The 72089-nt window shown below is 37.4% G+C and overlaps 1 protein-coding gene across 1 annotated transcript; it reads left to right on the top strand.

Moving 5' to 3' along the window:
- The first annotated feature begins 17727 nt into the window (after positions 1–17727).
- On the top strand, positions 17728–38229 carry LOC140229746 (uncharacterized). Its single transcript, XM_072309981.1, has 12 exons — positions 17728–17791; positions 19791–19910; positions 20746–20955; positions 22839–23201; positions 23725–23809; positions 25200–25330; positions 28777–29043; positions 29565–29660; positions 34705–34755; positions 35954–36001; positions 36812–36904; positions 37961–38229. The coding sequence occupies exons 1-12, from the start codon at positions 17728–17730 to the stop codon at positions 38227–38229; spliced, it is 1797 nt and encodes a 598-aa protein (XP_072166082.1).
- Positions 38230–72089: the final 33860 nt, after the last annotated feature.

The following is a 72089-nucleotide window of genomic DNA, read 5'->3' as shown; positions in this document are numbered from 1 at the left end:
TTTTTTGGGCCGAAGTACTTTTTCTCTGATACAGTTTTTTTTTTTTCTCTGATGATTATTCATCTTTTGGGTCTTTTCAAAGGTATTCAGGTGGTTGTGGAGCTCTCACCCTTGGGCAATTTTGATTATTCAAAATGGCGTCCAACATGGCCGCCACACAGCCCTCAATATAGGAAAATGTATGTAATCATGTGTTTTAAATGCTACTATATCAACGTTTGGATTGGAGCATTTGTCCAAAGGTCCAATAACTTGAACAAGATATTTTTGACATTTTTTGTTGCAAGACAGTTGCCACGGTAAACATTGAATTAGCTTAAAATCCCTAAAATGCACAATATAAATACAAAATGATATGGAATCGGGTTTGTGTGTGTGGTGAGGGACATGTTGACCAGAATGTTTGGCAGAAATTCGTAGAAACTATTTTACCTAAAGAACCTGAGTAGAAGGTTGCCATGGATACTTGCTCTTTGGCGGGTTGCAGACATGATATTTCGTCGGCGTTTTCACGAACTGACGCTATTTCGATTTTGGTCAAAATTTTCAAAATCGAGATATTGGTACCAAATGAAAGTGCTTTCAAAACTCTACCAAATCCCAAAATTTTAGATCACAAAATTAATTATTCTTAATTTTATCAAAGAAAGAAAAAAACGACGGTACTCGAAATATCGAGAAATTGAGAAAAAGGAGTTTCACGAACCGACGCACGAAAGATACGCCGGTTCGTAAAACCCGAATTGCTACGGTGAAGAGCAATGCGGGTTTTACGAACCGTCGCAGTTGCATTACTTTGAGCTTTGTTCAACTTACTGGCCTAGAATTAGGTTTTGGCCCTAATCCAGATCTCAGAGTGAGAACCAAACCTTCTGAAAGATGAATGACGGCCTAAGCCAGCCCACTGTCCACGAGTGAAGTGAATGGTAAGCTATAATCCTATTAAAATCATGCTCAAAATAACAGTTTCAGTTGGACTACCATAACCATTAATTGCGGTAGTGTGTAGTCCCATGTATTCAATCGCGTGATGCTTATGAAGCCTAGTCTGTAAACGCCATCCAATTTCAAATTAGATCCCAAATCATATTATTTATTGTTTCTTTTCAACTTATGTCGTTACTTCTGAGACTACTGAGTACTGTAGTCGTAACGTCTGTGTGCAAGACATGCAGATTGCAAGATTTCAAAGTCTCGAAGACACTAAAAGCCTTGACTTTTGAGTTGAAAATGAAATCATGAGATTGACAAAGTAGGCGTACTAAACTAAAAAAAAAAATAAAAAGTCTAACAGTAAAACTCAAAGGAAGAGTAAAGAATAAAGTTAGACATGTTAGACTTTTACTTTCAAGTCTAACTATTAAGTCTAAGTTAAGACTTGTAATACCAGTTACTAAAACTAAAATCAGCTGAAGTCTAAGACCAAGTCAAATTAACACAGTTCAGAGCCATACCGGTAGTCTAGCTCTAGATCTACATCTAGACTAGTGGTAATAGTAGGTAGAGTCCACCCATTTTTTCCCCCAATCTTTACTGGTCCATTCCTGAAAAAGTTACTGGTCAGTGTCCAACAGTGATTTTTCCTGGTCAGGGACCGTCGGACCAGTGCCAGTGTGCAGCGTTGGTGTAGATGTCATCTATGACAGTATGTGGTCTAGTGATACTACCTAAACACTACGAGTACTCTACAGGTTAGGTGGCTTTCCTGTACAGTGCAGTGTTAAAGTATACTTGTGAATTCAGCCCTAGTACCGTACTGTGTGTAGTGTATGTCTAACGTTAGTTCGAGTGGAGTACCTAAGCACAGCGGTGGGGCTTTTTTCCCCTAAAACTTGTGAATGTGGCCCAACCAAATGGCGTTTATATATTTACGCTTGATTGATAGTGATACAGTGGCGCTGTCGATTTCCACAGCAGCCATAGGGCCTACATAATCTTTTGTCCTTTCTTCTTTCCTTTTTTCCCTTTGTTCTTTCACTCTTTTTATTCTTGGAATCGAAGGACTTCCTAAGAAATGTCCCTCGACTGATTTAACCAGGACTCTTGAGTCCTGGTAAACCTAACCTTACCGAGTAACCGTTAACGTTTGTTAGGCCTAACATAACAGTAACACTGACTTTGCCCTGTATTGACTTTGTCTTTGGCCGACTTGCTGAGATGGCGAGTCTCACTCTTTAACGTTAGTCTAAACGTAGTCGCTAGATCTGTCAGTGTCAGTGTCACCGGTTATTGTATATGGTGCCATCTCTAACGTACTTTAACAAGTTGATGTTAGTTATCTATGTCAACTACTGATTTAGTAATAGTGGTACTGTCATCCTGTTGGACATCGCCGAAATATCATCCGTGACGTGTTAATTTCGTGTCACAAAGACAAAAGTTGCCAAGATCTAATAGTATTAGATGTCTAGATTTAGATGTAGTCTAGATCTAAGTAATATGAAATCTGTGTAACTTAAAAGTGAAAGGTCTAGACTTCACTTAGTCTATAATTAGACCAGACATTCATGAGGCAAAGGCCTATTTAGTAGATCTATTCTTATTCTATTTTAATGTCAATTCCTGCTAACTTGCCACGTGTTATTCCTAAGGCCAAGGACTTCCGGGTTAGTGATTTTTTTTTTTGATAAATACCAAACAGCAGACGTGTTTCATTTGCATTCTTGCACAGACTTCATGAAAATATGTGCAGTATTAAAGAAATATGATGCACATGACAATGCCACTGTTTTATAGGTGAATGGTTAATACCTTTAAAAGCTGAATGATAATGTAGAGTCTAGGTCTAATTAAGATGATACAGTCTCTGATAAGAAACAGGTTTGATTGTCGTAGACTGTTTCCCAAATGCAGGTAGTAATATTCAGCTACTTCAATGCAATGCCTTGTTTACAAGTACATGTAGATTTATATTCATGTATTTGATAATTCAATTTCTACATGAGACTTACTAAGTGCTAGACATAAGATCTTGCATCATTAAAATGTGTAAATGACGAGACAATTTGAATATGGATCAAAGACGAACAGCAGTATATTTTGACATTCTTTGATCCTGCATAGGCCTACCATTTTGTTTTATGTTTAAAATAAATAGAGCAAAATAATTTCAACTTCAGTTTTGTTGGCTGATTTTTTTTTCTTCTCAAAATTAAAGTTGTATCTTGTACCATGATGTTTGATTTTAATCAAAAGTTCTTAATTTCTTTCTTTTCTTTCTGATGACTGGTGCCATGTAGTAGCGAAGAACTGGACTGTCTCAGAAAAGAAAAGAAAAAGTACAGGGTCGTGTACATCATCAACGGATGTGAATACAATGGTAATTAGAGTCTAGGTCTAATCAAGATGTTAAAGTCTCTGATAATAAAGAAGTTTGATTGTCGTAGACTGTTTCCCAAATGCAGTTAGTAATATTCAGCTTTTTCAAAGCAATGCCTTATTTACAAGGACATGTAGATTTATTCATGTGAATGATAATTTAATTTCTACATGAGACTTACTAAGTGCTAGACATAAGATCTTGCATCATTAAAATATGTAAAAGGCGAGACAATTTGAATATGCATCAAAGACGAACAGCAGTATTTTTTGACATTCTTTGATCCTGTATACCATTTTGTTTTATGTTTAATATAAATAGAGCAAAATGATTTCAACTACAGCTTAGTTGGCTGATTTCTTTTTCTCAAAATGAAAGTTGTATCTTGTATCATGATGTTTGATTTTAATCGAAAGTTCTTAATTTCTGTCTTTTCTTTCACATGACTGATGCCATGCAGTAGCGAAGAGCTGGACTGTTTCAGAGAAGAAAAAAAGTACAGCATCGTGCTTATCATCAAGGAATGTGAATACAATTGCTTAGGAAAGAAGACAGTCTACAGATAGGATAGAAGGGAGAACTTGGGATGAAGGGCGACAACATAAGGACGGTATATCTACATTAAAATGTGATTGTAAAGTGGAAACATGAAAGAAGATTCTAAGATTGAAGGTGAAAACATGCATTCCATTCTGTGATGTCGTAATTACAATTTTGCTACACTTTAATAACACTACTGAGAGACATTTATATCAAGGCAAACTTCATGTGGATATGGAATGTTAGATTTTCTTTAAGTGTTCATTGGTATGTATTTCATGATAATAAATCTTGAAGGTTTTGTCTGGTAATCATAACCTTGTGATACATCTTGATAAATTTCTAAGTGCACATTGGCAATATTCAGATGATGCTGTAATCAGATGAAGTTAGATGGTTGAATAATCATTGCATAGTTGTAATAGTTATCGACTGAGGATTAACATGCCCTTCACTGATTTATTTTTCGTAAACGGTGATAATTGCGAGAGTCAATCTAAATTGTCGGGGGCATAACCAAATGTGTCACACTGTCAAAATGTGTATATCAGAAACTTTTCGCTCGCTGTACGAATTTTCACAGAAAACAGATTTATGAGAGTCACAAATGGTAGCTTAGACCCATTAACAAAAAGTTCCAGCTTCATCTTCAACCATGTTCATGATACATGTTCATCTACATTTTGCAAACATTCTGAATGTTGATTGAGAGATGTTATACATGTATGTATTTTTATGAAATTAATGCAACAAATAATCAAATATGCATCTCTGCTAGATGATAATATTAATCCAGTTAATGACATGCCAAACTCACCTCAAACTGTAATTCATTCTATTCTCCTTTATTCTTTTATTTATTATTTTGTTGTCTTCAACCCACAATGAATGTGTTACGTATGATTCTTATAAACATGGGAAATGCACTCCATATAACTGATAGGACTTATAACAAATTGACATAATCATTCAACCATCACTAGACAGTTCTGTTATGAGATGTTCTTTATTTAACTAAAATTGTAAATTATGATATGTGTATGCTCCCATGCAAACTCACAACAAAATACAGAAATATGATTTCTTTTAATAATAATTCATTATGTCTCTAAATGTACAATTAAAGAAAGTGATTACAAAAAGGATGTCAAACATTGTATATTAAAATAATAGATTATTCATTTGTCTCCATCCGTAGTAACACATGCAACTGCAGTGTGCAGTTTGTGGGCTGCTGTGAAAAAAAAAAAAAAAATCACAGGCAGCCCAAGCGGGATTCGAACCCACGACCTCCGGATTACTAGACCAGCGCCATAACCACTAGACCACCGGGATGCCCTAGCACTACCTTTAGACATGAATGATTAAATATAGAAGGGCTTGGGGGCGCTTCGAAGTTAACTGCTCTTATTAAATATGCACATGTCATTTGCAACTCGACTAAAGATGATTAAACGCACTGAAATTCTTACTTTAAATAATATTCATAATCTGTTTTTTTTTCTTTAATAGCTTGGGATGTACACTTCATACTCTGTATCGGTCTACATTTCGCCTACAATATGGAATTCTTTACTTCGAGACGTTTGTTTTTTACAAAAGAAAAAAAAAGACTTTTTAAAGAGTCCTTTAAAGGTGCTGTAAAACAGTGGCGTTTTTTTTTTTTTTTTTTTGGGGGGGGGGGGGAGGGGAGTCAAATTAGCCTTGGCCCCTCTCCACCGTCCTTCTCCCCGCCCCCCCCCCTTTGGCTGCATTTTTTTTTTTTTTTAGTCATCACATGAAAATTCGTCTGCATCCACCCCGTAGTTTTGCCGATGACCTTTCTTTTTAATTATCTTAACCACACACAATTTTGGCCGAATTTCCCCACCCCTCTTGTGAATTTGCTAGCACATGTGTTTATAGTACTGGTGGATTAAGGATTCGGAGGGGGGGGGGTCGGCCAAAATTTCTCTTTTCTCATACGTAACAAGCCTACGGGGCGAAAGGCTGATATTATGGGCTTTCTACACACATTTTTAGATGCTAATTATTGGTTAATATGAGCACGATCATTTATGTTGTGATTAATTTGTTTCCTTTTCATATATGTATAACTATTAGAGACTTAATTGGCTTGGCACTCCTTACATCGACCTATTTTAGACACCCATTTCCTTCTCTCTCTCTTGCTTTTTCTCTACTGTCCTGTGAATAGTGTAACTACATGTACGTGCAGTACCTCTTCTCTTTTGTATGATATACATCAAGTTTCCATCTGAGCATAATGTGTGTTGCAGCACTCACAAGCTTCATGCATATGCAGCAACATCTTTTTATGTTCATATACATAATTATGCTTGATATATTAATTTGAGAATGTTATTCTTTCTTTTGTATACGTTCCGTCCGCACTCTATGGATGTAAATGTAAATTGTAAGATTTGGTGCGCATGTTCGAACTGTGTTTCTCTTTTTGTGAACACACAAGAACTGATGTAATAATGAACTTGAATTACGCATATTCTTTAATATTGATTCCATCTCCATTTGCCATTAGATATTTATTGATTTATGGAGCTCTTCCACAATTGTCATCCTTCCCATTGTCATTACTCATCTCTGAATAATTCAAATTTGATACTTTATTGAGAACCTATGTTTCTTCGATTACATAATGTACCTCTTCAATATATTGCTGCAAAAGGCATAATAAAACATGACCATTGTTATATATTTAAAATGAAGCTTGAAATTCTGATAATTTTGATATTTATGTATTTTTAGGAGTTTATCAGTTTCGAAGAGTGCATGCAGGATGAGTTTTATGTTTTTATATGATCAAGTGCAGCTATCAAAGAATCTGTTGAGCAGGAAAGAGAAAGATGGAAAATGAGGAATTATGAGTGAATTCGCATGCAAGCCAAATGACAATAATGACACCGATAAAAATTGTGACAAAGTAAAAGTCACAAATAATGTGGAATAATAAGAAATTAAGAAATTAATAGATTATTTCAGAGAAAGAAATAACAGAGTGCATGAGTATGAAAGATGAGTAAATGCAAGTAATCATTACTGACTGGCACATCTTTTTCCCTATATTTAGCAGTATCCTTCATCTTAGAACAAACATTCATAATTATTATGAAAGAAGTGAACTGAATTTGAATTAAAAATTATGTGAAAAATAAAGAAAGTAAGTTAAAAAAGTAAAAAATAAAACAGTAAAAAGTAAAAAAAAAAAATATGAAACACAGTATACCGAGTACATATTAATTACCAAATAATAAATGTCCACATGCAAAAGTGTTGAATAATATATCCACACAAAAAAGGAGGGGGGGGGGAGGGCAAAGAAATCTTTGGAGCGATCAACGACAGCTCTAATAACAATGCTAAATGAAGATGAAAACAAGGACAACACGCTTTTTAGAACAATTAAGAGAAACTGGCTTATATTATCATCTTAATTATCACCTAATGTATTATAATCATCACAATAATCATTACATGACAATTAATTTCAATTAATAAGGTTATTGTTGAAAAGCAGGTATAGCCCTAATAGTATTTGTATGTAAACACATACGAAAATGAAATAGCGACGGTTCGTAAATACACGCGTATTGCACGTTACCTATTGTGCAGGCCCTACAGCGCGGGTCTCACGAACCGGCGTAATACAACTTACGTCGGTTCGTGAGACCCGCGCTTAAGTACATAACCTATGGTGCGCGCAAGAAACGATGGATTTACGAACCGACGCAGTGAGTTTGAAGACAGAAATATCGTAATTCTTTTGAATTCACACTAAAATTACACTATGGATAGGAAGAACAACTTCCACTCTCATCACCCTGTCAAAATTTTCACACACAAGACAGGAAAAGTCATTGAAAACGTTGTCTAAAACTTGTGAGATCTTTAAACGCGATTTTCTCAGAATTGCATTTTCGCTCAAAAACGAAATAGCGTCGGTTCGTGGTAACACCGACGATTTTACATACGAATGTATAGTCCTGGGATGTTTCAAAATGTATAAGTAACCTGTATATATATATATATATATATATATATATATATATATATAGGAAGCTTATCAATCTGTAAAAGAAACTGACTACATCGTTGTCTTTCGAATTTGCCCTTTTCTTGGTGTTTATACATGTTACCATGAGAGTATCATTTGAAGAGATAATTGCCTACGATGTCTTGAAGCATCATAAAATTATATACATTAAAGAAAATCCTATGATATCAAGTAGAGGAGATGCAGGATAGTTGAACCACTTTTTACATTTTTGGATATGTTTCCTAATCAATTCTTGCTCACAACAAGTGTTTGTTACCAAATTGAAGAACAACTATAAACCTGTCTTGTATAGCTATGAAAATTTCTTCTACTCTTCTAGGAAATTGCCTAATAAAAAAAAAGAACTTTCTTTAGAAAAATAAATGTCAACACTCATGCAGAGCAAGGAGAGTTAAGCCATGAGTTGGGCCACCTTTAGAAGACAATTACTGTCATGTGCTACTTGTTTGAGAGTTAAACCACGATGTCAAACCATAAAGATTAGATTACAAAATCGGCTTACAAGTAGCCAGTAGCCAGAAATAAATCTTAGCTTAACAAAATCGGTTTTATCCTAATTTCAAGCATAGAAAGATATGAAAATTTAAGAAGTTCAAACACTCATCATGTACTTTATTCTTAAACATCCCTTAATATAACAACCACTCATATCGGGGCTGGCGCTATGTTTTGTAAAAGTGAGGCGGCCCAGTTTATATTTCTGGTGCCACTTCTGGGTTTTACTGACAAGCAACAAAAAAAAAAAAAAAGAAAGAAAAAGGAGGGGGGAAGAGGGCTTAACTATTATTTTCTGATATTACTTCCGGGGGTAATAGGCTGAATCAGCTGACAAGAAAAAAAAATGATGAGGGGCCTATCCCACTTTTCTTGTGCCTATTAAGTATACAAAAGTGTGGGGATCCTGGTGGTAAGACCCTATATATTCCTATGTATTATGCCCCCCCCCCCATAAAAAAAAAAAAAAAGTTGAGGCGAGTCCTCACTCCTTGTTTGCGTCGGCTCTGTGTATTACAGTGAAAAGTAAAGTTTTGCGTAAAGATATTTTGCAATGGAACTTCTTCAAGTTTGAGGGAGAAAGGTTTGCGGTGACACCATGTGTATACGTAGTCCTTAACCGCATCGTTGCTTGGCAGAAGAGACTAGAAAGAGGGGAATTGAAGAGAGAAGCGACATATGGGGATAGTAAGGAGGGCAAAAGTGAAGAGCGGGGGATAATAATGTGTCGGAAGTTGAAGTTGTACTATTAGTAGAGACGGTAGAAAAGGGAACAGAGAGAGTGGTAAGGAAGAACAGAGTGAGAATCAAGTAAGATATCTAAGATTCTTTAAGTTTGCTCATCCCCTCCCTATGTCTTCGATACTATAGTTCCTCGCATAATGAAGCAAAATAAAAATAAGCTACTCATCAGAACTGGAACCTGAATATTAAAAAACTTACATGACCTACTTTAGAAACCTACATGTACTACAGAAATGAAACAAGAAAAGTAAGTCATAATATGTTTTTTGTTTTTTGTTTTTTACAGAAAATTATAACAAACACATATTTTCTTTTTCAGAGTGTTTTTGCCTTATACACTTGTATAGTATCAACTTCGGTTAAATTAATATGCATGACTCATGAATAAAAACTACAGGTAAGTATAGTGCGATAATTAACAGGAAATCATGAAACAAACTGGATTATTTCATTCTAAGGACTGTAGTTATTACGAACAATGTATGTATTGATGTCAATGTCATGAATTTGAAAGTTATTTCATTATAGCCTTCACCTTGTACCACATAGGAAGTCTCATTTTTTAGATGTTGTTTTCACATAACACTTAATGAACAATTTTTAAGGAAATTTATGCAGGCTGTAATATTGCAATGTATGTTTCAATATTTTGACAAAGCCATGAAAATATTTCACATTGTATGATTTTATTTTTGTATTACAACTTGGAAACAAATGAAAACATGCACATCCCAGCTAACAGTCGGTTTATCCATCCAATAAGTATTACACAAAGATGTTAGTCTCTTGCCATCTAATTTTAATAGTGTCAAGCAATTTTGTTGCAATGTGTATGTATGCATGTTATGGGACTGTCCTTGAAAGTGACATTGAGCAGTTACCATGGCAACCAGGACATATCAACTTCATAATTATAACAGAGAGAGGTACTGGATTTGTGTAACCAATATAGGCATATGTGGAGTAAAGACCTGAAATATGGTATTTCACATTTTCACATCATTGCTATACTGCAATTCAATCCTTCGGCATTTATTCACAATTAAATTCAAGTTTAGGTTGCTATGGCAACTCTAAATATAAATTAAGGCTAGATTAATGGTAACTTCATTAAGGCTTTCTTTGTAAGAGGTATGCAGGTAATTGATATTTCGTTGACGTCGCACAATTAACAGGCATTTTTGTGTATTTTGCATACTTTGCTAACTTTTTTGAGGTTTGTTCCAATTATTTGATGGTTACCATGGCAACCAGATTCTGTTCGACTTAAGACATTGTACTAATATTACTGGCCGTTTAGATAAGTGTTCTAATTGAAGTACTAGTGTTTTAGTGACATTTTTCTGACTCCTGTATAGGCTTCATGGCGGCCATTTTGGACGCCACTTTGAATGATTAAAATTGCCCAATGGTGAGAGCTCCACACCCACTTGAATATCATTGTAGAGATCCCAAAGATGAATAATCAACAAATAGTATATATATATATCAGAGAAAAAGTACTTAGCCCCCTCGGCTGCCGGACTATAGCATTCATTTCAGTATTGCCCTGCTGCATCATTTTGCAGTAACCACTACATTATAGGTAACACAGAACATTATTTCCATTTAAAATTACCCTTTTCTAAAATTAGGCCCCAAACAATCACCTCTCCTCCAATTAATTTGACACAAGAAAATTACCACTCCCATTTAGATTTTCTAACATCGTTTGTTATTTCAGTCGGAAAAAAACTCATATTCTGTGAACAGCGAAAAATAACGGGTATCAACGAAGTCTTCGAAATCACAGTGATTAATTATTCGTTTCTTTGTAATGATCTCGGTATTCCCGAGCCGCTCAGAGCCGATAATACATTAACCATCTTTTCTTTTTTTTTTTTGGTCTTGTCCCTTTGTTTACTTGCTTGTTTGCTTGTTTACTTTGCGGTCGTGATGGTCATCCAAGGCTAACGCTCAGAGATCCCCATTTCTGCATTCTGTCTAGGAATGTAATCGTGAAAAGCTTGCTTGCTTCAAATATGATAATGGTGAGTATGTGAATAATGATGATATTAATAATGATGATAATGATAATAATAACAATAGTGAATAAATAAATATATAAATAAATACTAATAATTGTGCCTATACTTGCACAGGGCGCAGGTCTACTTTTTTCGATGGCGTTTCAAGAAATAAAAATGAATTTAAATATCATACATGTTCCAACAAGAAAACACAGAAGAAAATGACAAACAACAAACAACCACAGATACCAGATAAAGATTGCAATCGTTCCGAACATTACATATTGCAGTTATGGTCCTCATTGTGAGGGGAACAGATACGCTTTAAGTTTGGATTTCAACATTTTATAGATGGCAGTAATAGAGTAGGTATACGGGGAAAAGGGTATGAACCGAATGATGTACTACAATGTAATAAGTTTTTGTGACATCTTTTTTTTTGTGTGTGTGTGGAATATTACACAATAGCGAATTCGAAAAACCCAACCGAGAAGAAGGCAAAGAATGATTAAGCATAACAGCCATGGGCGTAAATTCCCCCTGTAATGGAGGCGGGGGGATGGTCTGTACATAATTTTATTACATAAAAGAAATGTTACCATTTTATTGAATTTAATTGGGCACTATTCAGGGCCGCGCCACATTTTTGAAAGGTTGGGGGGGGGGGGGTCAAAATTACCTTTCAATGAAGAAGAAAGGAAATCAAAAGACAAGAGAAACAACAACAAAAAATTCTTCATACTGACAAGCAAAAACAAACAAACAAAAACAAGAACAAAAAGACTACATATTTTTGCTGCCACTTAGCTTCCACTTTATAATTCATGCAAAAGAATGGGACATTCGCTCCCTGTAAAGTGTGTGTGTGTGTGTCGGGGGGGGGGGGGGGGGTCACCAAGCTTCTCCCCCTCCAAAAAAAAAAAAACAAAACAAAACAAAAACAAAAAAACAAAAGGGTGCGCCGGTCAGGTTATTGGCTTGTAACCGTGGTAATGGTGACTATCGCCGATCATCCCCCCCCCCGTACGGATTTATGCCGTTGATATCAGCTGCAGATTTTGATCCAACAACAACAACATCACAAAAGAGGAATCGTATATTTGAAACTTGAATAACCCAACTGATATCTAACATTCCGCTGAACTTGAGCTATATGACTCCGATATGAGATTTCGTGATCGACACATAAGTTACACATAAGTTACGGGCTGTTTTTGATGAAGTATACAAGTGCTAGAGACAGGACCGATGTGGACATAACATTATTAATGATCGAATTTACTTAACATATGATTCTGAAAACCAACAACTGAACATTTATCATCATTCAGTTTAGGCCACATAAAAGAAGGCTCCATATTGTGTTAAAGATGTATATAATAATGATATACTATAGTACATGAATGTCTTTAAAATATCGGAGAACGTGGATACAGCTGCTAACGTCTTTCACGTTGAGTGAGATATTCAACCAGGATGTAAAGGCCCTAAAGTTATCCAGGGGATTTCTTTTTCTGAGGGGAGGGGGGAGGGCAAGTAATGGGGAAGTGGGGTATTCCGGGTGGTAGTTATCCGGGGGTATAGTTATCCAGGGGGTAGTTATCCGGGGGTAATTATCCGGGGGTAGTTATCCAGGGGTAGTAATCAGGGGGAATTTTCCAGGGGTAGCTGTCCGGGGGTAGTTATCTGGTGGTAGTTATCCGGGGGTAGTTATCCAAGAGGTAGATATCTGCGGGGGTAGTTATCTGGGGGTAGTTATCCTAGGGGAAGTTATCCAAGGGTAGTCATCCTGGGGGTGGTTATCCATGGGGTAGTTGTCCTAAGGGGGAATCGTCCAGAGGGGTGATTGCCCTAGGAGGATAGTTGTCCAGGAGGTAGTTGTCCTAGGGGGTAGTAAAACTATTGTCCTAGAGGGTAATTGCCCTGGAGGGTAATTACCCTATGGGGTTAGTTGTCCGACAGGTAGTTGCCCTAGGGGGGAATTGTCCTGAGGGATAATTATCCAAGTGGCAGTTATCCGGAGTGTAGTTTTCCAGGGGGTAGTGTTCCTAGACCCCAAATGTTGAAAAACAACTTGTCACCTTGATTTCTTGTCCTAAACAAATTCCAACCACTCGTTGACTTGACTTGTCTTTTTGTCCGCAACAAGTCGACTTTTCTGTTCCACTAACTAACCAATTTGTCTTCTTTTCCAAAACAAGTCGATTTGTCGTGTTTTGACAACTCGGCATTTTGTCTTCTTGTCCAAAACAAGTCGACTTGCCGAGTTTCAACAACTTGTCATTTGACGTCTTGTCCCAAGCAAGTCGACATTCCGAGTTTCAACAACTCATTTTCATGTCTTTTTGTCCAAAATGAGTCGACTTGCTGAGTTTCAACAACTCGTTATCATGTATTTGTTTCCCAAACAAGTCGACTTGCCGAGTTTCAATAACTTGTCATCTTGACTTCTTGTCCCAAGCAAGTCGATTTGTCGAGTTTCAACAACTCGTTATCATATCTTCTTGGCACAAACAAGTCGACTTGCCGAGTTTCAACAACTTGTCATCTTGACTTCTTGTCCCTAACGGGTCGACTTGCCAAGTTTCAACAACTTGTCATCTTGACTTCTTGTCCCAAGCAAGTCGACTTGCCGAGTTTCAACAATTGTCATCTTGACTTCTTGTCCCAAGCAAGTCGACTTTCCGAGTTTCAACAACTCGTTATCATGTCTTCTTGTTCCAAACGAGTCGACTTGCCGAGTTTCAACAACTTGTCATCTTGACTTCTTGTCCAAAACGAGTCGACTTGCCGAGTTTCAACAACTTGTCATCTTCACTTCTTGTGCAAAGCAAGTCGACTTTCCGAGTTTCAAAAACTCGTTATCATGTGTTCTTGTCCCAAACGAGTCGACTTGCCGAGTTTCAACAACTTGTCATCTTGACTTCTTGTCCCAAATGAGTCGACTTGCCGAGTTTCAACAACTTGTCATCTTGACTTCTTGTGCAAAGCAAGTCGACTTTCCGAGTTTCAAAAACTCGTTATCATGTCTTCTTGTCCCAAACGAGTCGACTTGCCGAGTTTCAATAACTTGTCATCTGGACTTCTTGTCCCAAACAAGTCGACTTTCAGAGTTTCAACAACTCGTTATCATGTCTTCTTGTTCCAAACGAGTCGACTTGCCGAGTTTCAACAACTTGTCATCTTGACTTCTTGTCCCAAACGAGTCGACTTGCCGAGTTTCAACAACTTGTCATCTTTACTTCTTGTCCCAAGTAAGTCGACTTTCCGAGTTTCAACAACTCGTTATCATGTCTTCTTGTTCCAAACGAGTCGACTTGCCGAGTTTCAACAACTTGTCATCTTGACTTCTTGTCCCAAACGAGTCGACTTGCCGAGTTTCAACAACTTGTCATCTTGACTTCTTGTCCAAAGCAAGTCGACTTTCCGAGTTTCAAGAACTTGTCATCTTGACTTCTTGTCCCAAACTAGTCTACTTGCCGAGTTTCAACAACTTGTCATCTTGACTTCTTGTCCCAAACGAGTCGACTTGCCGAGTTTCAACAACTTGTCATCTTGACTTCTTGTCCAAAGCAAGTCGACTTTCCGAGTTTCAACAACTCGTTATCATGTCTTCTTGTCCCAAACGAGTCGACTTGCCGAGTTTCAACAACTTGTCATCTTGACTTCTTGTCCCAAACGAGTCGACTTGCCGAGTTTCAACAACTTGTCATCTTGACTTCTTGTGCAAAGCAAGTCGACTTTCCGAGTTTCAAAAACTCGTTATCATGTCTTCTTGTCCCAAACGAGTCGACTTGCCGAGTTTCAATAACTTGTCATCTGGACTTCTTGTCCCAAACAAGTCGACTTTCAGAGTTTCAACAACTCGTTATCATGTCTTCTTGTTCCAAACGAGTCGACTTGCCGAGTTTCAACAACTTGTCATCTTGACTTCTTGTCCCAAACGAGTCGACTTGCCGAGTTTCAACAACTTGTCATCTTTACTTCTTGTCCCAAGCAAGTCGACTTTCCGAGTTTCAACAACTCGTTATCATGTCTTCTTGTCCCAAACGAGTCGACTTGCCGAGTTTCAACAACTTGTCATCTTGACTTCTTGTCCCAAACGAGTCGACTTGCCGAGTTTCAACAACTTGTCATCTTGACTTCTTGTCCAAAGCAAGTCGACTTTCCGAGTTTCAAGAACTTGTCATCTTGACTTCTTGTCCCAAACTAGTCTACTTGCCGAGTTTCAACAACATGTCATCTTGACTTCTTGTCCCAAACGAGTCGACTTGCCGAGTTTCAACAACTTGTCATCTTGACTTCTTGTCCAAAGCAAGTCGACTTTCCGAGTTTCAACAACTCGTTATCATGTCTTCTTGTCCCAAACGAGTCGACTTGCCGAGTTTCAACAACTTGTCATCTTGACTTCTTGTCCCAAACCAGTCGACTTGCCGAGTTTCAACGACTTGTCATCTTGACTTCTTGTCCCAAACGAGTCGACTTGCCGAGTTTCAACAACTTGTCATCTTGACTTCTTGTCCAAAGCAAGTCGACTTTCCGAGTTTCAACAACTCGTTATCATGTCTTCTTGTCCCAGACGAGTCGACTTACCGAGTTTCAACAACTTGTCATCTTGTCTTCTTGATCCAAGCAAGTCGACCTGCCGAGTTGCAATAACTCGGCTTCTCGGTATTTAACCTGTCTTCTCGTCTTCTTATCTCGTCATCTGGTTGGCACTTTTAAGCTTCCGTACGCGACTCACCTGGGGAAAAAAAAACCAGTTGTGGTCGTGCTGAAACCTTGGCTGTGGGTAAATCCGACTTGTGTACGCCCCTCTGGGCAACTACAGGAGAGATACGCGATAGGTACTGTCAGGTGCGGACCAACTGCAGAGAGCTCCGGGTAGCATTTTTTTTCCGCAAGTCAAGCCACAAAACTTCCCCAGATATGGTATGACAAGGCCTAAAGTATGTTCAAAACTTATTCAGAAGGAGTCGCGGGGATACGCCCGCAGAGGGTAGAAGGTAATTAGCACACGTCTAGCAGGTGAGACACAAGTGCAAACATTCTTGTCCTAAGGAAAAAAAAAAATCTCCTGCGTGTGGAAAATCCCTACTCGCAACAAGCCCGCTTAGCTTGCCCGGAAATGTTTGACACGGCATTTACATTTTTGTTTTCTTTGCTGTCATTTCAATTGGAAAATCACGAGTAAAATATAAGGAGATAACGATTTCATTCTTTGGAGAGAATGGATGATAGCCAATCGTTATATGCTAGTATATGATAATACAACACACTTGTCATGTTTTCACTTCTAATCTACAATGTAGATTCAAGTTTATATTTCTTTTTTTTTTCAACAAAATGATACAAAAAAAATCAGAAATTGTATGACAGACAAGGGTTCGACCGTGTGAAAAGTAAATGATAGTAAACAAATAAAAGAGAGAATAATGCATGCATACCTCCAAAGTACAAAGATCCGTTTATTCAGAGAAAAGAAAGCCGAAATGAGATGTCCACTAACAAAATCTAAATAATAAAAAAAAAACATGCTTGTATATTCTGAACCACAAATTATTTAAAGCAGGACAGAACAAAACAGGAGAAAACACAACATTATGACATGACTTTAGTGTGGAGTATAGGCCTATAGTTGGAAGGAATGAGGGCAGAACAACATAAAGGCAAGAAAAAAAAAAGCAAATCATATAATGCGAACAAAAAAAAATATATAATACAATTTTTTTGTTCGCATTATATGATTCACTTTTTTATGTACTTTTTCAATTCTGTTCACTTTTTCTATCTGCTGGAGTAAGATTTAAAACACATTTAGTATGAAGTGAAAAACATTAGACTTTCATTTACAGAACCGCTTCAAAATTCTTATTATTCAAACAATTTAATTTCATTAGTTTTTATCATCAATACAAATGAAACCGGGTGAAATAATGTGAACAATCAAATTACCTTTTACATTTTCAACTTGTTTAACAACAGTTCATTATAAGTGTCTTGTATGTACTACTGAAGTGATTTCAAAATGTTAGGAGGACATGCTGAGTACGGCAAGAATAGTGCATTCTTTTTTTGTCAGTCTTGCAAAGTATCTTTTGCTTTTAAAATAACGCAGACCAGACCTGAAGGATTATGCCATCATTTTTTTTTCAAGATTTGGAGTGTGATCTAACCCATAGCTTTTCTTTATTAGCTATGAAAATGTATTCCTACATTTACGAATCATTGGAACTAATTATAATGCTTAAACAAGGACTATAAAGGATTTCCTTTAACTTGTGAATCTTTTATTCATTTTCCTAGCATATTCTAATTCAAGGAATAATTTAAATGTCTCAAAGTAAGGCTTTACCCTTTTTAGACGAAAATAAAGAAATCAATTCCTACCCCTTACTTATCCTTTCTTCTCCCATGTCAATCTAAAAACATCCGAGAAGCAGCTTATCAGTGTGTGGCCTAGATGTTGCATTTATACAATTATGCATTTTGGTGAATTGTTCTTCCATAGCAGAGGTGTCCCGGCGAGAAACAGGTTAAGAACAATGACTTTCTACAGGACTCTTGGCATCATCACTGTTTTCATAATGGCAATTTCTGCAGAAGTCGGTAAGTCACAGAAACAAAGATAACTGTTTTTTTTTTGTCTTCCGAATCGAAGAAAACGATGTGACTGTTGAGACTGGAAAGTCTTCAAAGGCGTTTTCTCGAGTACGATACGTCCTTTTGTCTAGAAAGTAAAATAAAACCAAAAACAAATCACGAAGCGAAATTTTGTGTTATACCAATGAGTTTGCTTTTCTTTACATTTTTCTTTTCTGGTCTTGTATTAGAGACGGGAAATAATATTTGACATAATCTAAATCACCGTTGGGGATTGGATTCATATCGCGTTTTTTTTTGGAATACGAAGGGTGTTCACCTGGGAAATAGTTGTTTATTTCTTTCTTTTAAGATCGTATTATTGATGATGATGATGATGATGATGAAACAGCATTTATACAGCGTCGTTTATTTGTAGAAACATTCAAAGGCGCCTGGCTCCTACAAAATGTCACACATTATTCACAAAGTTGCTGGAAAATATAGGTCTTCAGTTCAGACTTGAAGGTATTGAGGCTATTATTAACCAACTGCATCAGTAAATCTAGTCACTCAGGGTTGCACCTACTTGTGTTTTGGAGTTGTGATGTTTCACGTCCTCTCCGGAACTCTTCTGACAGGTTCGTATAATTTCGTAATGCGTGAGAAATCCTCCGAGCTGCCAAATTGTAGGCTTCGGTTAGGTTGTGTCTCAAATCCCCTCCTCGGTTAAGGGATTCCTCGACCATATCTCGGGTCAGCAGCAACCACTTGCCGTCAGAGACCAGTCGGTCTCATGAAGGGTCCCCTGAATTATCAAGTTCACAATTATATTCATTCAAAAAAGCAGTTAAGATTTAAGAACATGTTGATCACACAGTACCAGCACGACCAGTGATGTTCTATGCAGAAACCCTACCCCATTCATTCTTTATCCCCGGCTTTTATAGTTTGTTCTTCAGACTCTGCCCATACTGGACGCACCTGCCTGTGCCCATTCTGCACTTCTCCCATGTTAGATACGTCTCTGTCTCTGTTGTCCTGTACTCTTGTTGTGTCTGGCAAGTTATACTTCTCTATATGCCCTGGTAGGGCGCTGAACTGTGTATAGTTCTTAGTTGTTCTATATTCTCTTCTCTTCTATTGTATTCTGTTTTAGTTGTGCGTGAATATGTGAATATGTGAATACGTAACTGTAAACTATAATCTGTATACGTGTATATATTTATTGTGAGTTTGATTTGGCAAGCTTGCTATCGGAAGGTTTCTATCACCCTATCTTTCTTGCTATTTCCGTCTGTCCTATTATTCCCCTTATCCACGAATATCATGTTGGACACCCCTTATCCTATTGCATTAATGTATACATCGGTTGCCAAAGAGTCAAGCTTATTGCTTATCATTGGCGACCGTTCTGTATGGTAATTCATAACACAAGTAGTCCTTACTCTTATTATGTCACATCTATTTGGGTAACCAAATTTTTGATATTGTAGAACTAGCTGTAATGAATATCGCATATATATTATGTTTGATTATCTCGATAAAAAATGTAAATGATGCCATACGGAGAAAAAAAAAAAAACAAATCAAAATAAGATCAAGTAGGCCTAAGGCCAGTTAACTAAAATTTGCCGATACAGTTCATGACATATAGTCTACAGATGTTTAAAATGAGTTATGTATAACCTAATATAAGTTTCCATGACAATCCTTGAAAAAAGCAATATTGTCAAGCCACAGTAGATGCACGAAGGGTACGATAACCCCCCCCCCATTAGGTACAAGACAAATATCCAGGGCAGTCGTTATGAAACAAGGTAGATGGGCAACTAAACGCACTGTCGGAACTCTTCCAAAATATCTCGTAATAGGTTCAGGTTATATGCTCCAATCAAGAAGTGAATAAATCTGTCGAGAGAGGAGATGGTGTATAAGTTCAACTTGATAATCATTGCAGCACTGTCAGCCATATAATTATGAACTCGCCAAATTTCTATTTCTAATGAACTTCATTGATAAACAGGTTGTCTAATTCATGATGGTGTTGTGATCGTTGATGTCCGTCCGGTGTTGCAGAGAGGTCTTCAAGGAAAACTTATGTGCGAATTCCACGGAACACCACAGTCGGTAACATGGCGCAAAGGTGATGACTTAATCGGGCAGGAATCCAATGTTGCAAGAAATCCCCCTAGAGCACGTTGGGTTGATCAAACAACCCCTCCTCCAAAAACATATAACAATAATAACCACACCATTTTTCAATTTGTGTCACAGGACCGTGCTAGCATAAAGACAATCATGCCATTACAGACACTACTACAAAATATAAGTATACACAGCCCAATCGCTGTATGAATCACGCCGTGCTTGGCACAGCGTCTGGTAAGGAAACGATAAAACCCAACTATTGTGAGATTGCACTAGATTGAAGGAAACGTGAAAGAACATGTGTAGGTCATCGTATGAATTTATAAATTGGTCCTTAATTCGAGAAAGGGGGAATTCATTCCAGTGTTAGGATACAGAGTGAAAAAAAGGAAAAAAATAGTTATTTAAGACAAAAACGCATGAAATGTAATGTAGAAAATAGACGTAACGGTGAGTCGCCCAGTCTACGAATTCATGAGAGCCTCCTGCAATCCATTGTTTGATGGCTCTATTATGAGTGTTGTTGTTGTTTTTTTTTTTTTGATTTTCTTTTCTTTTTTTTTTTTGGTTATAAGAGTAACCTCTGGTATTCTCTTCTATGATGACTATACTCGACAACAATACCGTTCATACCTTTACCCTTTCTAAGCCTATACAAGAACCCCATTACAAGGAAGCCATTGCATCTCATTTTGTGCATACCGAGACAACGTGATAAAATTAATTTTCTGCACGTCAGACAATATTACACAATTATGACTGATTGTTTCTCTCTCTCTTTTTTTTTTTTTTACTCATACCTCCATCCCTTGGCCTAAAAATGACTCTAGGAAATACTTTCAGTTCCTCTTCGACTCTTGTCCTTTGGCACGAGAATGTGGTCGATGGCGAAAGCTACCGAGCGGGTTTGGTGACGTTGGATGCCAACTATTCTCTGGTCATTAACAGAGTTGATGAAGATGACGCTGGCCGATACTATTGCAATGTAACCGATTACAGGGGCATCCTCATCGGAAACTACACGGATGTGTCTGTGAGAGGTTCGTTTTCAGCGTACTATAATATAAGGTTGTATTTAGAAGTGAAAGACTGTAGGGTAGGTTAAAGACATTACATATCTACATTTTTTAAAGTGATTGAGTGTAGCATGCCACGTGAGATATAAGTAAATAGGTATGGAGCTAGTGGATTCCCCTGATACATAAACTTTCGAAAGCACTATTTCTCCTTTCACCAGCTTCGTTTATGGACGACTGGACAGATTATATCCTGCATTTTATGCTCGGTTAAATGTTGGAAGTACGACTTCATTACGAAAAAAAATTCTTTGAGAGCAACGCGTTCGCTGAAAGATCGATTTGTACAAATATCACATCACTGTTATCATAATCATCAGCAATGTTTTTATTACTATTGTCATTTTCAATTATAACAATATCATTCCCATGGCCTGTTTCTTTACAGGGATGGTTTGAAAGTTGTGTACAGTTTATAGTGTATGCTAGCTTTTATTGTTTTTTTTTTTTTTTTAGGGGAGGGGAATTAACGTCTCTCCTCAAATGTTTATTTGCCAACTCTGCCGTGAGAGCATTATCATATCTTGACTTGCCATATTTCACCTTTTTGTATCAGATTATAGACTTGCATCGAAAGTATTTTACAACGCAAATGCATGCTGTCTTGTATTGATTCATAATAACCATATCGTCACTTTTGTGGCAAAAAAAAAAAATGAAAAGATATGATGATTGATATGCCTTAAATTTCGTAATAACCTTTTTTCTAACTTTTCCACAATGCATAGATAGCGCCCCCCCCCCCCCATAGAAAAATCTCAACCGATATTCTGTCAGTAAAACTATCTGTCAATTACTGGTAACGTGCAGTTGTGATATTTAGAAGTGAAAGACTGTAGGGTAGGTTAAAGACATTACATATCTACATTTTTGAAAGTGATTGAGTGTAGCATGCCACGTGAGATATAAGTAAATACTGTAGGTATGGAGCTAGTGGATTCCCCTGATACATAAACTTTCGAAAGCGCTATTTCTCCTTTCACCAGCTTCGTTTATGGACGACTGGACAGATTATATCCTGCATTTTATGCTCGGTTAAATGTTGGAAGTACGACTACATTACGAAAAAATTTCTTTGAGAGCAACGCGTTCGCTGAAAGATCGATTTGTACAAATATCACATCACTGTTATCATAATCATCAGCAATGTTTTTATTACTATTGTCATTTTCAATTATAACAATATCATTCCCATGGCCTGTTTCTTTACAGGGATGGTTTGAAAGTTGTGTACAGTTTATAGTGTATGCTAGCTTTTATTGTTTGTTTTTTTTTTAGGGGAGGGGAATTAACGTCTCTCCTCAAATGTTTATTTGCCAACTCTGCCGTGAGAGCATTATCATATCTTGACTTGCTATATTTCACCTTTTTGTATCAGATTATAGATTTGCATCGAAAGTATTTTACAACGCAAATGCATGCTGTCTTGTATTGATTCATAATAACCATATCGTCACTTTTGTGGCAAAAAAAAAAAGAAAAGATATGATGATTGATATGCCTTAAATTTCGTAATAACCTTTTTTCTAACTTTTCCACAATGCATAGATAGCGCCCCCCCCCCCATAGAAAAATCTCAACCGATATTCTGTCAGTAAAACTATCTGTCAATTACTGGTAACGTGCAGTTGTGATAGCAAAATGCATTGAAACCTTTTCCATTACCTTCTCCTAGATATAGCACGACCTGTACGTTTTCCTGAATATGTCTTGTTAATCATATTAGTGATATTCATATTAAAGACATTTAGTTGGTTTGATTGATTATCGCCATCCATTACCTGTGTATGTACGACAAGTACGAGCATTTTTCGGGAAGTAATAGATAGTTCATCTTTATTCTGCAGATTTTCTCTCCGTCAAAGGATGCTCGAATACGAACTGTTCCCTGATTTACGACCGACAAGACTCAGGACTGCTATGCCAGGCAAGAAACGTACCGCAGGATCTTGTCAATATATACTGGCTTCATGATGGAAGCGAGGTCTCCGATATTGCCTACCACTTTTCAAAGGGCAATAATGGAACGCAGAATATTGTTGCGAAATTGCCCATTTCGACAGGTGTTCAAGGGATCTTTACATGCGTAGCTGAATCAAAGGTCACACAGGTCGAACTACAGCGGATTGCTGTGACCGTCACCATGATTCCGACTTCGGCGACGACTACAGACAGTATTACGTCATCAAAGTCAAAAGGAAGCCGTATTGGTACTTGACCAAACTTTTGTTCGATATTCAAAGTCATAAGAACATCGTGTTTTTTTTTTCTCTTCTTTGTCCCTTTAAAAAGCATATATTTCTAGTGATTTGAGTTTCCATGGTGAAGAAGGACCGAACTTTATGGATAGGTTCTAGAGACAGCAACGTAAATATTAATCAGAATAAAAATGCCCTGGTGGTTTGGAGCTTTATGCACATGCGTCTCCTTATCTATTGTAGCCATTAGACAACCAGTCACAATGCAGAACAGTAAAAAAAAAAGAAAACAAACAAACAAACAGAACAACAACAACAACAGCAAAACCTGTAAACACATCTTGAAAGGACCCAATTAACCAGAGGAAAAGTCAGCGCTTATGGATAAAGGTACATTGTATGTGTTTTAGGCTGTGATTCACTTTCTGCCTACTCTTCAAAACCAGAACCGTTCCAATATCTGTGCGGTCTCTATTATCACATCAGAGTCTCCAAAGTCTTTATTTTCTCCTTGCCTGCAATGGTTCTTTTACAGCTCTCATTGTCGGTGTTATTGCCGGCATGGCCGGGATTGTGCTTGGTGTCATCTGTTTGGCAAAGTGGCTCGTCTGCAAACGTAAGTCAAAACTACATAACTGAATCTTTGATGTGTGAATTATTTTAAAGGGGTAGCAAGTTGAAATGTATGACAGACACACATTTAATGCAAAGTGAATAAAGTGGTCGCTGCAAAGATACAGACAAGGAATTATAAAAAGGGACGGGAATTGGGAGATATAGATTGAGTTGGAAAGAGATGGAAACGAAAGACAGAGAGAGAGAGAGAGAGAGAGAGAGAAAGAGTCGGGAAAAGAAATTAATACACACACAATTCATACACATGCAAATATTTGGATTAAAACACAATATCCCTGCTGTATTTTGACATTATCAAATCGATGGTAAATTGCTCAAATGATGGCTAGGGGTTATGCTGCCGCCATTACTTCATATGTAAAGTTAACTACGGAAAAAAAAATATTGCACAAGAGACAACATAGGACTTTCATATAAAATATCACAAGAACGAGCTGGCGCAATCTAAAAGTGATTGATTTGGCAAGTAAATGAAATAATGGTCATGAACACATTAAACAATAATTCTGATTAGTTTACAATAATATGCGTCGACCGAACGAGTTATAAGTTCAAACGAACTGCTTCGAATATATTCTTTTTCACAGATTACAAAAAAAGTGTATTTTCTCAAATGACAACTTCATGCATTTCTTTTGCCCTCGGCAGGAAAGAGGAAGCCAGCGCGATACTCTGGTAAGCTGATATGGTGTCGCCACAATCGTTTCAAATGTCTGATTAGTAAAGGGTCAGATTAGATACTGTAAACATTTTTTTCTGACTCCAATTGCCTAGATAACCCTGATTTATTGAGAATGTAATTTTCCTCTTCAAAGAGAACTACTTAAGCCATTCTTTTCCTGACTGAGAGTGGGATACGCATCCAAGTGTTTGTACGTTAAATAAAATAAGATTCTTGCATATCATTTCACGTTCCATTCCCCCCCCCCCCCCCCATAAATGTTCATTTTCAGTGTTTCATTCATTTCTTATTTCGGGTTCAAACGTCTTGAGATAGTTATATGACATTGACAACATTTGGAATGGGCTTCACAACTGGAAATTTTGATTTGTTGAATCCTAATGCGTGCGTTATCAAAACGTTTGATGTTATACCACTGCTTTAACAAACATTAGAACAAATTTAGCAATTATAATAACCCGACTTACCCCGAAAAGTATTCCACCTATTTCATATGATATAATGCTGATCTTGTTTTGTACTAACGCCAAACAAGCAAAATACAAATTGTTTAAAACCATTAACTTTGCACGTGAAAGAATAACGAATATTTTCTTGAAGAATACTGAACTACCAACTTTCACTAAAGAACTGACTTATCTATGGCATATTGCCTTATATTATGATAACGCGAATACGTTTCAGTCATGAAGGTTTGTACCGTCTTCTAATTTGTTGTTCAAAGGGTCAATCACCTACATGGAGCTTTGGGAGATGTGTTCCAAGATTGACGATAACAAGGAGCTAAGTCGGGCTCTTACACAGTTCATCATGGGTGATGACTGTCAGTTGGTGATACCACCTAAAGACATGTACAACGGTCTGAGCAGATGAAAAGAGAAGACTGAAGAGGAAATACAGTGGAACCAACTCAGCCAAAATAGCACATTACAGAAGGCAATGGAAGGTTAATTCATTGACCGTTTATACTATTTATATGCCATCGTCTGTATATGTAAAGACGCAATGTGTGTGTGTGTGTGTGTGTGTGTTAGAGAGAGAGAGAGAGAGAGAGAGAGAGTTAATCAGTACCTAAATGGCATTAACAATGGGAGATTAATACACATCTTGAGTTAGTATTGATTATGTTAATTAGATGCTTTACACGGCTTATAGCATCAAACATAATAAATTTACATTGAAAATTAATTTAGTTCATTCTTTCCTTTAACTTTTGCGGACTATCAATTGCACTGTCCTTAGTTGTTTCGCCTGTTGTGTTGTTGTTGTTGTTGTTTTTGCTTTGTTAAACTATGTTACCGAACGATATTCTGATATTCTTTAGTATTCGAATTGCTACTAGGCTACACATTACTTTCTTTGTACCTTAACTTCTCAGAATATCGCAGTAAACGAGACAAGATTTCTCACGACGACATTATTCATATCTGCTGGTCTGTCGCCCAACAGCCTCAACAAATTGAGAAGCTGTTGAATGAACTAGACATCAAAACCCAAATAGAACTTGAATCACAGACGAAGAGAGCGATGGTAGAGAAGTGTTCTTCATTGCTGACAGAATGGGCGAGTAAATACACACAAAGTAGTGCTGAGACGCAGAGGACAATTTCCCATTTCATTGAAGGAGGAGATATAGAACTGAGAGCGGTTAGCATGCAAAATGACCAGAAAACAGGAAAGACACCAGTGGATGGAGAAAGGGAAGAAGAAAAGACACCTGTGCAAGGAAAAAGGAAAGAAAAGCCAGCAGAGGAAGGAAAAAAGAAAGAAGAAAAGCCACCAGTGCAAGGAAAAAGGAAAGAAAAGCCTGCAGAGGAAGGAAAAAGGAAAGAAGAAAAGCCACCAGAGGAAGGAAAAAGGAAAGAAGAACACACTTCAGGGAGAGGAAAAAGGAAAGAAGAGCAAACTACAGGAAACGGAAACAAGAAACAACAGACAACAGTGAAAGAGAAAGCTTTCAACACTAAGGTTGCTCTTTGTCTGTCTCTGGAAAACACTGGTTGTAAGGAAGTTGCAAAGACGTTTTTTCAGAGTAAGTAGATTTCTGTCAGAAATTGAAAGCTATTTGAAGTACTTCGGTGCAGAGGAACCACGTGTGTGTTTTTTTTTTCATTGGACTCAAAGAGTTGGTTTTTCAGATTTAATCCAAAAAAAAAAAAATATCCTAGAGTTAAGGTATCTCTTTTTAGTTCTTCCGTAAAGAAAGATCTTATGCTGGTTCTCTCGGAGGAGTTTAACTAAGCTGTAAAACTTGGATCTTCGTGCCGATATCATTTGGCATCTCTCTCGCGCATTAAACCTATAAGTTTAGAGAGGCCAGGTAACAAGGGTAAAATCTGACAGGAGATTTTTTTTAAAAGGTTAAGGAATGACGTTTGCTTTGTAAATGCAAAACATATTAGTTATGAAGGCATGTCTAAAAGTCTGTAGGCATATAGTAGGCCTACAGATGAAATGATAACATTACAGTTCAGGAAGGTGAATGCACAAACCCTAGTATATCATTCTTAGGTTATTGCATTTTCCCCTTGGGGTTGTTTGAAAGAGTTTTACTGAAAACATTATGTGTTGCTAAACCAGTCGACTGCCTTGCACGGCAAACGTATTTTGACGGCTGACATAGAAGCTGTAATTAAGGGATTACAGGTTGGTTAGTCCTGCAAATACGAAATGGAACGATCAAGTGTCTATTCAAAACTTCTCATGGGAAGGCCAAATATGGAAATGAATAAACTATTTATAATTTCCGATTTCGGTGATAGATATACCAAATACACAATATTAGCAGCGGAGAGAACAGCCAGAGGAGAAGGATAAAATAAGCAAATTTGCAACAACAACAAAAAAAGCAACACTGGGTATAGTTGTGACAAAATGAACATGTATTGCATTATTTTTTTAAAGGCCTAACAAATGTTAGCACTTCCAACAAATTAGCCAATCGAAATGGGGGAAAAGTAATCTTAAGTATTCTTAACTGGATCGGAATTTATAGGCCTACACGTTTACCATAATGTCGCCGAGTTCGTCTTGATAATGTGCACGGATGAGGAGACAAGACGTCGTTACGAGTTTTCACAAAATGTCCGTATTCGTAATAGGGGGTCCTGTATGAATGATGTTAGCAGACAATTTCTTTATAACGTTAATCAAAACCTTAAATGGGAATTCCAGACGATTTTCATGATTTCATATCATGCAGTACATAAATCATTAGCTCCATGTACAAATTTGTGGAATTTATTGTGGTTTTTGAGAAGCGAAACAATACTCTCAAAAACCTTAAACAAATTACACTGAACAAGGATGATGACATAGGAGGTTCACATATTTCAGAAATGTAGCAGTGTAATTCCATTACAATACTGCTTGCCTGCCAGTTCACCTGTGTATAATCTATTCATGCCTTCTTCTTTTGTTCTGCTTCCTTGAGCCCCAACTCATGCATTCTTTTGGTGACTCTGCCATGTCATCATCCTTGTTCATTGCAATGTGTTATAAATTTCGAATTTATTCTTATTCTTCATCCCAATCATCATGAATTCTGAAACTCCGTCCACAATACAACTAGTTAATAGCTGTTCAAATGTAAAAATCTGAAAATCATCCGGGGGTTTCCTTTAAACGTAACTCTGTTACGGCAAAATATCAGTATGTTGTTTAGACATTTGGTCAATATCTTTGTTGTGGAGAGATAACTTAAGACTAGGCCCTACTTATCTACAACAGCTGATAACAGAATATCGTCCAGCAAAAAATCTTCGCTCTCAGTCCAAACTTCTGTTGTACACTCTCACAATATCAACACAGTATTAGGGTGCAAGATCTTTTCAACTAGCAGCAGCAGTATTATGGAACAAATTACCCACGTACCTCACGGAAACCAACACAGTAGATGCTTTTAAGCGTTTGTTGAAAACATGTCTTTTTACTATGTTCATGGATTATGTTTAACACTATACAATGTTTGTCACAGCTCTGTCACTTTTCATCTTGTTTTGCCTCCTCTCTCTCTCTCTCTCTCTCTCTCATGTCTATTTTCCTAATTTCAGTTAGTTTCCTTCCTTCAATGTGCATAGAGACATTAATATATTTTGTGATATGTGCTATACAAATATGGTTTATTATCATTATTACCTTAGAAATCACATTATAATATATCAAGCCTGTCTTGTTTTCCAATAAATGATGTGGCACGTGTACAGTATGACTATTGACAAAGACTACATACAGTGAATCCTGTGATACTCAAATTTGTATCTCATACAGTTTCAGAAAAAAATAAAAAGCTGGTGGATAATGAGGACATTGAGACAGTGGCCCTGGCTATAACCAAACGACACTTCGAGTCGTTAGGTAGAGAAACGCACATGAAGCCAAAAGACATAGAAGCCAGAAACAAGGAGAACTTAAAATGGTTGTTTAGAACAGACAGGCTGCTGGAAGACTGGGTGTCGAACCAAGAATGCAGCAATTACGAGATTAGATGTCGACTTCGGAAAGCTGCTGAAAAATGTGATCGACGAGACGTTGCAGGTATAACGTGATTAGTGATTATACTGTGTGTGTGTGTGTGTGTGTATATATATACACAATAGTTTTAATTTTGTATTAATAAAATTAACGTTTAAATTTCTCTATTAGGTTGTGGTGCATTTTTATAAAAGTAGGAATAATCAGAGAAAATACTACCGTGATTGCCGTTATGCTATTATGATGTTAAATAACATGCCGACAACGAATTAAGTTGACATACAGGCTAAGGGGGAGGACGAGTGGAGAAGTAGTGAGTGAAACCCTTCTGGTAATGAGCTCGATTTAAATGACATTTCACACCTTCGTACTGTCGAGCTATCCACTTTTTGTTCGGAGGGGCTGTAAAACGAGAGTGGGAGCCTGTAATCGGGTTCTGCAGATAGTTTTTGTTCCGCAGATTATGTGTCAATATCGCATCAAGCAAAGCCGATGTCAGATATCTAATCTGTCACATCTGCTTGTTGCAACAATTACGTCAAAATCACTCTTCTCGTTTCATAAATCATTTGATTGCGTCACAGATATATGCATTGAGCAAGACCAATGCGCCATCTACCACGAGAAGGAGCCAAGACTATTTATTCAAAACGAGCAAGAGAGAACGTCACGGAAAGAAGGTAATCAATTTACAATGGGAATCGGTCACTCACCGAATTTTGTATTACAGTCTGTCGTTAGTTATCTCATGAGAAAATTGATTTTATAGATGAGCAATTCACTACCGAATGATGACGCACGTTGATGGGTATGGATGAGACAACAGTGTTTACAACTACTGGGAATCTTTTTGAAGTCTTTCGATTATTATGAGGTACACGATAGGTATGGCAGAGGAAATGTTGATAATAGCTATATTGTGCTATGTCCAATTTGTCTTAATGCTTACTTCAGTCATCAGGTCACACATTATTTTATAAACATAAGTAATTCTTTGATAAGTCACTGCAGCCTTCTTTCCTTCACCAAATAGTAACTGGAAGAGACGCAATATGAACAGAAATATAAATATTGCAGAAGCATTTTAAGCAATACGTGCAATTGCAACATTATCATTGTTATAGTTAAGTACCTCTTTTTATCTTTGCAGCTTATCTCTTTTTTACAAAAAAAAAAAAATCTATAAGACCGTTTTCATAAGGTATTCACATTTATGGATATTTCATTCCAGGGAACAAAGACACGAGCTATTCCGTTAGCCTGCTCTCAATCAAGAAAATAGTGTTAAGAATAAAGTTTGCAATATTTTGTAAGCAAATTTTTGTAATTTCTCTATAATTGATAAGCCCTCGAGAATTACGGTTAACTCATCAACATTGATTGATGATATTTTTTACTAATATCGGTACCGATTTTCCGAAATCTGGTCTTTTGTATAGTGATATATCTGCTCCATGTCAAGCAAACATAAAGTAAGAAGAAGCGCAAATTCACCTCAGCAAATACATCATTACTCAACGACGATTTAATCACGGAAACATGGGATGATGTATTATTTTGCGCAGACCCAAATATTGCTTATGATGCGTTCTGGAATATATTTTTTCCTCTTATTTTGACAAACATATCCCCACAATTACAAGGAAAAGTATAATAGAAAAATTAAAAATCCATGGATAACAAAAGGAATTTTCAGATCAATTAAGAAAAAAATATATTACATAAATACAGTTTACGGTATACATTATTAAGAAATAAATTGTCACAAATTATAAGGCTGTCTCGTAGGATGTTATAGAAGACTTTCAAAATGGTACTGGAAATATGTCAGCCACTTGGAAAGTTATTAATGATGTAATTGACTTATAAAGCAAAATAATATGTCAACATTTCAAATCATGCTTGACGGATAAACACTCTGTAACCATAGGGATGTAGCATGTTGTTTTAATGAGTATTTTGTTAAGATAGGTCCTAGTCAAGCTTCAAAAATAGATCCCACACGAACTAATTTCTCTTAGTATTTAGGTGTGTCAAATGATAATTCATTATTTTTTAAACCAACAGATTACAGTGAGATTCTTGACACTGTGCACTCATTAAAATCAAGTTACACAATTCGTCATGATGGAATGAGCACGTATCTTTTAAAACAGATTGTTGTTAGTATAATTACACCTTTAGTACATATTTGTAACTTGTCACTCCAAACTGGTAGATTTCCGAATGCATGTAAAATTACAAAAGTTATTCCAATATGCTAAAAAGATGACTCCTCTTCTGTTTTCAAATTACCGTCCTATCTCTATCCTTCCTAGTATTTCTAAGGTAATAGAAAGACTTGTTTATAACAGACTGTATGAATTTTTGACACAAAATGCTATACTTAAAGGGGATGGCTAGTAACTGATCAGTGGGAATCAGTGGGAATGCTGGAGGATGATTGTTCCAATCCTTGTGGGATTCATTTAAGAGTACATTATATATCTATTGTTGTGTGAAAATTATTTGCTTCAGAATGGTCTCATATTCAAGTAATGTGCAGTTTAATGTTTCCAGGTTATCGTGCCTGGTCAGTGACGGGGCATTAATCTGCACATTACTTGAATATGAGACCGTTCTGAAGCAAATCATTTTCACACAACAGTAGATATATAATGTACTCGTAAATGAATCTCACAAGGATTGGAACAATTACCCCTCAGAATTCCCACTGATTCCCACTGATCGGTTACTAGCCATCCCCTGTAACCAAGACCAGTATGGTTTCAGGAAATTTCAGTCTACAGATATGGCACTGGCCTAATTATACGATAGAGTGTCGACTGCGTTAGCTATACAAAAACATGTCATCGGTGTTTTCATAGACCTAAGCAAGGCATTCGACACTCTTAACCACACTATCCTCATACGTAAATTGCAGTGCTATGGAGTTCGTGGCATTCCACTTGAATGGTTTAAAGATTACTTGTCGAATAGAAAGAGGAAACATTGATAATAGCTTCATTGTTGCCATGTCCAATTTGTCTTAATGCTTACTTCAGTCATCAGTTCACACATTATTTTATAAACATAAGTAGTTCTTTGATAAATCACTGCTTTTTCCTTCTTCCCTTCACCACATAGTAATTGGAAGAGACGCAATATGAACAGAAATATAGATATTGCAGAAGCATTTTAAGCAATACGTGCTTTTTGCAACATAATCATTGTTATACTTAAGTACCTCTTTTTATCTTTACAGCTTATCTCTGTTTTTACCCCCAAAAATAAATTTCTATAAGACCTTTTTCATAAGGCATTCACATTTATGGATATTTCATTCCAGGGAACAAAGACACGAGCTATTCCGTTAACCTGCTCTTCTTAAAACAAAAAAAAAAATAATGTTAAGAATAAGCTTTGCAATATTTTGTAAGCAAATCTTTGTAATATCTCTATATTTGATAAGCCCTCGAGAATTACGATTAACTTATCAACATTGATTGCTAATATTTTTACGAATATTGATTCTGATTATTCGAAATCTAGTCTTTTGTATAGTGATATATCTGCTCATTTACCTATACTTTTCATCTGTAACGACACAAAAGGTTCCCATGTCACGCAAACACAAAGTATGAAGAAGCGCAATGGCATTTGGCTAGCCAAATTATACGATAGAATGTCGACTGCCTTAGCTATACAAAAACATGTCATCGGGGTTTTTATGGACCTAAGCAAGGCATTCGACACTCTTGACCACACTATCCACATACGTAAATTGGCAGTGCTATGGAGTTCCTGGCATTCCACATGAATGTTTTAAAGATTACTTGTCGAATAGAAAGCAATATGTGTACTATGAATCTGTTAACTCTGAAGTATCACCTATACAATGTGGAGTCCCACAAGGATCAATCTTTTTTTTTTTTGGACCTTTATTATTTCTAGTGTATGTAAATGATATTTCAAACTCATCTAAGTCACTGCAATAAATTATGATGGTCGATGTCACCAGTGTATTCTGTTCCAATTCAGATTTTTATTTGCTCCAAAGAACTCTCAATACTGAATTACCGAAATTATCTACATGGTTAAAGAGTAATAGAATATCACCCAGTTTGAAGAAGACAAATTTTATGTATTTTCATAATAAGAAGCATAAAAATGAAATGCATCATTTAAATATTATGGTAGATACTATTGGATCCAAAAAAAAAATAATGTATCAAATTCCTCGGAATATATGAAAATATGAAATTGAATGTTCATGTGCTATATATCTCTGATAAAGTGTCTCGTAATGTTTGTATACTTCATAAGTTACGATATTATGTCTCTCAGAATATTTTATTTATGCTATATAATTCGTTAATATTATCGCACATTTCTTAGTACAAAATTGTATGGGCAACGTCAAAAAGCTACTTTGATAGTGTATTACTTCTACAAAAGAAAGCTATACGTATATGCACCATTTCCGGTTATCGACACCATTCAGATTCTTTATCAGCAGAATTAAAAACGCTTAATGTAAATGACATTTTTATTTTTGTGTGTGTGTGCAAAAGTCACTCTTTATGTTTCGCTTGCATAATGGTCGGTTGTTATTTTCTTTTTTCTCTCACTATTTCAATTAAGGACCTACATTCTTATCCCACAAGACAATCTGATGAGGTTCATTTATATAATCCTAAAACAATGATGGCTTTTAAATCTATCAGACACACTGGACCCGATATTTGGAACTCTCTTCCTTCTGATATTCGAACTTTAAAGTTTATGCACTCTTTTAAGAAAGCTGTAAAGACAATGTTGCTTTCTGGATATCAGTAATTCCATTGTCATTGTTAATGTATTATACAGGAAATTCTTTCGCAGAAATATCAACGCATTTAATTTATTACGTAATCATATAACCGACCATGAACTGTATTAACTGTTCACATGTACCTCGGTAAGAAAATATTTGGTTATGCCTTGCTAATCAGTGATACAGGTGAACTTACTTTGTATAAACCTTTAGTGAAAGCAAACAGACCTCTCCTTTCCCTCCTTTCAACTATCCTATCTCTATGCAAGTATCCTCCCTCCTATTCTCCTTCCGATGTGTATTATATGTATGCACGGGAGCTGCATGCAAATCAAGCCACGCTTATGCTGTAGCCCCACTGTAATATTCATTGTTGTAGGCCTATGTTTGTTGTAGGCCTATGTTTGTTGTAAGTTTTGCTTTGTATATTGTGCAAAGGCAATGAAGCAAAAAAAAATATTCTGTGAACAACTTATATTTATGTATGTACATGGATGTGCATGTACATTGATGGCAATGAACAAAAACAATATTCTGTGAACAACTTGTATTTATGTATGTACATGGATGTGTATGTACATTGATGATACAGAAACCAATAATTCAAATCAAGTAAAATGATAATAAGTTGCTGGAATCGATTTTGCAAATACTACTTGTTGCTATGTCTGACAAGCCTGGAACAAATGTTCAGCTTGTAAAGAACAACTTTTGTTTAAAATGTATAATAGAATTTGAATGAGATATGAAAACGGATATTGTGTTTTTTACTATATTTTGCACAAACGATGATAATGGGCAAATTGATTATAAAAATGAGGACAAGAATAACGGCAGTGAAATTGAAAGTAGGAAGAATACGATGGTAACATAAACTACACGTCTTTTCACCAAAGGCCTCACATACAATGTTGTCTATTCCATCACAGGGATTAGCAGTGGTGTCAAGAATTCGATGGAAGACACGCCATCTGAAAGTAGTAAGTCTTTTGAGGCACGGAATCAAATGCAATATACTTTTTTTTTTTGAGAGCTTAAGCGATAATCTATTAAGAGTACAGCTCGTTTCAAGGAACTGTACCTCAAGTAATACAGTTTATTTCAACACGAATAATGGTGTTAACAATGCTGATCAGTCGTGAAGATAGTGAAAACAATAACAAAGTTATCTAGATGAAAAAAAAAATCAAAAATCACGCATTGGCATCTCAAATTAATATCAGCTGATATATAGTGCTTGCGACCAGCAGGAGCGGCACCTTTACAAAATTAAGGGGGGGGGGTTCAAGAGTCAATCCTACCCCCCATTTTTTCCTCTTATTTGTTTTATTCAAAAATAGATAAAGAGAGGATGCGCGCCTAGTGCGCTCCGCTCTGAATCCGCCAGTGACCAGGGTAATGTGCTTGGGACATTGCTGCAACTAGGACACAACCAAAACTGTTATTTTGAAAAACATTTCTTTTTTTTTATAATAGGCTCTACTTATGCTCTGCATCGCTTGCTCAAGAAGGCCTTGCTGACGTTTCGAATGAAACTAGTCAGGGTGGACAGATTATAGGAATATTTTCATCATTCAACTTACATTTTCTGGTAAATAAATGGTTTCAATACACACATCTAAGGGAACGTTGAGGTGAGAAAGACCAATAACAGCTTGGAATTAAAAAAGAAAAGGAAAGCTTCGCAGAACTTGACTGTATAATGGGAAAAAGATATGAAGAAGGCCGACATGTGTAATTACCCATGTCAACGGAATGCATTTCTCTGCCAACTCTCAGAAGGAGAATGACACTGCAAACAGTTCAAAGACATCGAGGCAAGTTGAATCTAGATGTGTTGCACTTGTGCACTGTAACTATTGTTAGGCCTACTTTACACAGTTATTATTTAGGTGACTACAAGTGTCCCATGCGAGTGGCCAGTCAGCTGGATTTGAGTTGTTCCCATGGTACACTTACTTCCTATACATGTCACTAATCTTCACAGAAGACGGAAAAAAACTTTAATTTATGCATTCGTGGTTGGTCGTCTAACCGCAATTAAACTGAACAGATTGTCATTTCAGATTGATTGGTATGGGTTAGCATGAGCTGATAATCACTCCCTAATACAGAACCGAATGACCATGATGACGGAATTTTGCTTTGTCATTGTTTATTTTTTTCCTTCATGTACAGCCGCACTGTTGTCAGAACCCAAAGATGAATCCAAGGAAGACAAAAGGGGTAAATATCCGTTATTCTTTTCACGTCCATAATCTTTTCGAGATACCTTGTTAACACAAAAAGACTAAATAATGAAATTGGAGCAATTCGTTAATACATGTCGGGATGTCTTTGCTTTTCATGCAGTCGCTTAATAGCAAAGTACATGACATTGTACTGCAGCATTATGCTTTGAAGAGTCAGAAACTCCTAACTTGAAAATAATAAGGGGTTGCATATCCAGCTGGCGAAGGCATGTATAGGTCATGCACGTATTCGTTGGGACCATTGTTCTTGCAAACAAGAATGGGGTTGTTGTCGGCATGTATATTCTTATAATCAATCATTCATTTCATTTCATTTTATTTATTTGCCCGTTACAAAGTTCATGGAAATTTGCTTTCAATGGTTAAGATTAAATTGAATGAAACTAAGAACATACCTAACACTGTGACCTAAGAAACAAATAAAACTATGTGTGTCACATATGAAAGTTGCCTATTTCTTTTTTGCTCGACTTTCTAGTATGTGCATTGTCTTCTCAACAAAAGCTAAAATGACATAAAGAAATAAAAAGACTATGCTATAACAGGAAATAATTATGCCTCTTCAACCCTGATGCTGTCCGATAGAATACGTGAGGTTGACCACGTATGGCCGATTATATGCATATCTATATCCTAGATACCAGTCAAAAAAATGTCAATTTTAGATTGTTCTGCCTTTCCCAATGTATATAATGGAGTTTAAATATTCCATATCATATCATATGACCATACCAAAAAATAAAAGGATTGAGTTTGTTAGTGTTCGTTGCTGGTCAAAAAACAGAGCAAAATGACACCGAATCAGGATCGGAAAAAACCAAAGAAAAGGAAGACGTGGAAGAAGCCAGTAGTGAAGGCGAAGAAGACGTAGGTTTAGGTAAGTATTTCTCAGAGACCACGTATTGTTTGTCAAAGCTTGATTCATGATTTTAGAGGCGTCAAATATGTTTATGTCCTATGATATCTCACGATTCCCTTAAAGAGAATTTAGACAAACAAAATGATTAAAGACCACCTGAAAGCGTAACTAAATACAGGCGTAATTCCTTTCCGCCTTTCTTGAAGCTGCTTTAATGTTGATGATAGATATGAATGTGATAATAGCAGTTGTGTTTTTTTTAGTCTTTTTCTTAAATCTTGTGTATTCTTTTTTGTTTTATAAGTAAGTTTCGACGTTGTTTCTTTGGAGGGTTCTGAAAGATTTATCTTCCTTTTTTTTTTTCTTTTTCCTTTTAACTTTCCCTTTTTTGCATGTACGTTTAAGCTTTTTTTATTGTTTTCTGACTTGAGGAAAAAAGAATATGCTATGAAAAGAACAATATCAACTATGAAAAAAACACCGTGTAAAGTATGTGTTGAAATCAGAGAATGTAATAATGTGTAATGTGTGTATGTACGGAAACATTCGTCAGTCAACTTTTGAAAGTTGAAATTGCCTCTTAAGTCTTAGATTTAATGATTTCTTGTCGACCTGCTACAAATAGACTGAAGTTTTAATTTCTTTTCACGTCGATATCCAGAGAAATCGTACCACAGCGACCTTCAAGAACACTATTAAACCTTGTTTTGAGTTTGAATTTTGTTCTTTAGTTTTGTTTTGCTTCTTTTTGTTCTTTTTTTTTTAGCAAGTTAGTTTGTGTTATGCTCTTGCAAGCCGATTGGAAGGGAGGATAGAATTGAAGTTAGTCATTATTGCGTGGTGTCTTACTCATCAATAGGATTCCAAGTCGAGTGACTTGGTCCACAAAATCATACAAATCGTGTTAAAAATTGGAATTACATCAAAATACATAAGTAACAACAACAAACAAACAAAAACACGTCAATATCATCCATTTCGAGAGTAATGATTGGCTGCAGATAAGACATTGATAAAAGGCACAGATTCTTCCTCGCCTATTCTCTTTTTTGTTGTTGCTGTTGTTACATTTAGTTAGCAGCATAACCATCGACGAAATCCAACTCATCAGGAAGTATGCCGACCCGGAGGTAGTGCGAAGTATCGCCAAAGACTTAAAGCTTGATAACCCAGAGTCTGTAGATGATATGGACATCGTTCTAGCGCTTGAAAGGGAGAGGGGAAGAAGGAGAGCAGGCCAGCGAGAAAGGATCAGGAAAGCTTTGAAAAAGACGAATGCCAAATACGGTAAAACTAACTTCTATTTGGAATTGGGTATAGCTTACTTCTTTGATCTTGAATAGAATGGTTGATTTATTTTTAAAATGTGGTGCCTCACTTCAAACGAAATCGCATTTATAATGTACACGTACTTTGCATTGCTATTCTGAAGTGATTGGATGTTGTTGGTTTTTAAGTTAGAATGGCCCAAAAGTCTGCAAAACGTAATGGAGACAAACAAAGGTCACTCAGTCATGAAATTGTAAGACGTTATCCTTTAACTTTAAAAGGAAAATCGTTTTTAAAGGGAATGGCTAGTAACTGATCAGTAGGAATCAGTGGGACTGCTGGGGGATGATTGTTCCAATTCTTGTGAGATTTATTTAAGAGTATAGTTGTATGAAAATTATTTGCTTCAGAATGGTCTCATATTCAAATAATGTGCGGTTTAATGTTTCCAGGCTAGCATGCCTGTATACAGTGACGGGGCATTAAACTGCACATTTATCACCTACGACACCATGACGGTGATGAGTCATTGTAAATTGTAAAAATTAAAAATTAATGGGTTCTAGTACTACGACTAAGTTTAGCAATCGAGATGATAGCCCTTGCCGAGTATGTTATTATGCATTAGTATGTTTTTTCTTTATCATGGCTTAAACTAAAACGTTGAATGATCAATGCTGAATAACTACGTCTATGGAGAGCAATTTGTCAGTAACTTACAAGAGAAACATTTTAAATGAAGAATTATCTTTTTAGTATAAAGCATTATCCGTTACTATAAAAGGTTAAAAACAACACTTGCTGTTGGAGGGAAGCTCGGGGTTAGAAGATGAGAATCATGATTTTCAATAGTAGCACAGGTTGTACTCGCGTGCAATGTGACAAGATTTGATCATCGTGTGTTTGCTTGCCCTTTTTATCATTGAGTGCTACTACTTATGTGATGCATATTTGCAGAGCAAAACATAGCTGCGGAAAATGTATCAAAAGGAAGGATTATTGAGATTCATTCACAAGGATGGTTCGACATGTCCATGCATTTCCATATATTTCGGCTCATTTAGGAAAGTGAAAAAATGACATGTAGATTACGTCTTTAGGTACGTAGCGAAATAAAGAAAAAAATGATCTCATATTTGATTGAATGAATCAAACTATAATCTACTACTAAATCTACTTGATGTAGTGCAGGGACGATGTATATTATATTACAAAGTTAAATGAATATTACAAAGTTAAAATATGATAATAAGATTGTTGAAGATCCTAATGATATAGTTGATATTTTTTACTCTTATTTTTCAATGATTGGGGAAAATCTGGCAGAAAAAAATACCACAATCAAATACGCATTTTTCGACATTCTTAGGTCAGCCTAATTCTATAGTTCTATTTTTTTTTTTGTTCCAACTACCATATATGAAATAATAGATATTGTTACTGCGACGAATAATAAAAGAAGTGCTGGTTATGATGATATAAGTAATTTTATTTTGAAGGGAATTATACCATTAATTGCTAACCCTCTTTCACATATTTTCAATAAATCTATAGTAAGTGGTGTTTTCCTTGAATTTATGAAAATAGCAAAGGTTTTTCCTTTATTCAAAAAGGAGATGAATTTGATGTAAGTAATTATAGACCCATTTCTTTGCTTTCATCCTTATCTAAAATTTTGGAAAAATTGGTGTTGGTAAGAACATTTTTTTTTTTAATTTTCAGAATGTTTTTACAAATTCTCAATTTGGGTTTCGTCAGAAACATAGTACCATTCATGACCTTTTGAAGTTTATTGACCACGCCGCGCATACTATTGATAATCATTCTCATCTTATTGGTATCTTCCTGGACTTCTCTAAGGCCTTCGATACGATAAATCATGACATTTTATACATTGTCTCATTATGGAATACTGGGGAAGGCCTTGGAGTGGTTCAGGAGTTACCTACAAAATCGAAAGCAATATGTATCTTTGAACGAGAATGACTCAAATCTAGAATTTATTAAATGTGGCATCCCACAGGGTAGCTTATTAGGACCTTTACTTTTTTATTGTTTATATTAATGACTTTAGTAGATCATCTGATATACTCTCATTTATACTTTTTGCTGATGATTCCAATGTTTTCTTTTCTCACCGAAATCCAGAATACTCTCGTACGCATTGTTAATTCCGAATTGGAAAAAGTTACTCAGTGGGTAAGAGCTAATAAATTATCACTTAATCTCCAGAAAACTAAGTATATGCTTTTCAGCAATTCGTAGAAGTTTTGCGCACAAATATCATTTTAGATGACACTCTGCTAGAACGTGTATCTCAGATAAAATTCCTTGGTATCACAGTGGATGACAAACTTTCATGGAGACCGCACATTATTAACATTAGTAAAATAATTTCACGTAATATTGGTATCATAAACAGACTGAAGTCTCATATTCCAATATCCTCTTTGTTGACTTTGTATTTTTCTCTAATTTTACCGTATCTTAATTACGGACTCCTAGCTTGGGGTAGTGCCCATCAAACATTACTAGATAAATTACTGTTACTGCAAAAAAAAAGGCACTTCGTATTATTTGCGGCGTCTCGCCACGTTCTCATTCAGAGCCATTGTTTACTAGATATAAGATTTTGAAAATTAAAGATTTGTATTTTTTTCAGCTTGGTCAGTTTATGTTTAATTACAATGCAAATGCACTTCCCAGTAATTTCAATTCAATGTTTCCACGGAACCAGTTTTTTTTTTTTACAATTACATGTATTCCACTAGGCAATCTAATGAGTTTCATTTGCCCCTCCTGAGAACTTCATTAGCTCAGAGTACGTTTATATACACCGGTCCTAGATTTTGGAATTCACTAAGCTGTGAAATAAAAAATTCCCCTTCTTTGCATTCTTTTAAGCGCAAGTTGAAATCATTTCAGGTAAATCCTCTCTGATATATTTCTTTATTAGTTAGATTTCATCAACCTCAGGGTTCATCATCCATCCACCAATCTTTCGATTACTGACTTCATTATCACGTAATGGATTACGTGGATTATTATGTAATAGCCATTAAATCCTTGCACAGCTGCGTGCAGTACCAGCCCTCTGAAGCACATTCTCAATCACCCCTGTTCCATTTCCCTAGTTCAGGGTGTAGGCATTCTCTTTTTTCCCCTTTCTCCCTCACCATTCTTTCCGTCTTTTTTGTCAAGTCGTGTCATGTCTTTTGTATTTCTCCTGTCTTGTTCTAATGCATCGTAAATTATATCTGTGATAAGTATTTGTAAATAAGTAATTCATAAGTTTGTTCATTTTTTGAGTGGTTCACAACATACAAGCTTGCTTTTTAGTGGACCTCTCAGTTCTTTTTTTTTCTCAACTGAAGCATAACCTTGTACTGCACTTTTTGCAAGTATGCATTCTTTTGTTTATCTGTATCATTTATATTTTACGAAGTCAAATGCTTATGTTTATGATGTAATTCCAAATTTATTGTGCGTTATGTTTGTTGAAAAAGGAAGAATGAAAATAAATGAATTGAATTGAATTGAATTGCATATACAATTACCGAAGGGAACAATGTTGTCACTAGAATACGATTATAATTTTGCAAATGACACTATTCATACATTGCAATTCATTATCCGTACGTACACTCATCCTAACATGTAAATGATCCCAGTCTCGAATCACGTGTTACATTTCTGTTTTATGCACAGATAAGCACAACAGAGCCCTTTTACAATCCCCATGTTAATTCAAATAAACGTGATATGAACTAGATGATGTCATAAAATCAAATGAGCTGGATGGTCGAGCGTAATGCGAAATTATCTGGCTTTCCATGCAATTGCGGCATTGAAGCAAGGCTTTTTCTGTACGTCTGGGCTTGTTGATGCATGGTTTCACATATTTTGATTTTTAACAGAAGAGCTTCTTGCGGACAAGCGATACCTCGTAGTTTTCAGAGCTGAGATTCCCCGACTGGCCAGGCGCTTGCTCATGACAGATGTCTACCCATTCGCCCAAGCTCTCGGTTACAACAGTCACCGGTTGAGCCAATTTCAAGTTAATCATTGCTTAGCAGGAACTGCAAAGGGAACAAATAAAGTTGTACGACAACAAAATGACTTGGAGAAGAACAGATCTGACGGTGGAAAAAATCAGCCTAGGACAGCGCTTCCAAAGCTATTGAGAAGGTGCGGTTATATGGAAATAGCCCGAACATTCTATTTTGGTAAGTAATTATGAACGCAATACGAAAACTAAAATGATTTCCCCCTCAAATCACAGCAAATAAAACTGACAACCCAAAATTATTATCTGAAGGATTGAAATGATCGAATTCTTATTTAGGCTTTAACGTTGCATTTTGTAATTCATCAGAACTATTCTCTTTTATATTGGGCAGCATGCAGCCTGAAAGAGGAAGAATTCTCCCTTGCATTTGAGAATGGGCCTTTTTCTAGGAAGAAGAAAGTAAACTTATGGAAATAACTATTGTCATAGATGATAATAATAGACAAAACCCCACATGGAGCCGAGAAATGTGCAATAGTCTCAGCAGTAAATGTACAAATTATTATTTACTTCACGGATCTTGTGTACAAAGATGCATGGTATCAAAACTGCGCAAGAACCTTCACCAGTAATATTTTTGGGACAAATCTTTGACAGATTTTCACCAAACTTTGCAGGAAGCACCATTATGACGATAGGCTCTAATTTTGTTTAACCTAGCCCCCCCCCCAGTTTGTTTGTGTTGTTGCTTTTTTTTTTCGTGTGTGAGGGGACCTCAAAGTCCCGAACTATGGTTTTATTAGGTGATACGCTATCAGCGTATCACCTATTGTTATTGTCAAAATCTCTCTTTATTAGGTGATACGCTATCAGCGTATCACCTATTGTGATTGTCAAAATTTCTCTTTTTAGGTGATACGCTATCAGCGTATCACCTATTGTGATTGTCAAAATCTCTCTTTATTTTTTTTTATTCTTCTTTCTTTCTGGACAATTTTGTGTCGTCAATATCTCAAGAATGACATTACGAAATAACATGACATTTTCAGTCAACATGTCTCATGACAAAATCTAGCCACAATAAGGTTTTCATGACAGTTACATATCTATGACGTCATCTAGGCGCCATTTTGTGATTTTCGGACCTTGTCACATGATCGATCATAACTTCATAACTAGATGTCATTTCTGTATCATTTTCGGTGGACATGAAGTTCAGGTCACGCTCTATCTTACTTTTTAACGCTAGTTACACAGGTCATCATTACGCGCGCGTAAGCGCGCGTCAAAATTTTAAAAGGCTCAAAACGACTTCCCAATGGGAAATCTCGAAGTTTCAGACAATTTTAAGCGTTTCAAACATTTTCTCGCGTGCGCGTCCGTCCGCGCAATTTCGCGCGCAGAGCCCGTAAGCAACATGAAAATGCAATTTTTTTGACTGATTTGGATTCCTGATACTTTGAGTAATAATATCCATTGATTTCCGATCGATTACGACCTATAACAAAGGAATGCACTGGCGTCAAAGTTGAAATTCCGCGTGCGCGTCTTTCTGCAAATATAGTGAAAAAACATGTCTTTGTTTATTTCGCCATAGCTCTTTAAATCGTCCGTTGACCCTATATTTCTATTGCATATTACAAAAGTATATGAATTGTAAGTAACATTCCAAGTATCAGTATTGCCAGGAATACGCGATGACGTCATATCGTCATTTTAAATCAAAAAAGTGGAATTGATTTTTTTGAGGTACTGTTTCTGACATTCATTTGCTCGTATCTCTGTTGTTTAAGCTCAATATTACCCCAAATTCAGATATGTTGCACTTTGAACATTTGCCTTTCAAGGCCATGTGATGGTTTTGAAATATGATGACGTCATCATACTAGAAATTGTGATTAAAGGTAAAGACTCAAAATCAGACAAGTTTACGTGTTATGTCTATGGGAGGTGATTTTTTTTTTAAACCATGCATTGACTTGACAACGTTTAAGCACCTTTACCTCATCTGATTTTACTCCATTTCCTCTGAAACATAAATATGTTGTAGCTGAGACAACAAGCTTTAGTAATCATGCATTTTATGTTTTCAAATCTCCTCATCAGGTTGACAATTTTGCAATTTAAAACTGAAAATGAGAATGCAATCTGTACGGAACGATTCTCAATTTTTCTTTGCAACTGTATATTGATCGAATCCACGCTGCCACTTGTGGGAAGTTGAATAGCGCCATCACAAGTCAACACTGTCACGATAGTATTTAGATTTAAGTTTCGCACTCGATCTTCAGGACAGCCATGTGGCATAATCGGTTAGCGCGCTGGTTGTTCATAACGCCATACCGGAAGGCGAGAGGTTCGACTCCCGCAGGACTTTTATCCGTTCTTTCTTTTTTTTTCTCTTTTTTTTTCGGCAGTTCAGCTTAACTCCGATGTCATTTATCGTATTACTTTATCAAGTGTACGTAACCCGTGAACACGGCTGCTCTATTTCCCTTGTTTTGTATTGGAGTTTGGAGATTGGGTTTGCTTCATTAATTTTGTCACACTTAATGTTGTAAATTGCCCCTTGTTACAGTGTCCCGCTTGCCACCTTTCGTTTGCTCTTTCCTTTTCTCTTCATTGGTTATTGTTATACTGTAACAGGATAGGTAGGAACATGTATGTTTAAATAACTTGCAGGAATGGGAGCTGAATTGATTAACTCTAGTCCAGGTGTATGGCGTCTCGCTCATCTCTTTGAAATTCCAGGTTGTTATTGTTTGACCCAATAACGAAGTTGTAGACAGGTTATATGTTGTTATAGAGGTATCTTGTGCCACATGAATGGAAAGCATCACTGTTTAGTAGTAGTAATGAACTTTTTCATGTTGTATATGGTATAAATATTTAAGATAAATATATATATATATATATATATATATATATATATATAATAAAAAAAGATAAATTTCACATCCAATCTTCGGTACAGCCGTGTGGCTTTATAGTCACTTAGCGCGCTGCATGGTCATTATGCACTACCTTAGGACGAGATGTTCGAGACCCGCAGGACGCTATCATTTTTTCTCTCTCTCTTTCTTTGTGTTTCTTTTGGCAGTTCAGCTTTATTCCGATCGATGTCATTTATCGTATTATCTTATCAATTATACTACCCCACGACACACAGTTGCTCAAGTTCCTCTTTTTTTTGTCGGAGGCTCTAGGTTGGATTTGCTTCATTTATCATACGTATTGTTTAAATTGCCCTTGGTACAGTGCCCCGCTTGCCACCTTTCCTTTTCCCTTTCCTTTTCTCTACGTTTGTTCCTGTTATATTGTCACAAGACAGGTCGGAAAATAATTTGCATAACTCAACTGGAGCAGGAATGGCAACTGAATGAATTAACTCTAGGCCAGGTGTATGGCGTCTCGCTCATCTCTTTGAAATTCCAGGATGTTATTGTTTGACGCAATAACGGAGTTGTAGACAGGTTTTATGTTGCTATAGAGGTATCTTGTGCCACATGAGTAGAAGGCATCACTGTTCAGTAGTAGTAATGAACTTTTTCATGTCCCTCCATGTCAATTATAGTGTGGTTTAAAGGGGTTGTGTGTCTATCTGCCAAAGAAAAGGAATAACTTATTTTCGTCATGGCTGTTTCTCTATACGTAGCCGTAGGTAATGAGTGTTGTTGGTATCTGAGCAGTGAAGAACAGAGCATCAGGCTAAAATCCCCCTTAGTTATACGCGCTAAGCGTTCAATTTGATATATCTTTCTTTATGAAGTCAATCCCTGCTAATGGAGTTACAGAATTATGTTATGACACGTTTCACTGAAAGTTTGTAAAGCAAAGTTTATGGACAAGGCAAGCAATTGTACATGAATATACCTACCATTGATTTCAGAGGGAAATTATGGTATGCATAAATGTAAGGGTATCATTGCTTTGGAATTGCTGAGACAATATGCTTGGCACGAGGGCTTCCACTTCTAATAACTGATCCCTTTGAAGATGTGTCGGTCACGGGTGATCGTCATGATTCATCTTTCACGTAGAAGCTTGCGTTCCACACTCTTGGTTCAAGAAGACTTACCATCATACTTCAAATTGTTATTAAAGGTAAAGACTCAAAATCAGACAAGTTTACGTGTTATCTCTATGGGAGGTGATTTTTTTTTTTTTTATGTGCATTAACTTGACAACGTTTAAGCACCTTTATCTCAGATGATTTTGCTCCATTTCCTCTGTAACTTAAGTGTGTGGTAACTGAGACAATAAGCTGCAGTAATCATGCATGTTATTCTTTGAAATCTCCTTATTAGTTTGACAATTTTGCAGTTTAAAACTGAAAATGAGAATGGAATGTGGACAAAACGATTCCTGATTCATCTTTCACATACATAAGTTTACGTTCCTCTTTTTTTTTTTCTCGTATGGACGTATGGCCGAGTGGTTAAAGGCGACGTCTCAGAGACGTGAGGTTGCACACGTGCGGGTTCGAACCCCGCAAGATCACGAAACAAAATACCTAGCTTTTTTACTTTTTTTTTTCTTCAATTTTGTATTACATATATCGTCCATGTAGAAATCACATTCGTATATAAACGCACCTATTCACACACAGACACACACACACACACACAATATCCCTCTGTTTTGTGTTGGAGACCACATTGCTTCGACTGCTGCAGAATGTTGCATCCTGACTCTGTCAAATAGTATGTAATGACGACAACGGAGGTGTTGTACTTTGAGCAATTGTCTTTCAAGTCCATGTCATTGTTTTTTACTTTGATGACGTCATCACACTGAAAATTGTGATTAAAGGCAAGGTATCAAAATCAGCCGATTATAGGTTTTATGTCTGCGGGACGTATTTTTCCGAAATTGCCAGAAATGGCACAGCGACCCCTCAGTCGTTACAAGGCCGCATTTCCTTCTAGCAATGCAATACATGTTCACGCGGCCACGATTGTTGAGTGGGCATTGACTTTTTCCCCCTGTAATATCTATACATTTTTTTTTTCGGCCTTACCGTTTCCGTGGATGTCCCGTGGCCGAGTGGTTAGAGAAACCGTTTTGCATGCACGCTCAATACAACTTCAAGGTGCCTATATCACATTCTTTTCTTTGTCGATCACAGATGACCGACATCTGATGACCCCAGGCGTATCACCTAACTCGTCAGTGTGACGAGTTTCATGTCTCGTTTTTTATTCTTCTTTCTTTCTGCCACATTTTGTGTCGTCAATATCTCAAGAATGACATTACGAAATAACATGACATTTTCAGTCAACATGTCTCATGACAAAATCTAGCCACAATAAGGTTTTCATGACAGTAACATATCTATGACGTCATCTAGGCGCCATTTTGTGATTTTCGGACTTTGTCACATGATCGATCATAACTTCATAACTAGATGTCATTTCTGTATCATTTTCGGTGGACATGAAGTTCAGGTCACGCTCTATCTTACTTTTTAACGCTAGTTACACAGGTCATCATTACGCGCGCGTAAGCGCGCGTCAAAATTTTAAAAGGCTCAAAACGACTTCCCAATGGGAAATCTCGAAGTTTCAGACAATTTTAAGCGTTTCAAACATTTTCTCGCGCGCGCGTCCGTCCGCGCAATTTCGCGCGCAGAGCCCGTAAACAACATGAAAATGCATTTTTTTTGACTGATTTGGATTCCTTATACTCTGAGTAACAGTATCCATTGATTTTCGATCGATTTCGACCTATAACAAAGGAATGCACTGGCGTCAAAGTTGAAATTCCGCGTGCGCGTCTTTCTGCAAATATAGTGAAAAAACATGTCTTTGTTTATTTCGCCATAGCTCTTTAAATCGTCCGTTGACCCTATATTTCTATTGCATATTACAAAAGTATATGAATTGTAGATAACATTCCAAGTATCAATATTGCCAGGAATACGCGATGACGTCATCATATCGTCATTTTAAATAAAAAAAGTGGAATTGATTTTTTTGAGGTACTGTTTCAGACATTCATTTGCTCGTATCTCTGTTGTTTAAGCTCAATATTATCCCAAATTCAGATATGTTGTACTTTGAACACTTGCCTCTCAAGTCCATGTGATGGTTTTGAAATATGATGACGTCATCATACTAGAAATTGTTATTAAATGTAAAGACTCAAAATCAGACGAGTTTACGTGTTATGTCTATGGGAGGTGATTTTTTTTTAAACCATGCATTGACTTGACAACGTTTAAGCACCTTTACCTCATCTGATTTTGCTCCATTTCCTCTGAAACATACGTATGTTGTAGCTGAGACAATAAGCTTTAGTAATCGTGCATTTTATGTTTTCAAATCTCCTCATTAGGTTGATAATTTTGTAGTTTAAAACTGAAAATGAGAATGCACTCTGTACAGAACGATTCCCAATTTTTCTTTGCAACTGTATATTGATCGAATCCACGCTGCCACTTGTGAGAAGTTGAATAGCGCCATCACAAGTCAACTAGTCACGATAGTATTATTATATATTTAAGTTTCGCATTCACTCTTCAGGACAGCCGTGTGGCGTAATCGCATAGCGCTGGGTGTTCATAACGCCATACCGGAAGGTGAGAAGTTCGACTCCCGCAGGACTTTTCCCGTTCTTTTTGTTTTTCTTTTCTTTTTTTTTTCGGCAGGTCAGCTTTACTCCGATGTCATTTATCATATTATTTTATCAAGTGTACGTAACCCGTGAACAATGCTGCTCTATTTCCCTTGTTTTGTATTGGAGTTTGGAGGTTGGGTTTGCTTCATTAATTTTGTCACACTTATTGTTGTAAATTGCCCCTTGTTACAGTGTCCCGCTTGCCACCTTTCGTTTGCTCTTTCCTTTTCTCTTCATTGGTTATTGTTATACTGTAACAGGATAGGTAGGAACATGTACGTTTGAATAACTTGCAGGAATGGGAGCTGAATTGATTAACTCTAGTCCAGGTGTATGGCGTCTCGCTCATCTCTTTGAAATTCCAGGTTGTTATTGTTTGACCCAATAACGGAGATGTAGACAGGTTTTATGTTGCTATAGAGGTATCTTGTGCCACATGAATGGAAGGCATCACTGTTTAGTAGTAGTAATGAACTTTTTCATGTTGTAAATGATATAAAGATATGAATTTCACATCCAGTCTTCGGGACAGCCGTGTGGCTTTATAGTCGCTTAGCACGCTGCATGGTCATTATGCACTACCTTAGGACGAGATGTTCGAGACCCGCAGGACGCTATTATTTTTTTTTCTCTCTCTTTCTTTGTTTTTCTTTTGGCAGTTCAGCTTCATTCCGATGTCATTACCCCACGACACACAGTCACTCAAGTTCCTTTTTTTTTTTTTTTGTCGGAGGCTGGAGGTTGGATTTGCTTCATTTATCATACGTAATGTTGTAAATTGCCCTTGGTATACAGTGCCCCGATTGCCACCTTTCGTTTTCTCTTTCCTTTTCTCCACGTTTGTTCCTGTTACACTGCACAAGACAGGTCGGGAAATAATTTACATAACTCAACTGGAGCAGGAATGGCAACTGAATAAATTAACTCTAGGCCAGGTGTATGGCGTCTAGCTCATCTCTTTGAAATTCCAGATTGTTATTGTTTGACCCAATAGCGGAATTGTAGACAGGTTTTATGTTGCTATAGAGGTATCTTGTGCCACATGAGTAGAAGGCATCACTGTTTAGTAGTAGTAATGAACTTTTTCATGTCCCTCCATGTCAGTTATAGGGGTTATAGGGGTTGTGTGTCTATCTGCCAAAGAAAAGGAAAACTTATTTTCGTCATGGCTGTTTCTCTATACGTAGCCGTAGGTGATGAGTGTTGTTGGTATCTGAGCAGTGAATAACACAACATCAGGCTGAAATCCCCCTTAGTTATACGCGCTAACCGTTCAATTGATATTTATCATCTTGATTTATGTAGTCAATCACTGTTAATGGACGGTTACAGAATTATGTTATGACACCTTTCACTGAAAGTTTGTAAAGCAAAGTTTGTGGACAAGGCAAGCAATTGTACATGAATAATACCATTGATTTCAGAGGGAAATTATGGTATACCTAAATGTAAGGGTATCATTGCTTTGGAATTGCTGAGACAATATTATCTTGGCACGAGGGCTTCCACTTCTAATAACAGATCCCTTTGAAGATGTGTCAGTCACGGGTGATCGTCATGATTCACCTTTCACGTAGAAGGTATACGTTCCACACTCTTAGTTCGAGAAGACTTACCATCATACTTCAAATTGTGATTAAAGGTAAAGACTCAAAATCAGACAAGTTGACGTGTTATGTCTATGGAAGGTGATTTTTTTTTTAACCATGCATTGACTTGACAACGTTTAAGCACCTTTATCTCAGCTGATTTTGCTCCATTTCCTCTGAAACTTAAGTATGTGGTAGCTCAGACAATAAGCTGCAGTAATCATGCATTTTATTTTTCAAATCTCCTCATCAGGTTGATAATTTTGCAGCTAAAAACTGAAAATAAGAATGGAATGTGGACAAAACGATTCCTGAATCATCTTTCACGTATAAGCTTACGTTCCTCATATTTTCTCGTCAAGACGTACTGTCATGGCCGAGAGGATAAAGGCGACGTCACAAGAGACGTGAGGTTGCACACGTACGGGTTCGAACCCCATAAGAGCACGAAACAAAATATTTATATCTTTTGCTTTTTTCCTTTTATGGAGTATTCACCTTCGTCCATGTAGAAATCACGTTTTCATGTAAACGTACACACACACACACACACACACACACACACACACAATATTCCTTTGTTTTTTGTTGGAGACCACATTGCTTTGACAGGCAACTTGGACTTGAAATTACAAATGTTAAAGTGAAGATGACTTTTAAAAGACCGCATGGCCATGTTTGATTTTTTTTTTTTTTTGCAATATAAAGACCTATTGGTAAATATTCATTCACATATCCTTTCCAATCAACTTACTTGGACACGCCGACACCACTACACGAAATTTTCAATTAGTTGCATGACAGAAACAATTTCATCTGAATTATGTAGGACTGTATAAAGAATTGGACTTCACGAACATTTCTCAATATTACTTCAAGTCGCTACTTTACATTATTTTCGTTGTCGATCACTGAAAATGAGAATGGAATCTGGTTGAAACGATTCCCGATTTATCTTTGTAACTGTATATTGATCGAATCCACGCGGCCACTCGTGGGAAGTTGAATAGCGCTATCAGTCACTTGACGTATATAGCCAAAAAACTGAATATCAATGTATAGCATACATAGATATATTTAAGTTTCGCACAAGATCTTCGGATCTTCCGTGTGGCAGAATTGCTTAGCACGCTGCGTGTTTATAATGTCCGACCGGAAGGAGAGAAGTTAATCGAGTCCCGCAGGACTTTTTCCTTTTATTTCTTTTTTCTTTCTTTTTTTCTGCAGTTCAGCTTCACTCTGATGTCATGAACACAGCTACTCTATTTCCCTTGTTTTGTATTGGAGTTTGGAGGTTGGGTTTGCTTCTTTAATTTTGTCACACGTAATGTTGTAAATTGCCCCTTGAATTAAAACAGTACCCCGCTTGCCACCATTCGTTTTCTCTTTCCTTTTCTCTTCATTTGTTCTTGTTATACTGTAGCAGGATATTTAGGAACGTGTACGTTTATATAATTAACAGGAATGGGAACTGAATTAATTAACTCTAGTCCAGGTGCATGGCGTCTCGCTTATCTCTTTGGAATTCCAGGTTGTTATTGTTTGACCAAATGACGGAGTTAAAGACAGGCAGGGAAGGAAGTTACGTGATATTGCTTCATAATGAGGAATTTCGGGCAACAACTTTCCAAGTGTAGTGATTATGACGGCGTTCTCTGTCGTTTATTTTCGTCATGGTTGTTTCACTAGTTCAGCCATAGGTGACATATGTTGTTGGCATCTGGGAGAATAGAACAGATCTGTACCAAACTGGAATAGCCCTATAAGCAATGTGGTAAGCGTTCAATTTTTTGCATTATCTTTCTTCTTTAAAGTCAGTCACTACTGATCGAAACACACAATATAATATGACACGTTCTACTGGTAGTTTAGGAAAAGGGAGTTACTGCACGATGCAATGATAAATGTGCTACCATTGATTTTAGAGACGTCATTGTGGTGTGGTACTGGTGATGGTAAGGGAACCATAGATTGCTTTTAAAGTAATGAGACAATCATTGGACCTTTGCATCAAGACCGTATTCCCATCTAGAATATAATGCATGTTCGTGCGGCGTTTTTTTTTAATCCTGACGTGGGCATTTTCTTTTTCTTGTTTTTAATTCAAGAATGTTATATCTAAATTTGTTTCTTTCCCCTAACATTTTTTTTTTTTTTGTTGAATATAAAGTTGGACGTTCCGTGCCCGAGTAGAAAAGCAGCGATTTAGTTACAGTTTCAATGCATCTTGTTTACCATCTTCTCTTACATTAAATTGATGGTTTTTATATTTGACATGGTCTGTCTATTTGCCAGTTTATGCTCATAGAACACTGCTATAACAACTAATACATTTGCTTCACTTGTCACACGCAATGATATGGATTGCAGTTGTGCATGCAGTTTTCCTTTTGCCACCTCTCGTTTTTCTCTCCCCCTTTCCCTCACTTTGGTTTTGTTATACTGCAGATGGGAATGATTCAATGATTACAATAACATAACCCAACTTGAGGTAGGAATGAGAACTGAATAAATTAACTCTAGGCCAGGTGTATATAGCGTCTCGCTCATATCTTTGAAATTTCAGGTTGTCATTGTTCGACCAACAGAGTTGAAGACAGGCTTTATGTTGCTATAGAGGTATCTCGCGCCACATGAATGGAATGCATACGCTGTTTAGTATTAGTAATGAACTTTTTCATGTCCATCCCTGCCAATAAAAGTGTGTTTGACGAGGTTCTGTGTCATTCTGCCTACGAGAAAACAAAGTTTTATTTTCGCCATGGCTGTTTCGCTATGCGTAGCCGTGGGTAATGGATGTTGTTGGCATCTGGGCAGTAAAGAACCGAGTATCATGCTATAATACCCCCCCCCCCCCCCGTTAGGTTCTAAGCGTTCAATACGGTGATATATCTTTCTTCTTTATTATATCAATCACTGCCGATGGAATTACTAAATTATGTTATGACACGTTTCACTGAAAGCTTAAAAAACAAAGTTTATGCACGATACAAGTAATGGTGCATGAGTCATATAGACCATTGATTTTATGTGAGAAATTATGATATGCCTATAGTAGGGGTGTCATTGATTATTAATGAAACGATTAAGCACTCCTTCCACTTCTAACTGTCCCCTTTGAATGTGTGTCGATCACGTGAGATCGTCATAAATTATCATTCACGTATAAGCTTACGTTCAAAGTGTACTCTTAGTTAGAGGAGACCTATAGTTACATGGTTAAAGGCGATGTCTCTTTCGCTGGAGCCGTACGTTTGGCCCATTTTTCTTTTGCCCTTTTCTCTTTAATTGAGGTATCACTTTCGTCCAGGATAAATCACATTCTCATATAAACAGACTCACTTGCTCTATATCCCTTGTTTTGTATCGGAGGCTTCATTGGTTTTAATGCTGGTAAATCTCACAGGCTTGTATATAGCTGTAAGAGATCTCTGAACTGAGCATTGTAATAGCAAGATTAGAGGGAGTCATATTGGTTATGTAAATAATGGTCAAAGGTCATGTTTTAAAAGGCCACTGTTAGTGCCAGGATGGTTATAAACACTTAATTGTCATATTTTATTTGTACGTGCCGAGGATCGCTTGGACCCCGTTTACAGTGCGAGGCTCTGCCGCGGCTCGGCCGCGCCGAGCCCACCTTCATTTCGGTGTAAACGCGCAAAAGGCCAAATGCGGGGCCAAAATTGGCCTCGCATTATGCCACGCTCTGGAGGTGGTCTCGGCCGCGGTCGAGCCGCGGTTGCGCCCGGCCTTTTTCTCAGTGTAAGCGCAAACTGGGCTAAATGCGCGGCAAATTTTAGTCTGGCTTCCAAACCCTCGCCTGTACTATTTCGCTATTCAGGATATTAACCACTTTAACGTCGAAAACTAGGATAGTTTAAGGTGGTTTTGTCCTGCAAAGGATTTTCTCCTTCGGCAAAGGCCTTTGCCCGAACGGCGACTTCGTCGCCACGGAATTCAGTTGGCAAAGGATCTGAAAACCAGACAATACCAAATTGCGTTTCTTTAAAAGTAGAGCGCCACTACGACAAAATATTGAAAGGTTTGAATCAAAAGTGCGGCCGAGCCCGGCAGTGTAAACGGACTAAATTGCGGGGCTCGGCCTCGCAATTGAGGTTGGCCTTGGCCGCGGCTCAGCCGCGGCTCGGCCCAGCCCCGCACCGTAAACGGGGTCTAAGTTTATGCACTGTACGTACTCAAAAAGTCCGTAAATCGATTTAGTCGCACACGCACAGAATTTCCACTTAGTTTGTGTGACAGAAAAACAAATGTGATCTGAATAATGTAGGCCCAAAAAAGTTCAACTAAGTATCTCATTATAACTTCAATGTGCTATATTACATTCTTTTCTTTGTCGATCACGGATGACCGACATCTGATGAACCCAAGCGTATCTCCTAACTCGTCTTCAGTGTGACGAGTTTCATATCTCGTTTCTTATTCTTCTTTCTTTCTGGCCTATTTTGTGTCGTCAATATCTCAAGAATGACATTACGGAGTAACATGACATTTTCAGTCAACATGTCTCATGACAATATCTAGCCACAATAAGGTTTTCATGACAGTAACGTATCTATGACGTCATCTAGGCGCCATTTTGTGATTTTCGGACCATGTTACATGATCGATCATAACTTCATAACTAAAGGTCCTTTCTGTATCAGTTTTTGTGGACATAAAGTTCAGGTCACGCTCTATCTTTCTTTTTCTGATGCTAATTACCTAGGACGTCATCTAGGACGCGTAAGCGCGCGTCAAACATTTAAAAGGCTCAAAACAACTTTCCAATGGGAAATCTCGAAGTTTCAGACAATTTTAAGCGTTTCAAACAATTTTGCGCGTGCGCGTCCGTCCGCGCATTTTCGCGCGCACAGCGCGTCAGTAACATGAAAATGCACATTTTTTGACTGATCTGGATTCCTGATACTTTGAGTAACAATATCCATTGATTTCTGATCGATTTTGACAAATAACAAAGCAATGCACTGGCGTCAAAGTTGAAATTTCGCGTGCGCATCTATGTGCAAATATAGTGAAAAAACATGTCTTTGTTTATTTCGCCATAGCTCTTTAAAACGTCAGGTGACCCTATGTTTTTATTGCATATTACAAAAGCATATGAATTGAAAATAACGTTTCAAGTATCATTATTTCCATAATTACAATATGACGTCATCATATTGTCATCTGAAATCAAAAAAGTGGAATTAATTTTTTTAAGGTACTGTTTCTGACATTCATTTGCTCGTATCTCTCTTGTTTAAGCTCAATATTATCCCAAATTCAGATATGTTGTACTTTGAACATTTGCCTTTTAAGTCCATGTCATGCTTTTGATATTTGATGACGTCATCATACCTTAAATTGTGATTAAAGGTAAAGACGCAAAATCGGACAAGTTTACGTGTATTGTCTATGGGAGGTGATTTTTTTTAAAAGCATCAATTGACTTAACAACGTTTAAGCACCTTTATCTCAGCTGATTTTGCTTCATTTCCTCTGAAACTTTAATATGTTGTAGCTGAGACAATAAGCTGCAGTAATCAAGCATTTTATTCTTTGAAATTTCCTCATCAGATTGACAATTTTGCAGTTTAAAACTGAAAATAAAAATGGAATGTGGACAAAACGATTCCCCATGTATCTTTCACATACATAAGTTTACGTTCCCCATATTTTCTCGTCGAGACGTATGGCCGAGTGGTTAAAGGCGCCGTCTCAGAGACGTGAGATTGCGGGTTCGAACCCCACAAGATCACGAAACATTTTTTTATGCCTCCGCCACGAAGTGGTGCCGGAGGCATTATGTTTTCGGGTTGTCCGTCCGTCCGTACGTACGTCCGTACGTACGTCCGTACGTACGTCCGTACGTCTGTACGTCCGTACGTCCGTACGTCCGTACGTCCGTCCGCTTTCGTTTACGCGATAACTTGAGTAATATTTACTGGAATTTTACCAAACTTGGTCCAAGTATGAAGTATGATGGGGCAACGATTTGATAAGATTTTGGGTGAAATCGGCTAAAGGTCAAAGGTCAAAGGTCAAGGTCAAATCATGAAATTGTATCCGTTTACGCGATAACTCAAGACTGTATGGAGCAAATTTCACCAAACTTTGTTGGAGGATGATGTATGATGGGACAATTACTTGATTAGTTTTTCAGTGAAATCGGACAGAGGTCAAAGGTCAAAGATCAAGGTCAAATCCTAAAATTTATCTGTTTATGTGATAACTCAAAACTGGATGAAGCAGCTTTCACCAAACTTGGTCCAAGGATGATGTATGATGGGACAATTAGTTGAGTAGATTCTAGTGACATTGACAAGAGGTCAAAGGTCAAAAGGTCAAGGTCAAATGCTAAAAATGTTGCTATTTCCCCCATATCTATGCAATGCCCGTTATTTTCTTGAAACTTAGTGTAGACATGTACTACTGCGTAAGGATTCTCCAGAGAGAGTTTCATGTCATAAGGTCAAAGGTCAAAAGGTCAAAGGTTAGGTGAAAATGTTGCAATATCACTTTTCTCGCAAATGGTTCAATGTATCTTCATGGAACATGGTACATATGCATGTACTGACTGGCAGGGATTATCTAGGGAATTTAGGGGTCATGGGTCAATAGTCAGGGGTTCAAAGGTCAAGGTCAACTCCTCAAAATGTTACTACTGTATTTCCCTCATACATGTATACTACTATATGCAATGATTGCATTATTAGTTTTAAAAGTGTTTAATATATGTACATGTATTACTTGATGGAGATTCTCTTGGAAATTTCCAGCCAGAGGGTCAAAGGTCAAAGGTTAAGGGTCAAAGGTCAGGTTTAAATCATACCTTGAAAATTATACTCAATGCATAAACTTATAATGAGGTCGGTCAGAAGTCAAGTAAAAATTTTCAATTCCCCAAATATGTGTACCTGCACTCTTTAATAGACAATTATAGCAAACCCAGTTCGTGGAAAGTGAATATTCAAGATATTTCTGACAAACCTGTTATTTCGATATTTTGCCAGTTATGTGAAACTGTCATCACACATTGTCAAGACATTGTACTATACACCTATTGGGAGAATCATGCATTATGGCGGAGGCATCAGTCGCCGTAGCGACATTTCTAGTTTTTATTTTATTTTTTTCTTCAATTTTGTATTACATATTCGTCCATGTAGAAATCACGTTCGTATATAAACGCACCTATACACACACAGAGACACACACACACGCCATATCCCTCTTTTTTGTGTGTTGGAGACCACATTGCTTCGACTGCAGCAACATTTTGCAGGTTGACTTTGTCAAACCGATCATAGTATGTAATGACGACGACTGAGGTGTTGTACTTTGAACAATTGTCTTTCAAGACGATGTCATTGTTTTGTAATTTGATGACGTCATTACACTGAAAATTGTGATTAAAGGCAAGGTATCAAAACCAGCCGATTATAGATTTATGTCTGCGGGACGTATTTTTCCCAAGTTGCCAGAAATGGCATAGTGACCTCAGTCGTTACAGGGCCGCTTCTCCGTCTAGCAATGCAATAGATGTTCACCAGGCCACGTTAGTTGAGTGGGCATTGACTTTCCCCCTGTTATATCTATACATTGTTTTTTTTTTTTGTCTTACCATTTCCGTGGATGACCCGTGGCCGAGTGGTTACAGAAACGGTTTCGCATGCACGCTCAATATAACTTCAAGGTGCCTATATCACATTCTTTTCTTTGTCGATCACAGATGACCGTCATCTGATGACCACAAGCGTATCACCTAACTCGTCCTCAATGTGACGAGTTTTCATGTCTCGTTTTTTATTCTTCTTTCTTTCTGGACAATTTTGTGTCGTCAATATCTCAAGAATGACATTACGAAATAACATGACATTTTCAGTCAACATGTCTCATGACAAAATCTAGCCACAGTAAGGTTTTCATGACAGTTACATATCTATGACGTCATCTAGGCGCCATTTTGTGATTTTCGGACCTTGTCACATGATCGATCATAACTTCATAACTAGATGTCATTTCTGTATCATTTTCGGTGGACATGAAGTTCAGGTCACGCTCTATCTTACTTTTTAACGCTAGTTACACAGGTCATCATTACGCGCGCGTAAGCGCGCGTCAAAATTTTAAAAGGCTCAAAACGACTTCCCAATGGGAAATCTCGAAGTTTCAGACAATTTTAAGCGTTTCAAACATTTTCTCGCGTGCGCGTCCGTCCGCGCAATTTCGCGCGCAGAGCCCGTAAGCAACATGAAAATGCAATTTTTTTGACTGATTTGGATTCCTGATACTTTGAGTAATAATATCCATTGATTTCCGATCGATTACGACCTATAACAAAGGAATGCACTGGCGTCAAAGTTGAAATTCCGCGTGCGCGTCTTTCTGCAAATATAGTGAAAAAACATGTCTTTGTTTATTTCGCCATAGCTCTTTAAATCGTCCGTTGACCCTATATTTCTATTGCATATTACAAAAGTATATGAATTGTAAGTAACATTCCAAGTATCAGTATTGCCAGGAATACGCGATGACGTCATCATATCGTCATTTTAAATCAAAAAAGTGGAATTGATTTTTTTTTGAGGTACTGTTTCTGACATTCATTTGCTCGTATCTCTGTTGTTTAAGCTCAATATTACCCCAAATTCAGATATGTTGCACTTTGAACATTTGCCTTTCAAGGCCATGTAATGGTTTTGAAATATGATGACGTCATCATACTAGAAATTGTGATTAAAGGTAAAGACTCAAAATCAGACAAGTTTACGTGTTATGTCTATGGGAGGTGATTTTTTTTTAAACCATGCATTGACTTGACAACGTTTAAGCACCTTTACCTCATCTGATTTTACTCCATTTCCTCTGAAACATAAATATGTTGTAGCTGAGACAACAAGCTTTAGTAATCATGCATTTTATGTTTTCAAATCTCCTCATCAGGTTGACAATTTTGCAATTTAAAACTGAAAATGAGAATGCAATCTGTACGGAACGATTCCCAATTTTTCTTTGCAACTGTATATTGATCGAATCCACGCTGCCACTTGTGGGAAGTTGAATAGCGCCATCACAAGTCAACACTGTCACGATAGTATTTAGATTTAAGTTTCGCACTCGATCTTCAGGACAGCCATGTGGCATAATCGGTTAGCGCGCTGGTTGTTCATAACGCCATACCGGAAGGCGAGAGGTTCGACTCCCGCAGGACTTTTATCCAGTCTTTCTTTTTTTTTTCTCTTTTTTTTTTTCGGCAGTTCAGCTTTACTCCGATGTCATTTATCGTATTACTTTATCAAGTGTACGTAACCCGTGAACACGGCTGCTCTATTTCCCTTGTTTTGTATTGGAGTTTGGAGATTGGGTTTGCTTCATTAATTTTGTCACACTTAATGTTGTAAATTGCCCCTTGTTACAGTGTCCCGCTTGCCACCTTTCGTTTGCTCTTTCCTTTTCTCTTCATTGGTTATTGTTATACTGTAACAGGATAGGTAGGAACATGTATGTTTAAATAACTTGCAGGAATGGGAGCTGAATTGATTAACTCTAGTCCAGGTGTATGGCGTCTCGCTCATCTCTTTGAAATTCCAGGTTGTTATTGTTTGACCCAATAACGAAGTTGTAGACAGGTTATATGTTGTTATAGAGGTATCTTGTGCCACATGAATGGAAAGCATCACTGTTTAGTAGTAGTAATGAACTTTTTCATGTTGTATATGGTATAAATATTTAAGATAAATATATATATATATATATATATATATATATATAAAAAGATTAAAGATAAATTTCACATCCAATCTTCGGTACAGCCGTGTGGCTTTATAGTCACTTAGCGCGCTGCATGGTCATTATGCACTACCTTAGGACGAGATGTTCGAGACCCGCAGGACGCTATCATTTTTTTCTCTCTCTTTCTTTGTGTTTCTTCTGGCAGTTCAGCTTTATTCCGATCGATGTCATTTATCGTATTATCTTATCAATTACACTACCCCACGACACACAGTCGCTCAAGTTCCTCTTTTTTTTTTGTCGGAGGCTCTAGGTTGGATTTGCTTCATTTATCATACGTATTGTTTAAATTGCCCTTGGTACAGTGCCCCGCTTGCCACCTTTCCTTTTCCCTTTCCTTTTCTCTACGTTTGTTCCTGTTATATTGTCACAAGACAGGTCGGAAAATAATTTGCATAACTCAACTGGAGCAGGAATGGCAACTGAATGAATTAACTCTAGGCCAGGTGTATGGCGTCTCGCTCATCTCTTTGAAATTCCAGGATGTTATTGTTTGACGCAATAACGGAGTTGTAGACAGGTTTTATGTTGCTATAGAGGTATCTTGTGCCACATGAGTAGAAGGCATCACTGTTCAGTAGTAGTAATGAACTTTTTCATGTCCCTCCATGTCAATTATAGTGTGGTTTAAAGGGGTTGTGTGTCTATCTGCCAAAGAAAAGGAATAACTTATTTTCGTCATGGCTGTTTCTCTATACGTAGCCGTAGGTAATGAGTGTTGTTGGTATCTGAGCAGTGAAGAACAGAGCATCAGGCTAAAATCCCCCTTAGTTATACGCGCTAAGCGTTCAATTTGATATATCTTTCTTTATGAAGTCAATCCCTGCTAATGGAGTTACAGAATTATGTTATGACACGTTTCACTGAAAGTTTGTAAAGCAAAGTTTATGGACAAGGCAAGCAATTGTACATGAATATACCTACCATTGATTTCAGAGGGAAATTATGGTATGCATAAATGTAAGGGTATCATTGCTTTGGAATTGCTGAGACAATATGCTTGGCACGAGGGCTTCCACTTCTAATAACTGATCCCTTTGAAGATGTGTCGGTCACGGGTGATCGTCATGATTCATCTTTCACGTAGAAGCTTGCGTTCCACACTCTTGGTTCAAGAAGACTTACCATCATACTTCAAATTGTTATTAAAGGTAAAGACTCAAAATCAGACAAGTTTACGTGTTATCTCTATGGGAGGTGATTTTTTTTTATGTGCATTAACTTGACAACGTTTAAGCACCTTTATCTCAGATGATTTTGCTCCATTTCCTCTGTAACTTAAGTGTGTGGTAACTGAGACAATAAGCTGCAGTAATCATGCATGTTATTCTTTGAAATCTCCTTATTAGTTTGACAATTTTGCAGTTTAAAACTGAAAATGAGAATGGAATGTGGACAAAACGATTCCTGATTCATCTTTCACATACATAAGTTTACGTTCCTCTTTTTTTTCTCGTCGAGACGTATGGCCGAGTGGTTAAAGGCGACGTCTCAGAGACGTGACGTTGCACACGTGCGGGTTCGAACCCCACAAGATCACGAAACAAATTACTTAGCTATTTTACTTTTTTTTCTTCAATTTTGTATTACATATATCGTCCATGTAGAAATCGCATTCGTATATAAACGCACCTATACACACACACAGACACACACACACACACCATATCCCTCTTTTTTGTGTTGGAGACCATATTGCTTCGACTGCTGCAAAATTTTGCAGGCTGACTTTGTCAAACTGATCATAATATGTAATGACGACGACGAAGGTGTTGTACTTTGAACAATTGTCTTTCAAGACCACATCATTGTTTTGTACTTTGATGACGTCATCACACTGAAAATTGTGATTAAAGGCAAGGTATCAAAACCAGCCGATTATAGGTTTTATGTTTACGGCACGTATTTTTCCCAAGTTGCCAGAAATGGCATAGCGACATCAGTAGTTACAAGGCCGCATTTCCGTCTAGCAATGCAATACATGTTCACGCGGCCACGTTGGTTGAGTGGGCATTGACTTTTCTCCCTGTAATATCTATACATTTCTTTTTTGCCTTACCATTTCCGTGGATGTCCCGTGGCCGAGAGGTTAGGGAAACGGTTTTGCATGCAAACTCAATTATAACTTCAAGGTGTCTATATCACATTCTTTTCTTTGTCGATCACAGATGACCGACATCTGATAACCCCAAGCGTATCACCTAACTCGTCAGTCTGACGAGTTTCATATCTCGTTTTTTTTTATTCTTCTTTCTTTCTGGACAATTTTGTGTCGTCAATATCTCAAGAATGACATTACGAAATAACATGACATTTTCAGTCAACATGTCTCATGACAAAATCTAGCCACAATAAGGTTTTCATTACAGTAACATATCTATGACGTCATCTAGGCGCCATTTTGTGATTTTCGGACCTTGTCACATGATCGATCATAACTTCATAACTAGATGTCATTTCTGTATCATTTTCGGTGGACATGAAGTTCAGGTCACGCTCTATCTTACTTTTTAACGCTAGTTACACAGGTCATCATTACGCGCGCATAAGCGCGCGTCAAAATTTTAAAAGGCTCAAAACGACTTCCCAATGGGAAATCTCGAAGTTTCAGACAATTTTAAGCGTTTCAAACATTTTCTCGCGTGCGCGTCTGTCCGCGCAATTTCGCGCGCAGAGCCGGTAAGCAACATGAAAATGCATTTTTTTGACTGATTTGGATTCCTGATACTTTGAGTAACAATATCCATTGATTTCCGATCGATTTCGACCTATAACAAAGGAATGCACTGGCGTCAAAATTGAATTTCCGCGTGCGCGTCTTTCTGCAAATATAGTGAAAAAATATGTCTTTGTTTATTTCGCCATAGCTCTTTAAATCGTCCGTCGACCCTATATTTCTATTGCATATTACAAAAGCATATGAATTGTAAATAACATTCCAAGTATCAATATTGCCAGGAAAACGCGATGACGTCATCATATCGTCATTTTAAATAAAAAAAGTGGAATTGATTTTTTTGAGGTACTGTTTCTGACATTCATTTGCTCGTATCTCTGTTGTTTAAGCTCAATATTATCCCAAATTCAGATATGTTGTACTTTGAACATTTGCCTCTCAAGTCCACGTAATGGTTTTGAAATATGATGACGTCATCATACTAGAAATTGTGATTAAAGGTAAAGACTCAAAATTGGACAGGTTTACGTGTTATGTCTATGGGAGGTGATTTTTTTTAGAACCATGCATTCACTTGACAACGTTTAAGCACCTTTACCTCAGCTGATTTTGCTTCATTTCCTCTGAAACTTAAGTATGTTGTAGCTCAGACAATAAGCTGCAGTCATCATGCATTTTATATTTTCAAATCTCCTCATCAGGTCGACAATTTTGTAGTTAAAGAATGAAAATGAGAACGCAATCTGTACGGAACGATTCCCGATTGTTCTTTGCAACTGTATATTGGTCGAATCCACGCGGCCACATGTGGGAAGTTGAATAGCGCCATCTCAATCAGCAGTGTCACGATAGTATTATCATATATTTAAGTTTCTCATGGGATCTTCAGGATAGCCGTGTGGCGTAATCGCTTAGCGCGCTGGGTGTTAATAACTCCATACCCGGACGGCGAGAAGTTCGACTCCCGCAGGAGTTTTCTCCTTCTTTCTTTTTCTTTTTTTTTCGGCAGTTCAGCTTTACTCCGATGTCATTTATCGTATTATTTTATCAAGTATACGTAACCCGTGAACACGGCTGCTCTATTTCCCTTGTTTTGTATTGGAGATTTGGAGATTGGGTTTGCTTCATTAATTTTGTCACACTTAATGTTGTAAATTGCCCCTTGTTACAGTGTCCCGCTTGCCACCTTTCGTTTGCTCGTTCCTTTTCTCTTCATTGGTTCTTGTTATATTGTAACAGGATAGGTAGGAACATGTACGTTTAGATAACTGGCAGGAATGGGAGCTGATATGATTAACTCTAGTCCAGGTGTATGGCGTCTCGCTCATCTCTTTGAAATTCCAGGTTGTTATTGTTTGACCCAATATCGGAGTTGTATACAGGTATTATGTTGCTATAGAGGTATCTTGTGCCACATGAATGGAAGGCATCACTGTTTAGTAGTAGTAATGAACTTTTTCATGTTGTAAATGATATAAAGATATGAATTTCACATCCAATCTTCGGGACAGCCGTGTGGCCTTATAGTCGCTTAGCGCGCTGCATGGTCATTATGCACTACCTTAGGACGAGATGTTCGGGACCCGCAGGACGCTATTATTTTTTTCTCTCTCTTTCTTTGTTTTTCTTTTGGCAGTTCAGCTTCATTCCGATGTCATTACCCCACGACACACTGTCACTCAAGTTCCTTTTTTTTTTTTGTCGGAGGCTGGAGGTTGGATTTGCTTCATTTATCATACGTAATGTTGTAAATTGCCCTTGGTATACAGTGCCCCGCTTGCCACCTTTCGTTTTCTCTTTCCTTTTCTCTACGTTTGTTCCTGTTATACACTGCACAAGACAGGTCGGAAAATAATTTACATAACTCAACTGGAGCAGGAATGGCAACTGAATAAATTAACTCTAGGCCAGGTGTATGGCGTCTCGCTCGTCTCTTTGAAATTCCAGGTTGTTATTGTTTGACCCAATAACGGAATTGTAGACAGGTTTTATGTTGCTATAGAGGTATCTTGTGCCACATGAGTAGAAGGCATCACTGTTTAGTAGTAGTAATGAACTTTTTCATGTCCCTCCATGTCAATTATAGTGTGTTCAAAGGGGTTGTGTGTCTATCTGCCGAAGAAAAGGAAAACCTTATATTCGTCATTGCTATTTCTCTATACGTAACCGTAGGTGATGAGTGTTGTTGGTATCTGAGCAGTGAATAACACAGCATCAGGCTAAAATCCCCCTTAGTTATACGCGCTAAGCGTTCAATTTGATATATCTTTATTTATGTAGTCAATCACTGCTAATGGAGTTACAGAATTATGTTATGACACCTTTCACTGAAAGTTTGTAAAGCAAAGTTTATGGACAAGGCAAGCAATTGTACATGAATAATACCAATGATTTCAGAGGGAAATTATGGTATACCTAAATGTAAGGGTATCATTGCTTTGGAATTGCTGAGACAATAATTATCTTGGCACGAGGGCTTCCACTTCTGATAACTGATCCCTTTGAAGATGTGTCGGTCACGGGTGATCATCGTGATTCATCTTTCACGTAGAAGCTTCCGTTCCACACTCTTAGTTCGAGAAGACTTACCATCATACTTCAAATTATGATTAAAGGTAAAGACTCAAAATCAGACAAGTTGACGTGTTATGTCTATGGGAGGTGATTTTTTTTTAAACCACGCATTGACTTGACAACGTTTAAGCACCTTTATTTCAGCTGATTTTGCTCCATTTCCTCTGAAACTTAAGTATGTGGTAGCTCAGACAATAAGCTGCAGTAATCATGCATTTTATTTTTTTTCAAATCTCCTCATCAGGTTGATAATTTTGCAGCTAAAAACTGAAAATGAGAATGGAATGTGGACCAAACGATTCCTGAATCATCTTTCACATATAAGCTTACGTTCCTCATATTTTCTCGTCAAGACGTACATGGCCGAGAGGATAAAGGCGACGTCACAAGAGACGTGAGGTTGCATACGTACGGGTTCGAACCCCATAAGAGCACGAAACAATTAAAATGCTTACATCTTTTGCTTTTTTTCTTTTATGGAGTATTCACCTTCGTCCATGTAGAAATCACGTTTTCATGTAAACGTACACACAAACACAGGTACACACACACACACGCACACACATACAATATCCTTTTGTTTTGTGCTGGAGACCACATTGCTTTGACTGTCAACTTGGACTTGAAATTACAAATGTTAAAGTGAAGATGACTCTTAAAAGACCGCATGGCCATGTTTGATTTTCTTTTACAATATAAAGACCTATTGGTAAATACTCATTCACATATCCTTTCCAATCAACTTACTTGGACACGCCGACACCACACGAAATTTTCAATTGGTTGCATGACAGAAACAATTCCATCTGAATTATGTAGGACTGTATAAAGAATTGGACTTCACGAATATTTCTCAATATTACTTCAAGTCGCTACTTAACATTATTTTCGTTGTCGATCACTGAAAATGAGAATGGAATCTGGTCGAAACGATTCCCGATTTATCTTTGCAACTGTATATTGATCGAATCTACGCGGCCACTCGTGGGAAGTTGAATAGCGCTATCAGTCACTTGACGTATATCGCCAAAAAACTGAATATCAATGTAAATTTGTGTTGTGTATAGCATCCATAGATAGATTTAAGTTTCGCAAAAGATCTTCGGATCTTCCGTGAGGCAGAATCGCTTAGCACGCTGCGTGTTTATAATGCCCGACCGGAAGGAGAGAAGTTAATCGAGTCCCGCAGGACTTTTTCCTTTTATTTCTTTTTTCTTTTTTTTTCTGCAGTTCAGCTTCACTCTGATGTCATGAACACAGCTACTCTATTTCCCTTGTTTTGTATTGGAGTTTGGAGGTTGGGCTTGCTTCTTTAATTTTGTCACACGTTATGTTGTAAATTGCCCCTTGAAACAGTACCCCGCTTGCCACCATTCGTTTTCTCTTTCCTTTTCTCTTCATTTGTTCTTGTTATACTGTAGTAGGATATTTAGGAACGTGTACGTTTACATAACTAACAGGAATGGGAACTGAATTAATTAACTCTAGTCCAGGACAGGTGCATGGCGTCTCGCTTTGTATCTCTTTGGAATTCCAGGTTGTCGGTTATTGTTTGACCAAATAACGGAGTTAAAGACAGGCAGGGAAGGAAGTGACTTGATATTGCTTCATAATGAGGAATTTCGGGCAACACCTTTCCAAGTGTAGTGATTATGACGGGGTTCTCTGTCGTTTATTTTCGTCATGGCTGTTTCACTAGTTTAGCCATAGGTGATATTATGTTGTTGGCATCTGGGAGAATAGAACAGATGAGTACCAAACTGGAATAGCCCTATAAGCAATGTGGTAAGCGTTCAATTTTTTGCATTATCTTTCTTCTTTAAAGTCAATCACTACTGATCGAAATACACAATATTATATGACACGTTCCATTGGTAGTTTAGGAAAAGGGAGTTAATGCATGATGCAATGATAAATGTGCTACCATTGATTTTAGAGACGTCATTGTGGTGTGGTACTGGTGATGGTAAGGGAACCATAGATTGCTTTTAAAGTAATGAGACAATCATTGGACCTTTGCATCAAACCGTATTCCCATCTAGAATATAATGCATGTTCGTGCGGAGGTTTTTTTTTTTTAAATCCTGACGTGGACATTTTCTTTTTCTTGTTTTTAATTTAAGAATGTTATATCTAAATTTGTTTCTTTCCCCTAACATGTTTTTTGGTTGAATATAAAGTTGGACGTTCCGTGACCGAGCAGCGATTTAGTTACAGTTTCAATGCATCTTGTTTACCATCTTCTCTGACATTAAATTGATGGTTTTTATATTTGACATTGTCTGTCTATTTGCCTGTTTATGCTCATAAAACACTGCTATAACAACTAATACATTTGCTTCACTTGTCACACGCAATGATATGGATTGCAGTTGTGCATGCAGTTTTACTTCCGCCACCTTTCGTTTTTCTCTCCCCTTTTCCCTCACTTTGGTTTTGTTATACTGCAGATGGGAATGATTACAATAACATAACCCAACTTGAAGTAGGAATGAGAACTGAATAGATTAACTCTAGGCCAGGTGTATATAGCGTCTCGCTCATCTCTTTGAAATTTCAGGTTGTCATTGTTCGATCAACGGAGTTGAAGACAGGCTTTATGTTGCTATAGAGGTATCTCGCGCCACATGAATGGAATGCATACGCTGTTTAGTATTAGTAATGATTTTTTTCATGTCCATCCCTGCCAATAAAAGTGAAGTGTGTTTGACGGGGTTCTGTGTCATTCTGCCTATGAGAAAGCAAAGTTTTATTTTCGCCATGGCTGTTTCTCTATGCGTGGCCGTGGGTGATGGGTGTTGTTGGCATCTGGGCAGAAAAGAACCGAGTATCATGCTATAATACCCCCCCCCCGTTAGGTTCTAAGCGTTCAATACGGTGATATATCTCTCTTCTTTATTATGTCAATCACTGCTGATGGAATTACAGAATTATGTTATGACACGTTTCACTCAAAGCTTAAAAAACAAAGTTTATGCACGATACAAGTAATGGTGCATGAGTCCTATAGGCCATTGATTTTAGATGAGAAATTATGATATGCCTATAGTAGTGGTGTCATTGATTAGGAATTAATGACACAATTAAGCACTCCTTCCACTTCTAACTGTCCCCTTTGAATGTGTGTCGATCACGTGAGATCGTCATAAATTATCATTCACGTATAAGCTTACGTTCAAAGTGTACTCTTAGTTGGAGGAGACCTATAGTTACATGGTTAAAGGCGATGTCTCTTTCGCTGGAGCCGTACGTTTGGCCCGTGTTTCTTTTGCCCTTTTCTCTTTAATTGAGGCATCACTTTCGTCCAGGATAAATCACATTCTCATGTAAACAGACTCACTTGCTCAATATCCCTTGTTTTGTATCGGATGCTTCATTGGTTTTACTGCTGGTAAATCTCACAGGCTTGTATATAGCTGTAAGAGCTCTCTGAAAGAATCATTATGATAGCAAGATTAGAGGGAGTCATAATGGTCAAAGGTCATGTTTTAAAAGGCCACTGTTAAAGCCAAGATGGTTATAAACACTTAATTGTCATGTTTTATTTGTACGTGTCGAGGATCACTTGGACCCCGTTTACAGTGCGAGGCTCGGCCGCGGCTCGGCCGCGCCGAGCCCACCTTCATTTCGGTGTAAATTATGCGCAAAAGGCCCAATGCGGGGCCAAAATTGGCCTCGCATTAGGCCACGCTCTGGAGGTGGTCTCGGCCGCGACCGAGCCGCGGTCGCGCCCGGCCTTTTTCTCAGTGTATTAAACGCAAACTGGGCTAAATGCGCGGCCAATTTTAGTCTGGTTTCCAAACCCTAGCCTGTACTATTTCGCTATTCAGGATATTAACCACTTCAACGTCGAAAACTAGTATATAGTTTAAGGTAGTTTTGTCCTGCAAAGGATTTTCTCCTTCGGCAAAGGCCTTTGCCCGAACGGCGACTTTGTCGCCACGGAATTCAGTTGGCAAAGGATCTGAAAACCAGACAATACCAAATTGCGTTTGTTTACAAGTAGAGCGCCACTACGACAAAATATTGAAAGGTTTGAATCAAAAGCGCGGCCGAGCCCGGCAGTGTAAACGGACTAACTTGCGGGGTTCGGCCTCGCAATTGAGGTTGGCCGCGGCCGCGGCAAATGTGATCTGAATAATGTAGGCCTAAAAAAGTTCAACTAAGTATCTCATTATAACTTCAAGGTGCTATATTACATTCTTTTCTTTGTCGATCACGGATGACCGACATCTGATGACCCCCAGCGTATCACCTAACTCGTCTTCAGTGTGACGAGTTTCATATCTCGTTTTTTTTTAATCCCTTTTCTCTATAAGCAAATGAAATAGAGCTACGTTCGTGTTATAAAAGGAGGGGGAGGGAGGGTGTGGTAGCAAAGACCTAAACATTTAGGATTGTAAAAAAAAAAAATAAAAAGAATCGATGGCACCAGAAGTGATAGAGCTAAACAGCGGCTACACTGCGAATGAATAGTTATTTCCATTGGAGTGTTGACTGATGTATGTATCTAAAAAGGCGCAATGTATTTTTTTTGTGTGTGTGTGATTAAACTGCGTTTTGAGAGCAAGACTTGACAGGGGTGAAGGTCTATACACCAGTAAAATTGATTATTTTCAGTGGACGTACGTATTAGAATAAAAGTTAACAATTCAATGAACTTCGGGAAAATAATATTATCATCTTTCAGGTTTCATGTTCAGATAAATCAACTTTTGAACTTAGTCCTCACATTTGCAAGGGGAGTGTCTGCTTAAATACGATTTACAACAACAAAATATTCCAAATATTTCTGATTTCAGGCAAAAGGGATCGTTCTTCTGAAGTTGATAAGTGTCCACCTCTAACAGAACGTTTGGTAACCTACCCAATCGACCACAGCTTATCAGTTTTCAATCACGGCTATTGTGGCTTTATGGTTTTAATGGCATTTTCTCAATCTAATATAGTGCATTTGTATAGAACAGAGTAATGAGGCTCGGGACAGTTTACTCTGTTCTAAAGTGTGTGACCTGGGAGTGCGAACAATTTTCATTGCTGAAGCCACTCAATTGAGTGTACACTGCTGTTATGGTGACTGGTTGGCATATTACATTGTACTTCGCCTCTAGTCAACATGCAAAATCATAAGCAAATCGTCATTGCAATAACTTTGACGTCACACCAGATTTCGAAGTGAGTACCAGCGATCTGATGGCCGTGGCAACACGAATCGAACCAGCGATGCTTGCCGAAATGCTTGGTATTGAGCATTACACTGGGACCCATACTCGTACAGAAGACAAAATCCAAGACAACATGAAGATGCTGACAAAATGGAGGAAGATGATGTGTCCACCAGACTACAACCATCGTACCGCCTTGGCAGATATCATGCATGACGCTGGACATAAACCCGTTGCCCTGGGAATTCTAATAGGTATTACATCTAACTAATTAGTGTTACTTTTTTCAGGTGCCTTTTGATAATTTAACCTGACATCTATTACCTATAATATGTAAGTTTGGAGAAACAAAGTAGCGTCACAGAAGGAGCAATAATAGATTGAAAAGAGAGCAGATGTCACAATATAAATCATCACTATTTTGTCATCTTGACCAGCAAAAATATATCGCACAACAAATATACAACAAATGTATTTTCATAAGATTAATCAGACAGAAGGTTATTTACTTTTATGTTTGTAGTCTCTCCCATCAAAGTCATTGAGACTTTATTCTCTGTGGGAACTGGTGCCTTTTATAAAACGAAGCACAACCATGACAGGGAGATTAACGTACACGCATTCAAACACATGCAAGCGTTATACCGCATAGAAATAAACCATATGGCAAGGTGGATACACCAGGATTATTTGATGATACTTTTACTTATCTGGAATAAAGCACCATCTTAAGAGATCATAGAAACATACTGCAGTGTTGTCATATGTAACTCATGAATCCACTGTCTCACGTTCCGTGTGTATTAATTTCCATATAAAATAACCAACGAATACCGGTTGCTACGATATCTGCTCCCATAGGCGACTTCAGAGACTGCATCCCGAGTAGGGAAGTTCTCACAGAACTAGCACGTCAAATACCTCACAGTGAAGCCGGCCGGCTCTGCGAAGTGTTAGGCATCAAACTGGAGCAACTTGGTGCATACTATGAGAATGACGTCTTGGAACTTCTTGTAAGATGGGTGGAGCAGGGCAAGGAAACCTTGACTCTAGACCACAGGATAACAAAATTAATATCCAAACGAGGTAAAATTTTCTGACTGCTTAGCCTGATTATCAGATTGAACAAGTTTTAACACTTTGAATAACAGATCCTGTCACGTATTTTTGAACAAAATTTTTCATCCGATCAACCTTCTTTACTCACTGTAACAAAATTGAGTAGATGCCATGTAATGGCGGTGCAAATGTGAGGACAGTCTGGAAGAAAAAAAAATCTACACTATACCATGACCTCACACCCTTTGCATTAACCAGTATAGGAGGTGCATTAATGCATTACAGAATCCCACCTATTTCGCTTCTCTTTGCTGTAAGGACAGCAATGTTTTTCACACAGGAAAAAGAGGTTGATACTTAGTTTTGTAATGATTGTAAGCTGTTTTTCCAGCCATCGCATTATAAAATTGTGTGTATTAAACCTAGGAATTTATGTTCACATCAACAA

Source organism: Diadema setosum, chromosome 6 (genome assembly GCF_964275005.1).
Source record: "Diadema setosum chromosome 6, eeDiaSeto1, whole genome shotgun sequence".
NCBI lineage: Eukaryota > Metazoa > Echinodermata > Echinoidea > Diadematoida > Diadematidae > Diadema > Diadema setosum.
This window is presented reverse-complemented; position numbering and strand designations above follow the sequence as displayed.

Bases quoted from the DNA above. Each gene is read 5' to 3' on its own strand.
- LOC140229746 (XM_072309981.1), top strand. From the start codon at position 17,728: ATGACTTTCTACAGGACTCTTGGCATCATCACTGTTTTCATAATGGCA. The intron at 20,956-22,838 runs GTTCGTTTTCAG...TTTATTCTGCAG, and splicing joins CACGGATGTGTCTGTGAGAG to ATTTTCTCTCCGTCAAAGGA. The intron at 34,756-35,953 runs GTAAGTCTTTTG...CTTCATGTACAG, and splicing joins AGACACGCCATCTGAAAGTA to CCGCACTGTTGTCAGAACCC.